This window comes from Lepisosteus oculatus, chromosome 4, assembly GCF_040954835.1.
Source record: "Lepisosteus oculatus isolate fLepOcu1 chromosome 4, fLepOcu1.hap2, whole genome shotgun sequence".
Taxonomy (NCBI): Eukaryota; Metazoa; Chordata; class Actinopteri; order Semionotiformes; family Lepisosteidae; genus Lepisosteus; species Lepisosteus oculatus.
In genome coordinates, this window is record NC_090699.1 from 41,378,409 (window position 1) to 41,450,497 (window position 72,089).

Below are 72,089 nucleotides of genomic sequence, written 5' to 3' on the forward strand. Positions count from 1 at the left end.
TGGGGCAAAGCACTGTATACAGCCATATAGGTCAGAAAAAAAATGTTTAGAAAACATCGAAATAACTATATTCCTAAGTATACTTTCAGCCCTAAAACACAGCCATGCCATCAAAAACTGTCCACATTGTATGGGAATAAAACCCTAACCCTAGCTTCGGGTTTTGCTAGTTAGGGTTAGGGTTCAAATATTTCTCATAGACACTTTTCTCAATATTCCACTCATTTGACTGGAAAATTTGCTTCTCTGAATCAAAATATGAGTCTAAAAGACAATACAACACTGCCAAAACCAAAAGAGTGGGTGAGGAGTGGTCACAAGAATTTTTGAAAGGTATTCTTTCATTGGAAATTTCGTGTTGAACGGAGTGCTGAATGAATGTACTTTTAGGCTTTAGTGGCCTAAAAGTCCGAAACAACTAATACATTTTGGCATTATCTGTTAATATGCCTGTGATTTCAAAGCCCATGGCAAGAGTTTAAAAGTTCAATCAGGTTCTTACATACTCTTGCTTGTTGGGCACTTCAGACACCATCCCTTTTTGGAGCAAAGCACTGTATACAGCCATATAGGTCAGAAAAAAAAGTTTAGAAAACTTCAAAAGAACTATATTCCTAAGTATCCTTTCAGCCCTAAAACACAGCCATGCCATCAAAAACTGTCCACATTGTATGGGAATAAAACCCTAACCCTAGCTTCGGGTTTTGCTAGTTAGGGTTAGGGTTCAAATATTTCTCAAAGACACTTTTCTCAATATTCCACTCATTTGACTGGAAAATTTGCTTCTCTGAATCAAAATATGAGTCTGAAAAGACAATACAACACTGCCAAAACCAAAAGAGTGGGTGAGGAGTGGTCACATGAATTTTTGAAAGGTATTCTTTCATTGGAAATTTCCTGTTGAACAGAGTGCTGAATGAATGTACGTTTAGGCTTAAATGGCCTAAAAGTCCGAAACAAGTAATACATTCTGGCATTATCTGTTAATATGCCTGTGATTTCAAAGCCCATGGCAAGAGTTTAAAAGTTCAATCAGGTTCTTTCGAACTCTTGTTTGTTGGGCACTTCAGACACCATTCCTTATTGGGGCAAAGCACTGTATACAGCCATATAGGTCAGAAAAAAAATGTTTAGAAAACATCGAAAGAACTATATTCCTAAGTATACTTTCAGCCCTAAAACACAACCATGCCATCAAAAACTGTCCACATTGTATGGGGAATAAAACCCTAACCCTAGCTTCGGGTTTTGCTAGTTAGGGTTAGGGTTCAAATATTTCTCAAAGACACTTTTCTCAATATTCCACTCATTTGACTGGAAAATTTGCTTCTTTGAATCAAAATATGAGTTTGAAAAGACAATACAACACTGCCAAAACCAAAAGAGTGGGTGAGGAGTGGTCACAAGAATTTTTGAAAGGTATTCTTTCATTGGAAATTTCGTGTTGAACGGAGTGCTGAATGAATGTACGTTTAGGCTTTAGTGGCCTAAAAGTCCGAAACAACTAATACATTTTGGCATTATCTGTTAATATGCCTGTGATTTCAAAGCCCATGGCAAGAGTTTAAAAGTTCAATCAGGTTCTTACATACTCTTGCTTGTTGGGCACTTCAGACACCATCCCTTTTTGGAGCAAAGCACTGTATACAGCCATTTAGGTCAGAAAAAAAAGTTTAGAAAACTTCAAAAGAACTATATTCCTAAGTATCCTTTCAGCCCTAAAACACAGCCATGCCATCAAAAACTGTCCACATTGTATGGGAATAAAACCCTAACCCTAGCTTCGGGTTTTGCTAGTTAGGGTTAGGGTTCAAATATTTCTCAAAGACACTTTTCTCAATATTCCACTCATTTGACTGGAAAATTTGCTTCTCTGAATCAAAATATGAGTTTGAAAAGACAATACAACACTGCCAAAACCAAAAGAGTGGGTGAGGAGTGGTCACATGAATTTTTGAAAGGTATTCTTTCATTGGAAATTTCGTGTTGAACAGAGCGCTGAATGAATGTACGTTTAGGCTTAAATGGCCTAAAAGTCCGAAACAAGTAATACATTCTGGCATTATCTGTTAATATGCCTGTGATTTCAAAGCCCATGGCAAGAGTTTAAAAGTTCAATCAGGTTCTTTCGAACTCTTGTTTGTTGGGCACTTCAGACACCATTCCTTATTGGGGCAAAGCACTGTATACAGCCATATAGGTCAGAAAAAAAATGTTTAGAAAACATCGAAAGAACTATATTCCTAAGTATACTTTCAGCCCTAAAACACAGCCATGCCATCAAAAACTGTCCACATTGTATGGGGAATAAAACCCTAACCCTAGCTTCGGGTTTTGCTAGTTAGGGTTAGGGTTCAAATATTTCTCAAAGACACTTTTCTCAATATTCCACTCATTTGACTGGAAAATTTGCTTCTTTGAATCAAAATATGAGTTTGAAAAGACAATACAACACTGCCAAAACCAAAAGAGTGGGTGAGGAGTGGTCACAAGAATTTTTGAAAGGTAATCTTTCATTGGAAATTTCGTGTTGAACGGAGTGCTGAATGAATGTACGTTTAGGCTTTAGTGGCCTAAAAGTCCGAAACAACTAATACATTTTGGCATTATCTGTTAATATGCCTGTGATTTCAAAGCCCATGGCAAGAGTTTAAAAGTTCAATCAGGTTCTTACATACTCTTGCTTGTTGGGCACTTCAGACACCATCCCTTTTTGGAGCAAAGCACTGTATACAGCCATTTAGGTCAGAAAAAAAAGTTTAGAAAACTTCAAAAGAACTATATTCCTAAGTATCCTTTCAGCCCTAAAACACAGCCATGCCATCAAACACTGTCCACATTGTATGGGGAATAAAACCCTAACCCTAGCTTCTGATTTTGCTAGTTAGGGTTAGGGTTCAAATATTTCTCAAAGACACTTTTCTCAATATTCCACTCATTTGACTGGAAAATGTGCTTCTCTGAATTAAAATATGAGTCTGAAAAGACAATACAACACTGCCAAAACCAAAAGAGTGGGTGAGGAGTGGTCACATGAATTTTTGAAAGGTATTCTTTCATTGGAAATTTCGTGTTGAACAGAGTGCTGAATGAATGTACGTTTAGGCTTAAATGGCCTAAAAGTCCGAAACAAGTAATACATTTTGGCATTATCTGTTAATATGCCTGTGATTTCAAAGCCCATAGCAAGAGTTTAAAAGTTCAATCAGGTTCTTTCGAACTCTTGTTTGTTGGGCACTTCAGACACCATGCCTTATTGGGGCAAAGCACTGTATACAGCCATATAGGTCAGAAAAAAAATGTTTAGAAAACATCGAAAGAACTATATTCCTAAGTATACTTTCAGCCCTAAAACACAGCCATGCCATCAAAAACTGTCCACATTGTATGGGAATAAAACCCTAACCCTAGCTTCAGGTTTTGCTAGTTAGGGTTAGGGTTCAAATATTTCTCAAAGACACTTTTCTCAATATTCCACTCATTTGACTGGAAAATTTGCTTCTCTGAATCAAAATATGAGTCTGAAAAGACAATACAACACTGCCAAAACCAAAAGAGTGGGTGAGGAGTGGTCACATGAATTTTTGAAAGGTATTCTTTCATTGGAAATTTCGTGTTGAACAGAGTGCTGAATGAATGTACGTTTAGGCTTAAATGGCCTAAAAGTCCGAAACAAGTAATACATTTTGGCATTATCTGTTAATATGCCTGTGATTTCAAAGCCCATGGCAAGAGTTTAAAAGTTCAATCAGGTTCTTTCGAACTCTTGTTTGTTGGGCACTTCAGACACCATTCCTTATTGGGGCAAAGCACTGTATACAGCCATATAGGTCAGAAAAAAAATGTTTAGAAAACATCGAAAGAACTATATTCCTAAGTATACTTTCAGCCCTAAAACACAGCCATGCCATCAAAAACTGTCCACATTGTATGGGAATAAAACCCTAACCCTAGCTTCGGGTTTTGCTAGTTAGGGTTAGGGTTCAAATATTTCTCAAAGACACTTTTCTCAATATTCCACTCATTTGACTGGAAAATTTGCTTCTCTGAATCAAAATATGAGTCTGAAAAGACAATACAACACTGCCAAAACCAAAAGAGTGGGTGAGGAGTGGTCACAAGAATTTTTGAAAGGTATTCTTTCATTGGAAATTTCGTGTTGAACGGAGTGCTGAATGAATGTACGTTTAGGCTTTAGTGGCCTAAAAGTCCGAAACAACTAATACATTTTGGCATTATCTGTTAATATGCCTGTGATTTCAAAGCCCATGGCAAGAGTTTAAAAGTTCAATCAGGTTCTTACATACTCTTGCTTGTTGGGCACTTCAGACACCATCCCTTTTTGGAGCAAAGCACTGTATACAGCCATTTAGGTCAGAAAAAAAAGTTTAGAAAACTTCAAAAGAACTATATTCCTAAGTATCCTTTCAGCCCTAAAACACAGCCATGCCATCAAACACTGTCCACATTGTATGGGGAATAAAACCCTAACCCTAGCTTCTGATTTTGCTAGTTAGGGTTAGGGTTCAAATATTTCTCAAAGACACTTTTCTCAATATTCCACTCATTTGACTGGAAAATTTGCTTCTCTGAATTAAAATATGAGTCTGAAAAGACAATACAACACTGCCAAAACCAAAAGAGTGGGTGAGGAGTGGTCACATGAATTTTTGAAAGGTATTCTTTCATTGGAAATTTCGTGTTGAACAGAGTGCTGAATGAATGTACGTTTAGGCTTAAATGGCCTAAAAGTCCGAAACAAGTAATACATTTTGGCATTATCTGTTAATATGCCTGTGATTTCAAAGCCCATAGCAAGAGTTTAAAAGTTCAATCAGGTTCTTTCGAACTCTTGTTTGTTGGGCACTTCAGACACCATGCCTTATTGGGGCAAAGCACTGTATACAGCCATATAGGTCAGAAAAAAAATGTTTAGAAAACATCGAAAGAACTATATTCCTAAGTATACTTTCAGCCCTAAAACACAACCATGCCATCAAAAACTGTCCACATTGTATGGGGAATAAAACCCTAACCCTAGCTTCGGGTTTTGCTAGTTAGGGTTAGGGTTCAAATATTTCTCAAAGACACTTTTCTCAATATTCCACTCATTTGACTGGAAAATTTGCTTCTTTGAATCAAAATATGAGTTTGAAAAGACAATACAACACTGCCAAAACCAAAAGAGTGGGTGAGGAGTGGTCACAAGAATTTTTGAAAGGTATTCTTTCATTGGAAATTTCGTGTTGAACGGAGTGCTGAATGAATGTACGTTTAGGCTTTAGTGGCCTAAAAGTCCGAAACAACTAATACATTTTGGCATTATCTGTTAATATGCCTGTGATTTCAAAGCCCATGGCAAGAGTTTAAAAGTTCAATCAGGTTCTTACATACTCTTGCTTGTTGGGCACTTCAGACACCATCCCTTTTTGGAGCAAAGCACTGTATACAGCCATTTAGGTCAGAAAAAAAAGTTTAGAAAACTTCAAAAGAACTATATTCCTAAGTATCCTTTCAGCCCTAAAACACAGCCATGCCATCAAAAACTGTCCACATTGTATGGGAATAAAACCCTAACCCTAGCTTCGGGTTTTGCTAGTTAGGGTTAGGGTTCAAATATTTCTCAAAGACACTTTTCTCAATATTCCACTCATTTGACTGGAAAATTTGCTTCTCTGAATCAAAATATGAGTTTGAAAAGACAATACAACACTGCCAAAACCAAAAGAGTGGGTGAGGAGTGGTCACATGAATTTTTGAAAGGTATTCTTTCATTGGAAATTTCGTGTTGAACAGAGTGCTGAATGAATGTACGTTTAGGCTTAAATGGCCTAAAAGTCCGAAACAAGTAATACATTCTGGCATTATCTGTTAATATGCCTGTGATTTCAAAGCCCATGGCAAGAGTTTAAAAGTTCAATCAGGTTCATTCGAACTCTTGTTTGTTGGGCACTTCAGACACCATCCCTTTTTGGAGCAAAGCACTGTATACAGCCATTTAGGTCAGAAAAAAAAGTTTAGAAAACTTCAAAAGAACTATATTCCTAAGTATCCTTTCAGCCCTAAAACACAGCCATGCCATCAAACACTGTCCACATTGTATGGGGAATAAAACCCTAACCCTAGCTTCTGATTTTGCTAGTTAGGGTTAGGGTTCAAATATTTCTCAAAGACACTTTTCTCAATATTCCACTCATTTGACTGGAAAATTTGCTTCTCTGAATTAAAATATGAGTCTGAAAAGACAATACAACACTGCCAAAACCAAAAGAGTGGGTGAGGAGTGGTCACATGAATTTTTGAAAGGTATTCTTTCATTGGAAATTTCGTGTTGAACAGAGTGCTGAATGAATGTACGTTTAGGCTTAAATGGCCTAAAAGTCCGAAACAAGTAATACATTTTGGCATTATCTGTTAATATGCCTGTGATTTCAAAGCCCATAGCAAGAGTTTAAAAGTTCAATCAGGTTCTTTCGAACTCTTGTTTGTTGGGCACTTCAGACACCATGCCTTATTGGGGCAAAGCACTGTATACAGCCATATAGGTCAGAAAAAAAATGTTTAGAAAACATCGAAAGAACTATATTCCTAAGTATACTTTCAGCCCTAAAACACAGCCATGCCATCAAAAACTGTCCACATTGTATGGGAATAAAACCCTAACCCTAGCTTCAGGTTTTGCTAGTTAGGGTTAGGGTTCAAATATTTCTCAAAGACACTTTTCTCAATATTCCACTCATTTGACTGGAAAATTTGCTTCTCTGAATCAAAATATGAGTCTGAAAAGACAATACAACACTGCCAAAACCAAAAGAGTGGGTGAGGAGTGGTCACATGAATTTTTGAAAGGTATTCTTTCATTGGAAATTTCGTGTTGAACAGAGTGCTGAATGAATGTACGTTTAGGCTTAAATGGCCTAAAAGTCCGAAACAAGTAATACATTTTGGCATTATCTGTTAATATGCCTGTGATTTCAAAGCCCATGGCAAGAGTTTAAAAGTTCAATCAGGTTCTTTCGAACTCTTGTTTGTTGGGCACTTCAGACACCATTCCTTATTGGGGCAAAGCACTGTATACAGCCATATAGGTCAGAAAAAAAATGTTTAGAAAACATCGAAAGAACTATATTCCTAAGTATACTTTCAGCCCTAAAACACAGCCATGCCATCAAAAACTGTCCACATTGTATGGGAATAAAACCCTAACCCTAGCTTCGGGTTTTGCTAGTTAGGGTTAGGGTTCAAATATTTCTCAAAGACACTTTTCTCAATATTCCACTCATTTAACTGGAAAATTTGCTTCTCTGAATCAAAATATGAGTCTGAAAAGACAATACAACACTGCCAAAACCAAAAGAGTGGGTGAGGAGTGGTCACAAGAATTTTTGAAAGGTATTCTTTCATTGGAAATTTCGTGTTGAACGGAGTGCTGAATGAATGTACGTTTAGGCTTTAGTGGCCTAAAAGTCCGAAACAACTAATACATTTTGGCATTATCTGTTAATATGCCTGTGATTTCAAAGCCCATGGCAAGAGTTTAAAAGTTCAATCAGGTTCTTACATACTCTTGCTTGTTGGGCACTTCAGACACCATCCCTTTTTGGAGCAAAGCACTGTATACAGCCATTTAGGTCAGAAAAAAAAGTTTAGAAAACTTCAAAAGAACTATATTCCTAAGTATCCTTTCAGCCCTAAAACACAGCCATGCCATCAAACACTGTCCACATTGTATGGGGAATAAAACCCTAACCCTAGCTTCTGATTTTGCTAGTTAGGGTTAGGGTTCAAATATTTCTCAAAGACACTTTTCTCAATATTCCACTCATTTGACTGGAAAATTTGCTTCTCTGAATTAAAATATGAGTCTGAAAAGACAATACAACACTGCCAAAACCAAAAGAGTGGGTGAGGAGTGGTCACATGAATTTTTGAAAGGTATTCTTTCATTGGAAATTTCGTGTTGAACAGAGTGCTGAATGAATGTACGTTTAGGCTTAAATGGCCTAAAAGTCCGAAACAAGTAATACATTTTGGCATTATCTGTTAATATGCCTGTGATTTCAAAGCCCATAGCAAGAGTTTAAAAGTTCAATCAGGCTCTTTCGAACTCTTGTTTGTTGGGCACTTCAGACACCATGCCTTATTGGGGCAAAGCACTGTATACAGCCATATAGGTCAGAAAAAAAATGTTTAGAAAACATCGAAAGAACTATATTCCTAAGTATACTTTCAGCCCTAAAACACAGCCATGCCATCAAAAACTGTCCACATTGTATGGGAATAAAACCCTAACCCTAGCTTCAGGTTTTGCTAGTTAGGGTTAGGGTTCAAATATTTCTCAAAGACACTTTTCTCAATATTCCACTCATTTGACTGGAAAATTTGCTTCTCTGAATCAAAATATGAGTCTGAAAAGACAATACAACACTGCCAAAACCAAAAGAGTGGGTGAGGAGTGGTCACATGAATTTTTGAAAGGTATTCTTTCATTGGAAATTTCGTGTTGAACAGAGTGCTGAATGAATGTACGTTTAGGCTTAAATGGCCTAAAAGTCCGAAACAAGTAATACATTTTGGCATTATCTGTTAATATGCCTGTGATTTCAAAGCCCATGGCAAGAGTTTAAAAGTTCAATCAGGTTCTTTCGAACTCTTGTTTGTTGGGCACTTCAGACACCATTCCTTATTGGGGCAAAGCACTGTATACAGCCATATAGGTCAGAAAAAAAATGTTTAGAAAACATCGAAAGAACTATATTCCTAAGTATACTTTCAGCCCTAAAACACAGCCATGCCATCAAAAACTGTCCACACTGTATGGGAATAAAACCCTAACCCTAGCTTCGGGTTTTGCTAGTTAGGGTTAGGGTTCAAATATTTCTCAAAGACACTTTTCTCAATATTCCACTCATTTAACTGGAAAATTTGCTTCTCTGAATCAAAATATGAGTCTGAAAAGACAATACAACACTGCCAAAACCAAAAGAGTGGGTGAGGAGTGGTCACAAGAATTTTTGAAAGGTATTCTTTCATTGGAAATTTCGTGTTGAACGGAGTGCTGAATGAATGTACGTTTAGGCTTTAGTGGCCTAAAAGTCCGAAACAACTAATACATTTTGGCATTATCTGTTAATATGCCTGTGATTTCAAAGCCCATGGCAAGAGTTTAAAAGTTCAATCAGGTTCTTACATACTCTTGCTTGTTGGGCACTTCAGACACCATCCCTTTTTGGAGCAAAGCACTGTATACAGCCATTTAGGTCAGAAAAAAAAGTTTAGAAAACTTCAAAAGAACTATATTCCTAAGTATCCTTTCAGCCCTAAAACACAGCCATGCCATCAAACACTGTCCACATTGTATGGGGAATAAAACCCTAACCCTAGCTTCTGATTTTGCTAGTTAGGGTTAGGGTTCAAATATTTCTCAAAGACACTTTTCTCAATATTCCACTCATTTGACTGGAAAATTTGCTTCTCTGAATTAAAATATGAGTCTGAAAAGACAATACAACACTGCCAAAACCAAAAGAGTGGGTGAGGAGTGGTCACATGAATTTTTGAAAGGTATTCTTTCATTGGAAATTTCGTGTTGAACAGAGTGCTGAATGAATGTACGTTTAGGCTTAAATGGCCTAAAAGTCCGAAACAAGTAATACATTTTGGCATTATCTGTTAATATGCCTGTGATTTCAAAGCCCATAGCAAGAGTTTAAAAGTTCAATCAGGTTCTTTCGAACTCTTGTTTGTTGGGCACTTCAGACACCATGCCTTATTGGGGCAAAGCACTGTATACAGCCATATAGGTTAGAAAAAAAATGTTTAGAAAACATCGAAAGAACTATATTCCTAAGTATACTTTCAGCCCTAAAACACAGCCATGCCATCAAAAACTGTCCACATTGTATGGGAATAAAACCCTAACCCTAGCTTCAGGTTTTGCTAGTTAGGGTTAGGGTTCAAATATTTCTCAAAGACACTTTTCTCAATATTCCACTCATTTGACTGGAAAATTTGCTTCTCTGAATCAAAATATGAGTCTGAAAAGACAATACAACACTGCCAAAACCAAAAGAGTGGGTGAGGAGTGGTCAAATGAATTTTTGAAAGGTATTCTTTCATTGGAAATTTCGTGTTGAACAGAGTGCTGAATGAATGTACGTTTAGGCTTAAATGGCCTAAAAGTCCGAAACAAGTAATACATTTTGGCATTATCTGTTAATATGCCTGTGATTTCAAAGCCCATGGCAAGAGTTTAAAAGTTCAATCAGGTTCTTTCGAACTCTTGTTTGTTGGGCACTTCAGACACCATTCCTTATTGGGGCAAAGCACTGTATACAGCCATATAGGTCAGAAAAAAAATGTTTAGAAAACATCGAAAGAACTATATTCCTAAGTATACTTTCAGCCCTAAAACACAGCCATGCCATCAAAAACTGTCCACACTGTATGGGAATAAAACCCTAACCCTAGCTTCGGGTTTTGCTAGTTAGGGTTAGGGTTCAAATATTTCTCAAAGACACTTTTCTCAATATTCCACTCATTTAACTGGAAAATTTGCTTCTCTGAATCAAAATATGAGTCTGAAAAGACAATACAACACTGCCAAAACCAAAAGAGTGGGTGAGGAGTGGTCACAAGAATTTTTGAAAGGTATTCTTTCATTGGAAATTTCGTGTTGAACGGAGTGCTGAATGAATGTACGTTTAGGCTTTAGTGGCCTAAAAGTCCGAAACAACTAATACATTTTGGCATTATCTGTTAATATGCCTGTGATTTCAAAGCCCATGGCAAGAGTTTAAAAGTTCAATCAGGTTCTTACATACTCTTGCTTGTTGGGCACTTCAGACACCATCCCTTTTTGGAGCAAAGCACTGTATACAGCCATATAGGTCAGAAAAAAAAGTTTAGAAAACTTCAAAAGAACTATATTCCTAAGTATCCTTTCAGCCCTAAAACACAGCCATGCCATCAAACACTGTCCACATTGTATGGGGAATAAAACCCTAACCCTAGCTTCTGATTTTGCTAGTTAGGGTTAGGGTTCAAATATTTCTCAAAGACACTTTTCTCAATATTCCACTCATTTGACTGGAAAATTTGCTTCTCTGAATTAAAATATGAGTCTGAAAAGACAATACAACACTGCCAAAACCAAAAGAGTGGGTGAGGAGTGGTCACATGAATTTTTGAAAGGTATTCTTTCATTGGAAATTTCGTGTTGAACAGAGTGCTGAATGAATGTACGTTTAGGCTTAAATGGCCTAAAAGTCCGAAACAAGTAATACATTTTGGCATTATCTGTTAATATGCCTGTGATTTCAAAGCCCATAGCAAGAGTTTAAAAGTTCAATCAGGTTCTTTCGAACTCTTGTTTGTTGGGCACTTCAGACACCATGCCTTATTGGGGCAAAGCACTGTATACAGCCATATAGGTCAGAAAAAAAATGTTTAGAAAACATCGAAAGAACTATATTCCTAAGTATACTTTCAACCCTAAAACACAGCCATGCCATCAAAAACTGTCCACATTGTATGGGAATAAAACCCTAACCCTAGCTTCAGGTTTTGCTAGTTAGGGTTAGGGTTCAAATATTTCTCAAAGACACTTTTCTCAATATTCCACTCATTTGACTGGAAAATTTGCTTCTCTGAATCAAAATATGAGTCTGAAAAGACAATACAACACTGCCAAAACCAAAAGAGTGGGTGAGGAGTGGTCACATGAATTTTTGAAAGGTATTCTTTCATTGGAAATTTCCTGTTGAACAGAGTGCTGAATGAATGTACGTTTAGGCTTAAATGGCCTAAAAGTCCGAAACAAGTAATACATTTTGGCATTATCTGTTAATATGCCTGTGATTTCAAAGCCCATGGCGAGAGTTTAAAAGTTCAATCAGGTTCTTTCAAACTCTTGTTTGTTGGGCACTTCAGACACCATTCCTTATTGGGGCAAAGCACTGTATACAGCCATATAGGTCAGAAAAAAAATGTTTAGAAAACATCGAAAGAACTATATTCCTAAGTATACTTTCAGCCCTAAAACACAGCCATGCCATCAAAAACTGTCCACATTGTATGGGAATAAAACCCTAACCCTAGCTTCGGGTTTTGCTAGTTAGGGTTAGGGTTCAAATATTTCTCAAAGACACTTTTCTCAATATTCCACTCATTTGACTGGAAAATTTGCTTCTCTGAATCAAAATATGAGTCTGAAAAGACAATACAACACTGCCAAAACCAAAAGAGTGGGTGAGGAGTGGTCACAAGAATTTTTGAAAGGTATTCTTTCATTGGAAATTTCCTGTTGAACAGAGTGCTGAATGAATGTACGTTTAGGCTTAAATGGCCTAAAAGTCCGAAACAAGTAATACATTTTGGCATTATCTGTTAATATGCCTGTGATTTCAAAGCCCATGGCGAGAGTTTAAAAGTTCAATCAGGTTCTTTCAAACTCTTGTTTGTTGGGCACTTCAGACACCATTCCTTATTGGGGCAAAGCACTGTATACAGCCATATAGGTCAGAAAAAAAATGTTTAGAAAACATCGAAAGAACTATATTCCTAAGTATACTTTCAGCCCTAAAACACAGCCATGCCATCAAAAACTGTCCACATTGTATGGGAATAAAACCCTAACCCTAGCTTCGGGTTTTGCTAGTTAGGGTTAGGGTTCAAATATTTCTCAAAGACACTTTTCTCAATATTCCACTCATTTGACTGGAAAATTTGCTTCTCTGAATCAAAATATGAGTCTGAAAAGACAATACAACACTGCCAAAACCAAAAGAGTGGGTGAGGAGTGGTCACAAGAATTTTTGAAAGGTATTCTTTCATTGGAAATTTCGTGTTAAACGGAGTGCTGAATGAATGTACGTTTAGGCTTTAGTGGCCTAAAAGTCCGAAACAACTAATACATTTTGGCATTATCTGTTAATATGCCTGTGATTTCAAAGCCCATGGCAAGAGTTTAAAAGTTCAATCAGGTTCTTACATACTCTTGCTTGTTGGGCACTTCAGACACCATCCCTCTTTGGAGCAAAGCACTGTATACAGCCATTTAGGTCAGAAAAAAAAGTTTAGAAAACTTCAAAAGAACTATATTCCTAAGTATCCTTTCAGCCCTAAAATACAGCCATGCCATCAAACACTGTCCACATTGTATGGGGAATAAAACCCTAACCCTAGCTTCTGATTTTGCTAGTTAGGGTTAGGGTTCAAATATTTCTCAAAGACACTTTTCTCAATATTCCACTCATTTGACTGGAAAATTTGCTTCTCTGAATCAAAATATGAGTCTGAAAAGACAATACAACACTGCCAAAACCAAAAGAGTGGGTGAGGAGTGGTCACATGAATTTTTGAAAGGTATTCTTTCATTGGAAATTTCGTGTTGAACAGAGTGCTGAATGAATGTACGTTTAGGCTTAAATGGCCTAAAAGTCCTAAACAACTAATACATTTTGGCATTATCTGTTAATATGCCTGTGATTTCAAAGCCCATGGCAAGAGTTTAAAAGTTCAATCAGGTTCTTACATACTCTTGCTTGTTGGGCACTTCAGACACCATCCCTTTTTGGAGCAAAGCACTGTATACAGCCATTTAGGTCAGAAAAAAAAGTTTAGAAAACTTCAAAAGAACTATATTCCTAAGTATCCTTTCAGCCCTAAAACACAGCCATGCCATCAAACACTGTCCACATTGTATGGGGAATAAAACCCTAACCCTAGCTTCTGATTTTGCTAGTTAGGGTTAGGGTTCAAATATTTCTCAAAGACACTTTTCTCAATATTCCACTCATTTGACTGGAAAATTTGCTTCTCTGAATTAAAATATGAGTCTGAAAAGACAATACAACACTGCCAAAACCAAAAGAGTGGGTGAGGAGTGGTCACATGAATTTTTGAAAGGTATTCTTTCATTGGAAATTTCGTGTTGAACAGAGTGCTGAATGAATGTACGTTTAGGCTTAAATGGCCTAAAAGTCCGAAACAAGTAATACATTTTGGCATTATCTGTTAATATGCCTGTGATTTCAAAGCCCATGGCGAGAGTTTAAAAGTTCAATCAGGTTCTTTCGAACTCTTGTTTGTTGGGCACTTCAGACACCATTCCTTATTGGGGCAAAGCACTGTATACAGCCATATAGGTCAGAAAAAAAATGTTTAGAAAACATCGAAAGAACTATATTCCTAAGTATACTTTCAGCCCTAAAACACAGCCATGCCATCAAAAACTGTCCACATTGTATGGGAATAAAACCCTAACCCTAGCTTCGGGTTTTGCTAGTTAGGGTTAGGGTTCAAATATTTCTCAAAGACACTTTTCTCAATATTCCACTCATTTGACTGGAAAATTTGCTTCTCTGAATCAAAATATGAGTCTGAAAAGACAATACAACACTGCCAAAACCAAAAGAGTGGGTGAGGAGTGGTCACAAGAATTTTTGAAAGGTATTCTTTCATTGGAAATTTCGTGTTGAACGGAGTGCTGAATGAATGTACGTTTAGGCTTTAGTGGCCTAAAAGTCCGAAACAACTAATACATTTTGGCATTATCTGTTAATATGCCTGTGATTTCAAAGCCCATGGCAAGAGTTTAAAAGTTCAATCAGGTTCTTACATACTCTTGCTTGTTGGGCACTTCAGACACCATCCCTTTTTGGAGCAAAGCACTGTATACAGCCATTTAGGTCAGAAAAAAAAGTTTAGAAAACTTCAAAAGAACTATATTCCTAAGTATCCTTTCAGCCCTAAAATACAGCCATGCCATCAAACACTGTCCACATTGTATGGGGAATAAAACCCTAACCCTAGCTTCTGATTTTGCTAGTTAGGGTTAGGGTTCAAATATTTCTCAAAGACACTTTTCTCAATATTCCACTCATTTGACTGGAAAATTTGCTTCTCTGAATCAAAATATGAGTCTGAAAAGACAATACAACACTGCCAAAACCAAAAGAGTGGGTGAGGAGTGGTCACATGAATTTTTGAAAGGTATTCTTTCATTGGAAATTTCGTGTTGAACAGAGTGCTGAATGAATGTACGTTTAGGCTTAAATGGCCTAAAAGTCCGAAACAAGTAATACATTTTGGCATTATCTGTTAATATGCCTGTGATTTCAAAGCCCATGGCAAGAGTTTAAAAGTTCAATCAGGTTCTTTCGAACTCTTGTTTGTTGGGCACTTCAGACACCATTCCTTATTGGGGCAAAGCACTGTATACAGCCATATAGGTCAGAAAAAAAATGTTTAGAAAACATCGAAAGAACTATATTCCTAAGTATACTTTCAGCCCTAAAACACAGCCATGCCATCAAAAACTGTCCACATTGTATGGGAATAAAACCCTAACCCTAGCTTCGGGTTTTGCTAGTTAGGGTTAGGGTTCAAATATTTCTCAAAGACACTTTTCTCAATATTCCACTCATTTAACTGGAAAATTTGCTTCTCTGAATCAAAATATGAGTCTGAAAAGACAATACAACACTGCCAAAACCAAAAGAGTGGGTGAGGAGTGGTCACAAGAATTTTTGAAAGGTATTCTTTCATTGGAAATTTCGTGTTGAACGGAGTGCTGAATGAATGTACGTTTAGGCTTTAGTGGCCTAAAAGTCCGAAACAACTAATACATTTTGGCATTATCTGTTAATATGCCTGTGATTTCAAAGCCCATGGCAAGAGTTTAAAAGTTCAATCAGGTTCTTACATACTCTTGCTTGTTGGGCACTTCAGACACCATCCCTTTTTGGAGCAAAGCACTGTATACAGCCATTTAGGTCAGAAAAAAAAGTTTAGAAAACTTCAAAAGAACTATATTCCTAAGTATCCTTTCAGCCCTAAAACACAGCCATGCCATCAAACACTGTCCACATTGTATGGGGAATAAAACCCTAACCCTAGCTTCTGATTTTGCTAGTTAGGGTTAGGGTTCAAATATTTCTCAAAGACACTTTTCTCAATATTCCACTCATTTGACTGGAAAATTTGCTTCTCTGAATTAAAATATGAGTCTGAAAAGACAATACAACACTGCCAAAACCAAAAGAGTGGGTGAGGAGTGGTCACATGAATTTTTGAAAGGTATTCTTTCATTGGAAATTTCGTGTTGAACAGAGTGCTGAATGAATGTACGTTTAGGCTTAAATGGCCTAAAAGTCCGAAACAAGTAATACATTTTGGCATTATCTGTTAATATGCCTGTGATTTCAAAGCCCATAGCAAGAGTTTAAAAGTTCAATCAGGTTCTTTCGAACTCTTGTTTGTTGGGCACTTCAGACACCATTCCTTATTGGGGCAAAGCACTGTATACAGCCATATAGGTCAGAAAAAAAATGTTTAGAAAACATCGAAAGAACTATATTCCTAAGTATACTTTCAGCCCTAAAACACAGCCATGCCATCAAAAACTGTCCACATTGTATGGGAATAAAACCCTAACCCTAGCTTCAGGTTTTGCTAGTTAGGGTTAGGGTTCAAATATTTCTCAAAGACACTTTTCTCAATATTCCACTCATTTGACTGGAAAATTTGCTTCTCTGAATCAAAATATGAGTCTGAAAAGACAATACAACACTGCCAAAACCAAAAGAGTGGGTGAGGAGTGGTCACATGAATTTTTGAAAGGTATTCTTTCATTGGAAATTTCCTGTTGAACAGAGTGCTGAATGAATGTACGTTTAGGCTTAAATGGCCTAAAAGTCCGAAACAAGTAATACATTTTGGCATTATCTGTTAATATGCCTGTGATTTCAAAGCCCATGGCAAGAGTTTAAAAGTTCAATCAGGTTCTTTCGAACTCTTGTTTGTTGGGCACTTCAGACACCATTCCTTATTGGGGCAAAGCACTGTATACAGCCATATAGGTCAGAAAAAAAATGTTTAGAAAACATCGAAAGAACTATATTCCTAAGTATACTTTCAGCCCTAAAACACAGCCATGCCATCAAAAACTGTCCACATTGTATGGGAATAAAACCCTAACCCTAGCTTCGGGTTTTGCTAGTTAGGGTTAGGGTTCAAATATTTCTCAAAGACACTTTTCTCAATATTCCACTCATTTGACTGGAAAATTTGCTTCTCTGAATCAAAATATGAGTCTGAAAAGACAATACAACACTGCCAAAACCAAAAGAGTGGGTGAGGAGTGGTCACAAGAATTTTTGAAAGGTATTCTTTCATTGGAAATTTCGTGTTGAACAGAGTGCTGAATGAATGTACGTTTAGGCTTAAATGGCCTAAAAGTCCGAAACAAGTAATACATTTTGGCATTATCTGTTAATATGCCTGTGATTTCAAAGCCCATAGCAAGAGTTTAAAAGTTCAATCAGGTTCTTTCGAACTCTTGTTTGTTGGGCACTTCAGACACCATGCCTTATTGGGGCAAAGCACTGTATACAGCCATATAGGTCAGAAAAAAAATGTTTAGAAAACATCGAAAGAACTATATTCCTAAGTATACTTTCAACCCTAAAACACAGCCATGCCATCAAAAACTGTCCACATTGTATGGGAATAAAACCCTAACCCTAGCTTCAGGTTTTGCTAGTTAGGGTTAGGGTTCAAATATTTCTCAAAGACACTTTTCTCAATATTCCACTCATTTGACTGGAAAATTTGCTTCTCTGAATCAAAATATGAGTCTGAAAAGACAATACAACACTGCCAAAACCAAAAGAGTGGGTGAGGAGTGGTCACATGAATTTTTGAAAGGTATTCTTTCATTGGAAATTTCCTGTTGAACAGAGTGCTGAATGAATGTACGTTTAGGCTTAAATGGCCTAAAAGTCCGAAACAAGTAATACATTTTGGCATTATCTGTTAATATGCCTGTGATTTCAAAGCCCATGGCGAGAGTTTAAAAGTTCAATCAGGTTCTTTCGAACTCTTGTTTGTTGGGCACTTCAGACACCATTCCTTATTGGGGCAAAGCACTGTATACAGCCATATAGGTCAGAAAAAAAATGTTTAGAAAACATCGAAAGAACTATATTCCTAAGTATACTTTCAGCCCTAAAACACAGCCATGCCATCAAAAACTGTCCACATTGTATGGGAATAAAACCCTAACCCTAGCTTCGGGTTTTGCTAGTTAGGGTTAGGGTTCAAATATTTCTCAAAGACACTTTTCTCAATATTCCACTCATTTGACTGGAAAATTTGCTTCTCTGAATCAAAATATGAGTCTGAAAAGACAATACAACACTGCCAAAACCAAAAGAGTGGGTGAGGAGTGGTCACAAGAATTTTTGAAAGGTATTCTTTCATTGGAAATTTCGTGTTGAACGGAGTGCTGAATGAATGTACGTTTAGGCTTTAGTGGCCTAAAAGTCCGAAACAACTAATACATTTTGGCATTATCTGTTAATATGCCTGTGATTTCAAAGCCCATGGCAAGAGTTTAAAAGTTCAATCAGGTTCTTACATACTCTTGCTTGTTGGGCACTTCAGACACCATCCCTTTTTGGAGCAAAGCACTGTATACAGCCATTTAGGTCAGAAAAAAAAGTTTAGAAAACTTCAAAAGAACTATATTCCTAAGTATCCTTTCAGCCCTAAAATACAGCCATGCCATCAAACACTGTCCACATTGTATGGGGAATAAAACCCTAACCCTAGCTTCTGATTTTGCTAGTTAGGGTTAGGGTTCAAATATTTCTCAAAGACACTTTTCTCAATATTCCACTCATTTGACTGGAAAATTTGCTTCTCTGAATCAAAATATGAGTCTGAAAAGACAATACAACACTGCCAAAACCAAAAGAGTGGGTGAGGAGTGGTCACATGAATTTTTGAAAGGTATTCTTTCATTGGAAATTTCGTGTTGAACAGAGTGCTGAATGAATGTACGTTTAGGCTTAAATGGCCTAAAAGTCCGAAACAAGTAATACATTTTGGCATTATCTGTTAATATGCCTGTGATTTCAAAGCCCATGGCAAGAGTTTAAAAGTTCAATCAGGTTCTTTCGAACTCTTGTTTGTTGGGCACTTCAGACACCATTCCTTATTGGGGCAAAGCACTGTATACAGCCATATAGGTCAGAAAAAAAATGTTTAGAAAACATCGAAAGAACTATATTCCTAAGTATACTTTCAGCCCTAAAACACAGCCATGCCATCAAAAACTGTCCACATTGTATGGGAATAAAACCCTAACCCTAGCTTCGGGTTTTGCTAGTTAGGGTTAGGGTTCAAATATTTCTCAAAGACACTTTTCTCAATATTCCACTCATTTAACTGGAAAATTTGCTTCTCTGAATCAAAATATGAGTCTGAAAAGACAATACAACACTGCCAAAACCAAAAGAGTGGGTGAGGAGTGGTCACAAGAATTTTTGAAAGGTATTCTTTCATTGGAAATTTCGTGTTGAACGGAGTGCTGAATGAATGTACGTTTAGGCTTTAGTGGCCTAAAAGTCCGAAACAACTAATACATTTTGGCATTATCTGTTAATATGCCTGTGATTTCAAAGCCCATGGCAAGAGTTTAAAAGTTCAATCAGGTTCTTACATACTCTTGCTTGTTGGGCACTTCAGACACCATCCCTTTTTGGAGCAAAGCACTGTATACAGCCATTTAGGTCAGAAAAAAAAGTTTAGAAAACTTCAAAAGAACTATATTCCTAAGTATCCTTTCAGCCCTAAAACACAGCCATGCCATCAAACACTGTCCACATTGTATGGGGAATAAAACCCTAACCCTAGCTTCTGATTTTGCTAGTTAGGGTTAGGGTTCAAATATTTCTCAAAGACACTTTTCTCAATATTCCACTCATTTGACTGGAAAATTTGCTTCTCTGAATTAAAATATGAGTCTGAAAAGACAATACAACACTGCCAAAACCAAAAGAGTGGGTGAGGAGTGGTCACATGAATTTTTGAAAGGTATTCCTTCATTGGAAATTTCCTGTTGAACAGAGTGCTGAATGAATGTACGTTTAGGCTTAAATGGCCTAAAAGTCCGAAACAAGTAATACATTTTGGCATTATCTGTTAATATGCCTGTGATTTCAAAGCCCATGGCGAGAGTTTAAAAGTTCAATCAGGTTCTTTCGAACTCTTGTTTGTTGGGCACTTCAGACACCATTCCTTATTGGGGCAAAGCACTGTATACAGCCATATAGGTCAGAAAAAAAATGTTTAGAAAACATCGAAAGAACTATATTCCTAAGTATACTTTCAGCCCTAAAACACAGCCATGCCATCAAAAACTGTCCACATTGTATGGGAATAAAACCCTAACCCTAGCTTCGGGTTTTGCTAGTTAGGGTTAGGGTTCAAATATTTCTCAAAGACACTTTTCTCAATATTCCACTCATTTGACTGGAAAATTTGCTTCTCTGAATCAAAATATGAGTCTGAAAAGACAATACAACACTGCCAAAACCAAAAGAGTGGGTGAGGAGTGGTCACAAGAATTTTTGAAAGGTATTCTTTCATTGGAAATTTCGTGTTGAACGGAGTGCTGAATGAATGTACGTTTAGGCTTTAGTGGCCTAAAAGTCCGAAACAACTAATACATTTTGGCATTATCTGTTAATATGCCTGTGATTTCAAAGCCCATGGCAAGAGTTTAAAAGTTCAATCAGGTTCTTACATACTCTTGCTTGTTGGGCACTTCAGACACCATCCCTTTTTGGAGCAAAGCACTGTATACAGCCATTTAGGTCAGAAAAAAAAGTTTAGAAAACTTCAAAAGAACTATATTCCTAAGTATCCTTTCAGCCCTAAAATACAGCCATGCCATCAAACACTGTCCACATTGTATGGGGAATAAAACCCTAACCCTAGCTTCTGATTTTGCTAGTTAGGGTTAGGGTTCAAATATTTCTCAAAGACACTTTTCTCAATATTCCACTCATTTGACTGGAAAATTTGCTTCTCTGAATCAAAATATGAGTCTGAAAAGACAATACAACACTGCCAAAACCAAAAGAGTGGGTGAGGAGTGGTCACATGAATTTTTGAAAGGTATTCTTTCATTGGAAATTTCGTGTTGAACAGAGTGCTGAATGAATGTACGTTTAGGCTTAAATGGCCTAAAAGTCCGAAACAAGTAATACATTTTGGCATTATCTGTTAATATGCCTGTGATTTCAAAGCCCATGGCAAGAGTTTAAAAGTTCAATCAGGTTCTTTCGAACTCTTGTTTGTTGGGCACTTCAGACACCATTCCTTATTGGGGCAAAGCACTGTATACAGCCATATAGGTCAGAAAAAAAATGTTTAGAAAACATCGAAAGAACTATATTCCTAAGTATACTTTCAGCCCTAAAACACAGCCATGCCATCAAAAACTGTCCACATTGTATGGGAATAAAACCCTAACCCTAGCTTCGGGTTTTGCTAGTTAGGGTTAGGGTTCAAATATTTCTCAAAGACACTTTTCTCAATATTCCACTCATTTAACTGGAAAATTTGCTTCTCTGAATCAAAATATGAGTCTGAAAAGACAATACAACACTGCCAAAACCAAAAGAGTGGGTGAGGAGTGGTCACAAGAATTTTTGAAAGGTATTCTTTCATTGGAAATTTCGTGTTGAACGGAGTGCTGAATGAATGTACGTTTAGGCTTTAGTGGCCTAAAAGTCCGAAACAACTAATACATTTTGGCATTATCTGTTAATATGCCTGTGATTTCAAAGCCCATGGCAAGAGTTTAAAAGTTCAATCAGGTTCTTACATACTCTTGCTTGTTGGGCACTTCAGACACCATCCCTTTTTGGAGCAAAGCACTGTATACAGCCATTTAGGTCAGAAAAAAAAGTTTAGAAAACTTCAAAAGAACTATATTCCTAAGTATCCTTTCAGCCCTAAAACACAGCCATGCCATCAAACACTGTCCACATTGTATGGGGAATAAAACCCTAACCCTAGCTTCTGATTTTGCTAGTTAGGGTTAGGGTTCAAATATTTCTCAAAGACACTTTTCTCAATATTCCACTCATTTGACTGGAAAATTTGCTTCTCTGAATTAAAATATGAGTCTGAAAAGACAATACAACACTGCCAAAACCAAAAGAGTGGGTGAGGAGTGGTCACATGAATTTTTGAAAGGTATTCTTTCATTGGAAATTTCGTGTTGAACAGAGTGCTGAATGAATGTACGTTTAGGCTTAAATGGCCTAAAAGTCCGAAACAAGTAATACATTTTGGCATTATCTGTTAATATGCCTGTGATTTCAAAGCCCATAGCAAGAGTTTAAAAGTTCAATCAGGTTCTTTCGAACTCTTGTTTGTTGGGCACTTCAGACACCATGCCTTATTGGGGCAAAGCACTGTATACAGCCATATAGGTCAGAAAAAAAATGTTTAGAAAACATCGAAAGAACTATATTCCTAAGTATACTTTCAGCCCTAAAACACAGCCATGCCATCAAAAACTGTCCACATTGTATGGGAATAAAACCCTAACCCTAGCTTCAGGTTTTGCTAGTTAGGGTTAGGGTTCAAATATTTCTCAAAGACACTTTTCTCAATATTCCACTCATTTGACTGGAAAATTTGCTTCTCTGAATCAAAATATGAGTCTGAAAAGACAATACAACACTGCCAAAACCAAAAGAGTGGGTGAGGAGTGGTCACATGAATTTTTGAAAGGTATTCTTTCATTGGAAATTTCCTGTTGAACAGAGTGCTGAATGAATGTACGTTTAGGCTTAAATGGCCTAAAAGTCCGAAACAAGTAATACATTTTGGCATTATCTGTTAATATGCCTGTGATTTCAAAGCCCATGGCAAGAGTTTAAAAGTTCAATCAGGTTCTTTCGAACTCTTGTTTGTTGGGCACTTCAGACACCATTCCTTATTGGGGCAAAGCACTGTATACAGCCATATAGGTCAGAAAAAAAATGTTTAGAAAACATCGAAAGAACTTTATTCCTAAGTATACTTTCAGCCCTAAAACACAGCCATGCCATCAAAAACTGTCCACATTGTATGGGAATAAAACCCTAACCCTAGCTTCAGGTTTTGCTAGTTAGGGTTAGGGTTCAAATATTTCTCAAAGACACTTTTCTCAATATTCCACTCATTTGACTGGAAAATTTGCTTCTCTGAATCAAAATATGAGTCTGAAAAGACAATACAACACTGCCAAAACCAAAAGAGTGGGTGAGGAGTGGTCACATGAATTTTACAAAGGTATTCTTTCATTGGAAATTTCCTGTTGAACAGAGTGCTGAATGAATGTACGTTTAGGCTTAAATGGCCTAAATGTCCGAAACAAGTAATACATTTTGGCATTATCTGTTAATATGCCTGTGATTTCAAAGCCCATGGCAAGAGTTTAAAAGTTCAATCAGGTTCTTTCGAACTCTTGTTTGTTGGGCACTTCAGACACCATTCCTTATTGGGGCAAAGCACTGTATACAGCCATATAGGTCAGAAAAAAAATGTTTAGAAAACATCGAAAGAACTATATTCCTAAGTATACTTTCAGCCCTAAAACACAGCCATGCCATCAAAAACTGTCCACATTGTATGGGAATAAAACCCTAACCCTAGCTTCGGGTTTTGCTAGTTAGGGTTAGGGTTCAAATATTTCTCAAAGACACTTTTCTCAATATTCCACTCATTTGACTGGAAAATTTGCTTCTCTAAATCAAAATATGAGTCTGAAAAGACAATACAACACTGCCAAAACCAAAAGAGTGGGTGAGGAGTGGTCACAAGAATTTTTGAAAGGTATTCTTTCATTGGAAATTTCGTGTTGAACGGAGTGCTGAATGAATGTACGTTTAGGCTTTAGTAGCCTAAAAGTCCGAAACAACTAATACATTTTGGCATTATCTGTTAATATGCCTGTGATTTCAAAGCCCATGGCAAGAGTTTAAAAGTTCAATCAGGTTCTTACATACTCTTGCTTGTTGGGCACTTCAGACACCATCCCTTTTTGGAGCAAAGCACTGTATACAGCCATATAGGTCAGAAAAAAAAGTTTAGAAAACTTCAAAAGAACTATATTCCTAAGTATACTTTCAGCCCTAAAACACAGCCATGCCATCAAAAACTGTCCACATTGTATGGGAATAAAACCCTAACCCTAGCTTCGGGTTTTGCTAGTTAGGGTTAGGGTTCAAATATTTCTCAAAGACACTTTTCTCAATATTCCACTCATTTGACTGGAAAATTTGCTTCTCTGAATCAAAATATGAGTCTGAAAAGACAATACAACACTGCCAAAACCAAAAGAGTGGGTGAGGAGTGGTCACATGAATTTTTGAAAGGTATTCTTTCATTGGAAATTTCCTGTTGAACAGAGTGCTGAATGAATGTACGTTTAGGCTTAAATGGCCTAAAAGTCCGAAACAAGTAATACATTTTGGCATTATCTGTTAATATGCCTGTGATTTCAAAGCCCATGGCAAGAGTTTAAAAGTTCAATCAGGTTCTTTCGAACTCTTGTTTGTTGGGCACTTCAGACACCATTCCTTATTGGGGCAAAGCACTGTATACAGCCATATAGGTCAGAAAAAAAATGTTTAGAAAACATCGAAAGAACTATATTCCTAAGTATACTTTCAGCCCTAAAACACAGCCATGCCATCAAAAACTGTCCACATTGTATGGGAATAAAACCCTAACCCTAGCTTCGGGTTTTGCTAGTTAGGGTTAGGGTTCAAATATTTCTCAAAGACACTTTTCTCAATATTCCACTCATTTAACTGGAAAATTTGCTTCTCTGAATCAAAATATGAGTCTGAAAAGACAATACAACACTGCCAAAACCAAAAGAGTGGGTGAGGAGTGGTCACAAGAATTTTTGAAAGGTATTCTTTCATTGGAAATTTCGTGTTGAACGGAGTGCTGAATGAATGTACGTTTAGGCTTTAGTGGCCTAAAAGTCCGAAACAACTAATACATTTTGGCATTATCTGTTAATATGCCTGTGATTTCAAAGCCCATGGCAAGAGTTTAAAAGTTCAATCAGGTTCTTACATACTCTTGCTTGTTGGGCACTTCAGACACCATCCCTTTTTGGAGCAAAGCACTGTATACAGCCATTTAGGTCAGAAAAAAAAGTTTAGAAAACTTCAAAAGAACTATATTCCTAAGTATCCTTTCAGCCCTAAAACACAGCCATGCCATCAAACACTGTCCACATTGTATGGGGAATAAAACCCTAACCCTAGCTTCTGATTTTGCTAGTTAGGGTTAGGGTTCAAATATTTCTCAAAGACACTTTTCTCAATATTCCACTCATTTGACTGGAAAATTTGCTTCTCTGAATCAAAATATGAGTCTGAAAAGACAATACAACACTGCCAAAACCAAAAGAGTGGGTGAGGAGTGGTCACATGAATTTTTGAAAGGTATTCTTTCATTGGAAATTTCCTGTTGAACAGAGTGCTGAATGAATGTACGTTTAGGCTTAAATGGCCTAAATGTCCGAAACAAGTAATACATTTTGGCATTATCTGTTAATATGCCTGTGATTTCAAAGCCCATGGCAAGAGTTTAAAAGTTCAATCAGGTTCTTTCGAACTCTTGTTTGTTGGGCACTTCAGACACCATTCCTTATTGGGGCAAAGCACTGTATACAGCCATATAGGTCAGAAAAAAAATGTTTAGAAAACATCGAAAGAACTATATTCCTAAGTATACTTTCAGCCCTAAAACACAGCCATGCCATCAAAAACTGTCCACATTGTATGGGAATAAAACCCTAACCCTAGCTTCGGGTTTTGCTAGTTAGGGTTAGGGTTCAAATATTTCTCAAAGACACTTTTCTCAATATTCCACTCATTTGACTGGAAAATTTGCTTCTCTAAATCAAAATATGAGTCTGAAAAGACAATACAACACTGCCAAAACCAAAAGAGTGGGTGAGGAGTGGTCACAAGAATTTTTGAAAGGTATTCTTTCATTGGAAATTTCGTGTTGAACGGAGTGCTGAATGAATGTACGTTTAGGCTTTAGTAGCCTAAAAGTCCGAAACAACTAATACATTTTGGCATTATCTGTTAATATGCCTGTGATTTCAAAGCCCATGGCAAGAGTTTAAAAGTTCAATCAGGTTCTTACATACTCTTGCTTGTTGGGCACTTCAGACACCATCCCTTTTTGGAGCAAAGCACTGTATACAGCCATATAGGTCAGAAAAAAAAGTTTAGAAAACTTCAAAAGAACTATATTCCTAAGTATACTTTCAGCCCTAAAACACAGCCATGCCATCAAAAACTGTCCACATTGTATGGGAATAAAACCCTAACCCTAGCTTCGGGTTTTGCTAGTTAGGGTTAGGGTTCAAATATTTCTCAAAGACACTTTTCTCAATATTCCACTCATTTGACTGGAAAATTTGCTTCTCTGAATCAAAATATGAGTCTGAAAAGACAATACAACACTGCCAAAACCAAAAGAGTGGGTGAGGAGTGGTCACATGAATTTTTGAAAGGTATTCTTTCATTGGAAATTTCCTGTTGAACAGAGTGCTGAATGAATGTACGTTTAGGCTTAAATGGCCTAAAAGTCCGAAACAAGTAATACATTTTGGCATTATCTGTTAATATGCCTGTGATTTCAAAGCCCATGGCAAGAGTTTAAAAGTTCAATCAGGTTCTTTCGAACTCTTGTTTGTTGGGCACTTCAGACACCATTCCTTATTGGGGCAAAGCACTGTATACAGCCATATAGGTCAGAAAAAAAATGTTTAGAAAACATCGAAAGAACTATATTCCTAAGTATACTTTCAGCCCTAAAACACAGCCATGCCATCAAAAACTGTCCACATTGTATGGGAATAAAACCCTAACCCTAGCTTCGGGTTTTGCTAGTTAGGGTTAGGGTTCAAATATTTCTCAAAGACACTTTTCTCAATATTCCACTCATTTAACTGGAAAATTTGCTTCTCTGAATCAAAATATGAGTCTGAAAAGACAATACAACACTGCCAAAACCAAAAGAGTGGGTGAGGAGTGGTCACAAGAATTTTTGAAAGGTATTCTTTCATTGGAAATTTCGTGTTGAACGGAGTGCTGAATGAATGTACGTTTAGGCTTTAGTGGCCTAAAAGTCCGAAACAACTAATACATTTTGGCATTATCTGTTAATATGCCTGTGATTTCAAAGCCCATGGCAAGAGTTTAAAAGTTCAATCAGGTTCTTACATACTCTTGCTTGTTGGGCACTTCAGACACCATCCCTTTTTGGAGCAAAGCACTGTATACAGCCATTTAGGTCAGAAAAAAAAGTTTAGAAAACTTCAAAAGAACTATATTCCTAAGTATCCTTTCAGCCCTAAAACACAGCCATGCCATCAAACACTGTCCACATTGTATGGGGAATAAAACCCTAACCCTAGCTTCTGATTTTGCTAGTTAGGGTTAGGGTTCAAATATTTCTCAAAGACACTTTTCTCAATATTCCACTCATTTGACTGGAAAATTTGCTTCTCTGAATCAAAATATGAGTCTGAAAAGACAATACAACACTGCCAAAACCAAAAGAGTGGGTGAGGAGTGGTCACAAGAATTTTTGAAAGGTATTCTTTCATTGGAAATTTCGTGTTGAACGGAGTGCTGAATGAATGTACGTTTAGGCTTTAGTGGCCTAAAAGTCCGAAACAACTAATACATTTTGGCATTATCTGTTAATATGCCTGTGATTTCAAAGCCCATGGCAAGAGTTTAAAAGTTCAATCAGGTTCTTACATACTCTTGCTTGTTGGGCACTTCAGACACCATCTCTTTTTGGAGCAAAGCACTGTATACAGCCATTTAGGTCAGAAAAAAAAGTTTAGAAAACTTCAAAAGAACTATATTCCTAAGTATCCTTTCAGCCCTAAAATACAGCCATGCCATCAAACACTGTCCACATTGTATGGGGAATAAAACCCTAACCCTAGCTTCTGATTTTGCTAGTTAGGGTTAGGGTTCAAATATTTCTCAAAGACACTTTTCTCAATATTCCACTCATTTGACTGGAAAATTTGCTTCTCTGAATCAAAATATGAGTCTGAAAAGACAATACAACACTGCCAAAACCAAAAGAGTGGGTGAGGAGTGGTCACATGAATTTTTGAAAGGTATTCTTTCATTGGAAATTTCGTGTTGAACAGAGTGCTGAATGAATGTACGTTTAGGCTTAAATGGCCTAAAAGTCCGAAACAAGTAATACATTTTGGCATTATCTGTTAATATGCCTGTGATTTCAAAGCCCATGGCAAGAGTTTAAAAGTTCAATCAGGTTCTTTCGAACTCTTGTTTGTTGGGCACTTCAGACACCATTCCTTATTGGGGCAAAGCACTGTATACAGCCATATAGGTCAGAAAAAAAATGTTTAGAAAACATCGAAAGAACTATATTCCTAAGTATACTTTCAGCCCTAAAACACAGCCATGCCATCAAAAACTGTCCACATTGTATGGGAATAAAACCCTAACCCTAGCTTCGGGTTTTGCTAGTTAGGGTTAGGGTTCAAATATTTCTCAAAGACACTTTTCTCAATATTCCACTCATTTAACTGGAAAATTTGCTTCTCTGAATCAAAATATGAGTCTGAAAAGACAATACAACACTGCCAAAACCAAAAGAGTGGGTGAGGAGTGGTCACAAGAATTTTTGAAAGGTATTCTTTCATTGGAAATTTCGTGTTGAACGGAGTGCTGAATGAATGTACGTTTAGGCTTTAGTGGCCTAAAAGTCCGAAACAACTAATACATTTTGGCATTATCTGTTAATATGCCTGTGATTTCAAAGCCCATAGCAAGAGTTTAAAAGTTCAATCAGGTTCTTTCGAACTCTTGTTTGTTGGGCACTTCAGACACCATGCCTTATTGGGGCAAAGCACTGTATACAGCCATATAGGTCAGAAAAAAATGTTTAGAAAACATCGAAAGAACTATATTCCTAAGTATACTTTCAGCCCTAAAACACAGCCATGCCATCAAAAACTGTCCACATTGTATGGGAATAAAACCCTAACCCTAGCTTCGGGTTTTGCTAGTTAGGGTTAGGGTTCAAATATTTCTCAAAGACACTTTTCTCAATATTCCACTCATTTGACTGGAAAATTTGCTTCTCTGAATCAAAATATGAGTCTGAAAAGACAATACAACACTGCCAAAACCAAAAGAGTGGGTGAGGAGTGGTCACAAGAATTTTTGAAAGGTATTCTTTCATTGGAAATTTCGTGTTGAACGGAGTGCTGAATGAATGTACGTTTAGGCTTTAGTGGCCTAAAAGTCCGAAACAACTAATACATTTTGGCATTATCTGTTAATATGCCTGTGATTTCAAAGCCCATGGCAAGAGTTTAAAAGTTCAATCAGGTTCTTACATACTCTTGCTTGTTGGGCACTTCAGACACCATCCCTTTTTGGAGCAAAGCACTGTATACAGCCATTTAGGTCAGAAAAAAAAGTTTAGAAAACTTCAAAAGAACTATATTCCTAAGTATCCTTTCAGCCCTAAAATACAGCCATGCCATCAAACACTGTCCACATTGTATGGGGAATAAAACCCTAACCCTAGCTTCTGATTTTGCTAGTTAGGGTTAGGGTTCAAATATTTCTCAAAGACACTTTTCTCAATATTCCACTCATTTGACTGGAAAATTTGCTTCTCTGAATCAAAATATGAGTCTGAAAAGACAATACAACACTGCCAAAACCAAAAGAGTGGGTGAGGAGTGGTCACATGAATTTTTGAAAGGTATTCTTTCATTGGAAATTTCCTGTTGAACAGAGTGCTGAATGAATGTACGTTTAGGCTTAAATGGCCTAAAAGTCCGAAACAAGTAATACATTTTGGCATTATCTGTTAATATGCCTGTGATTTCAAAGCCCATGGCAAGAGTTTAAAAGTTCAATCAGGTTCTTTCGAACTCTTGTTTGTTGGGCACTTCAGACACCATTCCTTATTGGGGCAAAGCACTGTATACAGCCATATAGGTCAGAAAAAAAATGTTTAGAAAACATCGAAAGAACTATATTCCTAAGTATACTTTCAGCCCTAAAACACAGCCATGCCATCAAAAACTGTCCACATTGTATGGGAATAAAACCCTAACCCTAGCTTCGGGTTTTGCTAGTTAGGGTTAGGGTTCAAATATTTCTCAAAGACACTTTTCTCAATATTCCACTCATTTAACTGGAAAATTTGCTTCTCTGAATCAAAATATGAGTCTGAAAAGACAATACAACACTGCCAAAACCAAAAGAGTGGGTGAGGAGTGGTCACAAGAATTTTTGAAAGGTATTCTTTCATTGGAAATTTCGTGTTGAACGGAGTGCTGAATGAATGTACGTTTAGGCTTTAGTGGCCTAAAAGTCCGAAACAACTAATACATTTTGGCATTATCTGTTAATATGCCTGTGATTTCAAAGCCCATGGCAAGAGTTTAAAAGTTCAATCAGGTTCTTACATACTCTTGCTTGTTGGGCACTTCAGACACCATCCCTTTTTGGAGCAAAGCACTGTATACAGCCATTTAGGTCAGAAAAAAAAGTTTAGAAAACTTCAAAAGAACTATATTCCTAAGTATCCTTTCAGCCCTAAAACACAGCCATGCCATCAAACACTGTCCACATTGTATGGGGAATAAAACCCTAACCCTAGCTTCTAATTTTGCTAGTTAGGGTTAGGGTTCAAATATTTCTCAAAGACACTTTTCTCAATATTCCACTCATTTGACTGGAAAATTTGCTTCTCTGAATTAAAATATGAGTCTGAAAAGACAATACAACACTGCCAAAACCAAAAGAGTGGGTGAGGAGTGGTCACATGAATTTTTGAAAGGTATTCTTTCATTGGAAATTTCGTGTTGAACAGAGTGCTGAATGAATGTACGTTTAGGCTTAAATGGCCTAAAAGTCCGAAACAAGTAATACATTTTGGCATTATCTGTTAATATGCCTGTGATTTCAAAGCCCATAGCAAGAGTTTAAAAGTTCAATCAGGTTCTTTCGAACTCTTGTTTGTTGGGCACTTCAGACACCATGCCTTATTGGGGCAAAGCACTGTATACAGCCATATAGGTCAGAAAAAAAATGTTTAGAAAACATCGAAAGAACTATATTCCTAAGTATACTTTCAGCCCTAAAACACAGCCATGCCATCAAAAACTGTCCACATTGTATGGGAATAAAACCCTAACCCTAGCTTCAGGTTTTGCTAGTTAGGGTTAGGGTTCAAATATTTCTCAAAGACACTTTTCTCAATATTCCACTCATTTGACTGGAAAATTTGCTTCTCTGAATCAAAATATGAGTCTGAAAAGACAATACAACACTGCCAAAACCAAAAGAGTGGGTGAGGAGTGGTCACATGAATTTTTGAAAGGTATTCTTTCATTGGAAATTTCCTGTTGAACAGAGTGCTGAATGAATGTACGTTTAGGCTTAAATGGCCTAAATGTCCGAAACAAGTAATACATTTTGGCATTATCTGTTAATATGCCTGTGATTTCAAAGCCCATGGCAAGAGTTTAAAAGTTCAATCAGGTTCTTTCGAACTCTTGTTTGTTGGGCACTTCAGACACCATTCCTTATTGGGGCAAAGCACTGTATACAGCCATATAGGTCAGAAAAAAAATGTTTAGAAAACATCGAAAGAACTATATTCCTAAGTATACTTTCAGCCCTAAAACACAGCCATGCCATCAAAAACTGTCCACATTGTATGGGAATAAAACCCTAACCCTAGCTTCGGGTTTTGCTAGTTAGGGTTAGGGTTCAAATATTTCTCAAAGACACTTTTCTCAATATTCCACTCATTTAACTGGAAAATTTGCTTCTCTGAATCAAAATATGAGTCTGAAAAGACAATACAACACTGCCAAAACCAAAAGAGTGGGTGAGGAGTGGTCACAAGAATTTTTGAAAGGTATTCTTTCATTGGAAATTTCGTGTTGAACGGAGTGCTGAATGAATGTACGTTTAGGCTTTAGTGGCCTAAAAGTCCGAAACAACTAATACATTTTGGCATTATCTGTTAATATGCCTGTGATTTCAAAGCCCATGGCAAGAGTTTAAAAGTTCAATCAGGTTCTTACATACTCTTGCTTGTTGGGCACTTCAGACACCATCCCTTTTTGGAGCAAAGCACTGTATACAGCCATATAGGTCAGAAAAAAAAGTTTAGAAAACTTCAAAAGAACTATATTCCTAAGTATACTTTCAGCCCTAAAACACAGCCATGCCATCAAAAACTGTCCACATTGTATGGGAATAAAACCCTAACCCTAGCTTCGGGTTTTGCTAGTTAGGGTTAGGGTTCAAATATTTCTCAAAGACACTTTTCTCAATATTCCACTCATTTGACTGGAAAATTTGCTTCTCTGAATCAAAATATGAGTCTGAAAAGACAATACAACACTGCCAAAACCAAAAGAGTGGGTGAGGAGTGGTCACATGAATTTTTGAAAGGTATTCTTTCATTGGAAATTTCCTGTTGAACAGAGTGCTGAATGAATGTACGTTTAGGCTTAAATGGCCTAAAAGTCCGAAACAAGTAATACATTTTGGCATTATCTGTTAATATGCCTGTGATTTCAAAGCCCATGGCAAGAGTTTAAAAGTTCAATCAGGTTCTTTCGAACTCTTGTTTGTTGGGCACTTCAGACACCATTCCTTTTTGGAACAAAGCACTGTATACAGTCATGTAGGTCAGAAAAAAAATGTTTAGAAAACATCGAAATAACTATATTCCTAAGTATCCTTTCAGCCCTAAAACACAGCCATGCCATCAAAAACTGTCCACATTGTATGGGGAATAAAACCCTAACCCTAGCTTCGGGTTTTGCTAGTTAGGGTTAGGGTTCAAATATTTCTCAAAGACACTTTTCTCAATATTCCACTCATTTGACTGGAAAATTTGCTTCTCTGAATCAAAATATGAGTCTGAAAAGACAATACAACACTGCCAAAACCAAAAGAGTGGGTGAGGAGTGGTCACATGAATTTTTGAAAGGTATTCTTTCATTGAAAATTTCGTGTTGAACAGAGTGCTGAATGAATGTACGTTTAGGCTTAAATGGCCTAAAAGTCCGAAACAAGTAATACATTCTGGCATTATCTGTTAATATGCCTGTGATTTCAAAGCCCATGGCAAGAGTTTAAAAGTTCAATCAGGTTCTTTCGAACTCTTGTTTGTTGGGCACTTCAGACACCATTCCTTATTGGGGCAAAGCACTGTATACAGCCATATAGGTCAGAAAAAAAATGTTTAGAAAACATCGAAAGAACTATATTCCTAAGTATACTTTCAGCCCTAAAACACAGCCATGCCATCAAAAACTGTCCACATTGTATGGGGAATAAAACCCTAACCCTAGCTTCGGGTTTTGCTAGTTAGGGTTAGGGTTCAAATATTTCTCAAAGACACTTTTCTCAATATTCCACTCATTTGACTGGAAAATTTGCTTCTTTGAATCAAAATATGAGTTTGAAAAGACAATACAACACTGCCAAAACCAAAAGAGTGGGTGAGGAGTGGTCACAAGAATTTTTGAAAGGTATTCTTTCATTGGAAATTTCGTGTTGAACGGAGTGCTGAATGAATGTACGTTTAGGCTTTAGTGGCCTAAAAGTCCGAAACAACTAATACATTTTGGCATTATCTGTTAATATGCCTGTGATTTCAAAGCCCATGGCAAGAGTTTAAAAGTTCAATCAGGTTCTTACATACTCTTGCTTGTTGGGCACTTCAGACACCATCCCTTTTTGGAGCAAAGCACTGTATACAGCCATTTAGGTCAGAAAAAAAAGTTTAGAAAACTTCAAAAGAACTATATTCCTAAGTATCCTTTCAGCCCTAAAACACAGCCATGCCATCAAAAACTGTCCACATTGTATGGGAATAAAACCCTAACCCTAGCTTCGGGTTTTGCTAGTTAGGGTTAGGGTTCAAATATTTCTCAAAGACACTTTTCTCAATATTCCACTCATTTGACTGGAAAATTTGCTTCTCTGAATCAAAATATGAGTCTGAAAAGACAATACAACACTGCCAAAACCAAAAGAGTGGGTGAGGAGTGGTCACATGAATTTTTGAAAGGTATTCTTTCATTGGAAATTTCGTGTTGAACAGAGTGCTGAATGAATGTACGTTTAGGCTTAAATGGCCTAAAAGTCCGAAACAAGTAATACATTCTGGCATTATCTGTTAATATGCCTGTGATTTCAAAGCCCATGGCAAGAGTTTAAAAGTTCAATCAGGTTCTTTCGAACTCTTGTTTGTTGGGCACTTCAGACACCATTCCTTATTGGGGCAAAGCACTGTATACAGCCATATAGGTCAGAAAAAAAATGTTTAGAAAACATCGAAAGAACTATATTCCTAAGTATACTTTCAGCCCTAAAACACAGCCATGCCATCAAAAACTGTCCACATTGTATGGGGAATAAAACCCTAACCCTAGCTTCGGGTTTTGCTAGTTAGGGTTAGGGTTCAAATATTTCTCAAAGACACTTTTCTCAATATTCCACTCATTTGACTGGAAAATTTGCTTCTTTGAATCAAAATATGAGTTTGAAAAGACAATACAACACTGCCAAAACCAAAAGAGTGGGTGAGGAGTGGTCACAAGAATTTTTGAAAGGTAATCTTTCATTGGAAATTTCGTGTTGAACGGAGTGCTGAATGAATGTACGTTTAGGCTTTAGTGGCCTAAAAGTCCGAAACAACTAATACATTTTGGCATTATCTGTTAATATGCCTGTGATTTCAAAGCCCATGGCAAGAGTTTAAAAGTTCAATCAGGTTCTTACATACTCTTGCTTGTTGGGCACTTCAGACACCATCCCTTTTTGGAGCAAAGCACTGTATACAGCCATTTAGGTCAGAAAAAAAAGTTTAGAAAACTTCAAAAGAACTATATTCCTAAGTATCCTTTCAGCCCTAAAACACAGCCATGCCATCAAACACTGTCCACATTGTATGGGGAATAAAACCCTAACCCTAGCTTCTGATTTTGCTAGTTAGGGTTAGGGTTCAAATATTTCTCAAAGACACTTTTCTCAATATTCCACTCATTTGACTGGAAAATTTGCTTCTCTGAATTAAAATATGAGTCTGAAAAGACAATACAACACTGCCAAAACCAAAACAGTGGGTGAGGAGTGGTCACATGAATTTTTGAAAGGTATTCTTTCATTGGAAATTTCGTGTTGAACAGAGTGCTGAATGAATGTACGTTTAGGCTTAAATGGCCTAAAAGTCCGAAACAACTAATACATTTTGGCATTATCTGTTAATATGCCTGTGATTTCAAAGCCCATAGCAAGAGTTTAAAAGTTCAATCAGGTTCTTTCGAACTCTTGTTTGTTGGGCACTTCAGACACCATGCCTTATTGGGGCAAAGCACTGTATACAGCCATATAGGTCAGAAAATAAATGTTTAGAAAACATCGAAAGAACTATATTCCTAAGTATACTTTCAGCCCTAAAACACAGCCATGCCATCAAAAACTGTCCACATTGTATGGGAATAAAACCCTAACCCTAGCTTCAGGTTTTGCTAGTTAGGGTTAGGGTTCAAATATTTCTCAAAGACACTTTTCTCAATATTCCACTCATTTGACTGGAAAATTTGCTTCTCTGAATCAAAATATGAGTCTGAAAAGACAATACAACACTGCCAAAACCAAAAGAGTGGGTGAGGAGTGGTCACATGAATTTTTGAAAGGTATTCTTTCATTGGAAATTTCGTGTTGAACGGAGTGCTGAATGAATGTACGTTTAGGCTTTAGTGGCCTAAAAGTCCGAAACAACTAATACATTTTGGCATTATCTGTTAATATGCCTGTGATTTCAAAGCCCATGGCAAGAGTTTAAAAGTTCAATCAGGTTCTTACATACTCTTGCTTGTTGGGCACTTCAGACACCATCCCTTTTTGGAGCAAAGCACTGTATACAGCCATTTAGGTCAGAAAAAAAAGTTTAGAAAACTTCAAAAGAACTATATTCCTAAGTATCCTTTCAGCCCTAAAACACAGCCATGCCATCAAACACTGTCCACATTGTATGGGGAATAAAACCCTAACCCTAGCTTCGGGTTTTGCTAGTTAGGGTTAGGGTTCAAATATTTCTCAAAGACACTTTTCTCAATATTCCACTCATTTGACTGGAAAATTTGCTTCTCTGAATTAAAATATGAGTCTGAAAAGACAATACAACACTGCCAAAACCAAAAGAGTGGGTGAGGAGTGGTCACATGAATTTTTGAAAGGTATTCTTTCATTGGAAATTTCCTGTTGAACAGAGTGCTGAATGAATGTACGTTTAGGCTTAAATGGCCTAAAAGTCCGAAACAAGTAATACATTTTGGCATTATCTGTTAATATGCCTGTGATTTCAAAGCCCATGGCAAGAGTTTAAAAGTTCAATCAGGTTCTTTCGAACTCTTGTTTGTTGGGCACTTCAGACACCATGCCTTATTGGGGCAAAGCACTGTATACAGCCATATAGGTCAGAAAAAAAATGTTTAGAAAACATCGAAAGAACTATATTCCTAAGTATACTTTCAGCCCTAAAACACAGCCATGCCATCAAAAACTGTCCACATTGTATGGGAATAAAACCCTAACCCTAGCTTCGGGTTTTGCTAGTTAGGGTTAGGGTTCAAATATTTCTCAAAGACACTTTTCTCAATATTCCACTCATTTGACTGGAAAATTTGCTTCTCTGAATCAAAATATGAGTCTGAAAAGACAATACAACACTGCCAAAACCAAAAGAGTGGGTGAGGAGTGGTCACATGAATTTTTGAAAGGTATTCTTTCATTGGAAATTTCCTGTTGAACAGAGTGCTGAATGAATGTACGTTTAGGCTTAAATGGCCTAAAAGTCCGAAACAAGTAATACATTTTGGCATTATCTGTTAATATGCCTGTGATTTCAAAGCCCATGGCAAGAGTTTAAAAGTTCAATCAGGTTCTTTCGAACTCTTGTTTGTTGGGCACTTCAGACACCATGCCTTATTGGGGCAAAGCACTGTATACAGCCATATACAGTGCCTTGCGAAAGTATTCGGCCCCCTTGAACTTTTCAACCTTTTGCCACATTTCAGGCTTCAAACATAAAGATATAAATTTTTTATTTTATGTGAAGAATCACCAACAAGTGGGACACAATTGTGAAGTGGAACGAAATCTATTGGATTTTTGAAACTTTTTTAACTAATAAAAAAATGAAAAGTGGGGCGTGCAAAATTATTCGGCCCCTTTACTTTCAGTGCAGCAAACTCACTCCAGAAGTTCAGCGAGGATCTCTGAATGATCCAATGTTGTCCTAAATGACTGATGGTGATAAATAGAATCCACCTGTGTGTAATCAAGTCTATGTATAAATGCACCTGCTCTGTGATAGTCTCAAGGTTCTGTTGAAAGCGCAGAGAGCATCATGAAGACCAAGGAACACACCAGGCAGGTCCGTAATACTGTTGTGGAGAAGTTTAAAGCCGGATTTGGATACAAAAAGATTTCCCAAGCTTCAAACATCCCAAGGAGCACTGTGCAAGCGATCATCTTGAAATGGAAGGAGTATCAGACCACTGCAAATCTACCAAGACCTGGCCGTCCCTCTAAACTTTCAGCTCAGACAAGGAGAAGACTGATCAGAGATGCAGCCAAGAGGCCCATGATCACTCTGGATGAACTGCAGAGAACTACAGCTGAGGTGGGAGAGTCTGTCCATAGGACAACAATCAGTCTTACACTGCACAAATCTGGCCTTTATGGAAGAGTGGCAAGAAGAAAGCCATTTCTCAAAGATATCCATAAAAAGTCTCGTCTAAAGTTTGCCACAAGCCACCTGGGAGACACCCCAAACATGTGGAAGAAGGTGCTCTGGTCAGATGAAACCAAAATCGAACTTTTTGGCCACAATGCAAAACGATATGTTTGGCGTAAAAGCAACACAGCTCATCACCCTCAACACACCATCCCCACTGTCAAACATGGTGGTGGCAGCATCATGGTTTGGGCCTGCTTTTCTTCAGCAGGGACAGGGAAGATGGTTAAAATTGAGGGGAAGATGGATGCAGCTAAATACAGGACCATTCTGGATGAAAACCTGTTGGAGTCTGCAAAAGACCTGAAACTGGGACGGAGATTTATCTTCCAACAAGACAATGATCCCAAACATACAGCAAAATCTACAAAGGAATGGTTCACAAATAAACGTATCCAGGTGTTTGAATGGCCAAGTCAAAGTCCAGACCTGAATCCAATCGAGAATCTGTGGAAAGAGCTGAAAACTGCTGTTCACAAACGCTCTCCATCCAACCTCACTGAGCTCGAGCTGTTTTGCAAGGAAGAATGGGCAAGAATTTCAGTCTCTCGATGTGCAAAACTGATAGAGACATACCCCAAGCGACTTGCAGCTGTAATCGCAGCAAAAGGTGGCTCTACAAAGTATTAACGCAAGGGGGCCGAATAATTTTGCACGCCCCACTTTTCATTTTTTTATTAGTTAAAAAAGTTTCAAAAATCCAATAGATTTCGTTCCACTTCACAATTGTGTCCCACTTGTTGGTGATTCTTCACATAAAATAAAAAAATTATATCTTTATGTTTGAAGCCTGAAATGTGGCAAAAGGTTGAAAAGTTCAAGGGGGCCGAATACTTTCGCAAGGCACTGTAGGTCAGAAAAAAAATGTTTAGAAAACATCGAAAGAACTATATTCCTAAGTATACTTTCAGCCCTAAAACACAGCCATGCCATCAAAAACTGTCCACATTGTATGGGAATAAAACCCTAACCCTAGCTTCGGGTTTTGCTAGTTAGGGTTAGGGTTCAAATATTTCTCAAAGACACTTTTCTCAATATTCCACTCATTTGACTGGAAAATTTGCTTCTCTGAATCAAAATATGAGTCTGAAAAGACAATACAACACTGCCAAAACCAAAAGAGTGGGTGAGGAGTGGTCACAAGAATTTTTGAAAGGTATTCTTTCATTGGAAATTTCGTGTTGAACGGAGTGCTGAATGAATGTACGTTTAGGCTTTAGTGGCCTAAAAGTCCGAAACAACTAATACATTTTGGCATTATCTGTTAATATGCCTGTGATTTCAAAGCCCATGGCAAGAGTTTAAAAGTTCAATCAGGTTCTTACATACTCTTGCTTGTTGGGCACTTCAGACACCATCCTTTTTTGGAGCAAAGCACTGTATACAGCCATTTAGGTCAGAAAAAAAAAGTTTAGAAAACTTCAAAAGAACTATATTCCTAAGTATCCTTTCAGCCCTAAAATACAGCCATGCCATCAAACACTGTCCACATTGTATGGGAAATAAAACCCTAACCCTAGCTTCTGATTTTGCTAGTTAGGGTTAGGGTTCAAATATTTCTCAAAGACACTTTTCTCAATATTCCACTCATTTGACTGGAAAATTTGCTTCTCTGAATTAAAATATGAGTCTGAAAAGACAATACAACACTGCCAAAACCAAAAGAGTAGGTGAGGAGTGGTCACATGAATTTTTGAAAGGTATTCTTTCATTGGAAATTTCGTGTTGAACAGAGTGCTGAATGAATGTACGTTTAGGCTTAAATGGCCTAAAAGTCAGAAACAAGTAATACATTTTGGCATTATCTGTTAATATGCCTGTGATTTCAAAGCCCATAGCAAGAGTTTAAAAGTTCAATCAGGTTCTTTCGAACTCTTGTTTGTTGGGCACTTCAGACACCATGCCTTATTGGGGCAAAGCACTGTATACAGCCATATAGGTCAGAAAAAAAATGTTTAGAAAACATCGAAAGAACTATATTCCTAAGTATACTTTCAGCCCTAAAACACAGCCATGCCATCAAAAACTGTCCACATTGTATGGGAATAAAACCCTAACCCTAGCTTCAGGTTTTGCTAGTTAGGGTTAGGGTTCAAATATTTCTCAAAGACACTTTTCTCAATATTCCACTCATTTGACTGGAAAATTTGCTTCTCTGAATCAAAATATGAGTCTGAAAAGACAATACAACACTGCCAAAACCAAAAGAGTGGGTGAGGAGTGGTCACAAGAATTTTTGAAAGGTATTCTTTCATTGGAAATTTCGTGTTGAACGGAGTGCTGAATGAATGTACGTTTAGGCTTTAGTGGCCTAAAAGTCTGAAACAACTAATACATTTTGGCATTGTCTCTTAATATGCCTGTGATTTAAAAGCCCATGGCAAGAGTTTAAAAGTTCAATCAGGTTCTTACATACTCTTGCTTGTTGGGCACTTCAGACACCATCCCTTTTTGGAGCAAAGCACTGTATACAGCCATATAGGTCAGAAAAAAAAGTTTAGAAAACTTCAAAAGAACTATATTCCTAAGTATCCTTTCAGCCCTAAAACACAGCCATGCCATCAAAAACTGTCCACATTGTATGGGAATAAAACCCTAACCCTAGCTTCGGGTTTTGCTAGTTAGGGTTAGGGTTCAAATATTTCTCAAAGACACTTTTCTCAATATTCCACTCATTTGACTGGAAAATTTGCTTCTCTGAATCAAAATATGAGTCTGAAAAGACAATACAACACTGCCAAAACCAAAAGAGTGGGTAAGGAGTGGTCACATGAATTTTTGAAAGGTATTCTTTCATTGGAAATTTCCTGTTGAACAGAGTGCTGAATGAATGTACGTTTAGGCTTAAATGGCCTAAAAGTCCGAAACAAGTAATACATTTTGGCATTATCTGTTAATATGCCTGTGATTTCAAAGCCCATGGCAAGAGTTTAAAAGTTCAATTAGGTTCTTTCGAACTCTTGTTTGTTGGGCACTTCAGACACCATTCCTTATTGGGCAAAGCACTGTATACAGCCATATAGGTCAGAAAAAAAATGTTTAGAAAACATCGAAAGAACTATATTCCTAAGTATACTTTCAGCCCTAAAACACAGCCATGCCATCAAAAACTGTCCACATTGTATGGGAATAAAACCCTAACCCTAGCTTCGGGTTTTGCTAGTTAGGGTTAGGGTTCAAATATTTCTCAAAGACACTTTTCTCAATATTCCACTCATTTGACAGGAAAATTTGCTTCTCTGAATCAAAATATGAGTCTGAAAAGACAATACAACACTGCCAAAACCAAAAGAGTGGGTGAGGAGTGGTCACATGAATTTTTGAAAGGTATTCTTTCATTGGAAATTTCGTGTTGAACGGAGTGCTGAATGAATGTACGTTTAGGCTTAAGTGGCCTAAAAGTCCGAAACAACATAATACATTTTGGCATTATCTGTTAATATGCCTGTGATTTCAAAGCCCATGGCAAGAGTTTAAAAGTTCAATCAGGTTCTTACATACTCTTGCTTGTTGGGCACTTCAGACACCATTCCTTATTGGGCAAAGCACTGTATACAGCCATATAGGTCAGAAAAAAAATGTTTAGAAAACATCGAAAGAACTATATTCCTAAGTATACTTTCAGCCCTAAAACACAGCCATGCCATCAAAAACTGTCCACATTGTATGGGAATAAAACCCTAACCCTAGCTTCGGGTTTTGCTAGTTAGGGTTAGGGTTCAAATATTTCTCAAAGACACTTTTCTCAATATTCCACTCATTTGACAGGAAAATTTGCTTCTCTGAATCAAAATATGAGTCTGAAAAGACAATACAACACTGCCAAAACCAAAAGAGTGGGTGAGGAGTGGTCACATGAATTTTTGAAAGGTATTCTTTCATTGGAAATTTCGTGTTGAACGGAGTGCTGAATGAATGTACGTTTAGGCTTAAGTGGCCTAAAAGTCCGAAACAACATAATACATTTTGGCATTATCTGTTAATATGCCTGTGATTTCAAAGCCCATGGCAAGAGTTTAAAAGTTCAATCAGGTTCTTACATACTCTTGCTTGTTGGGCACTTCAGACACCATTCCTTATTGGGCAAAGCACTGTATACAGCCATATAGGTCAGAAAAAAAATGTTTAGAAAACATCGAAAGAACTATATTCCTAAGTATACTTTCAGCCCTAAAACACAGCCATGCCATCAAAAACTGTCCACATTGTATGGGAATAAAACCCTAACCCTAGCTTCAGGATTGGCTAGTTAGGGTTAGGGTTCAAATATTTCTCAAAGACACTTTTCTCAATATTCCACTCATTTGACTGGAAAATTTGCTTCTCTGAATCAAAATATGAGTCTGAAAAGACAATACAACACTGCCAAAACCAAAAGAGTGGGTGAGGAGTGGTCACATGAATTTTTGAAAGGTATTCTTTCATTGGAAATTTCCTGTTGAACAGAGTGCTGAATGAATGTACGTTTAGGCTTAAATGGCCTAAAAGTCCGAAACAAGTAATACATTTTGGCATTATCTGTTAATATGCCTGTGATTTCAAAGCCCATGGCAAGAGTTTAAAAGTTCAATTAGGTTCTTTCGAACTCTTGTTTGTTGGGCACTTCAGACACCATTCCTTATTGGGCAAAGCACTGTATACAGCCATATAGGTCAGAAAAAAAATGTTTAGAAAACATCGAAAGAACTATATTCCTAAGTATACTTTCAGCCCTAAAACACAGCCATGCCATCAAAAACTGTCCACATTGTATGGGAATAAAACCCTAACCCTAGCTTCGGGTTTTGCTAGTTAGGGTTAGGGTTCAAATATTTCTCAAAGACACTTTTCTCAATATTCCACTCATTTGACTGGAAAATTTGCTTCTCTGAATCAAAATATGAGTCTGAAAAGACAATACAACACTGCCAAAACCAAAAGAGTGGGTGAGGAGTGGTCACATGAATTTTTGAAAAGTATTCTTTCATTGGAAATTTCGTGTTGAACAGAGTGCTGAATGAATGTACGTTTAGGCTTAAATGGCCTAAAAGTCCGAAACAAGTAATACATTCTGGCATTATCTGTTAATATGCCTGTGATTTCAAAGCCCATGGCAAGAGTTTAAAAGTTCAATCAGGTTCTTTCGAACTCTTGTTTGTTGGGCACTTCAGACACCATTCCTTATTGGGGCAAAGCACTGTATACAGCCATATAGGTCAGAAAAAAAATGTTTAGAAAACATCGAAAGAACTATATTCCTAAGTATACTTTCAGCCCTAAAACACAGCCATGCCATCAAAATCTGTCCACATTGTATGGGGAATAAAACCCTAACCCTAGCTTCGGGTTTTGCTAGTTAGGGTTAGGGTTCAAATATTTCTCAAAGACACTTTTCTCAATATTCCACTCATTTGACTGGAAAATTTGCTTCTCTGAATCAAAATATGAGTCTGAAAAGACAATACAACACTGCCAAAACCAAAAGAGTGGGTGAGGAGTGGTCACAAGAATTTTTGAAAGGTATTCTTTCATTGGAAATTTCGTGTTGAACGGAGTGCTGAATGAATGTACGTTTAGGCTTTAGTGGCCTAAAAGTCCGAAACAACTAATACATTTTGGCATTATCTGTTAATATGCCTGTGATTTCAAAGCCCATGGCAAGAGTTTAAAAGTTCAATCAGGTTCTTACATACTCTTGCTTGTTGGGCACTTCAGACACCATCCCTTTTTGGAGCAAAGCACTGTATACAGCCATTTAAGTCAAAAAAAAAAGTTTAGAAAACTTCAAAAGAACTATATTCCTAAGTATCCTTTCAGCCCTAAAACACAGCCATGCCATCAAACACTGTCCACATTGTATGGGGAATAAAACCCTAACCCTAGCTTCTGGTTTTGCTATTTAGGGTTAGGGTTCAAATGTTTATCAAAGACACTTTTCTCAATATTCCACTCATTTGACTGGAAAATTTGCTTCTCTGAATCAAAATATGAGTCTGAAAAGACAATACAACACTGCCAAAACCAAAAGAGTGGGTGAGGAGTGGTCACAAGAATTTTTGAAAGGTATTCTTTCATTGGAAATTTCCTGTTGAACAGAGTGCTGAATGAATGTACGTTTAGGCTTAAATGGCCTAAAAGTCCGAAACAACTAATACATTTTGGCATTATCTGTTAATATGCCTGTGATTTCAAAGCCCATGGCAAGAGTTTAAAAGTTTAATCAGGTTCTTACATACTCTTGCTTGTTGGGCACTTCAGACACCATCCCTTTTTGGAGCAAAGCACTGTATACAGCCATTTAGGTCAGAAAAAAAAGTTTAGAAAACTTCAAAAGAACTATATTCCTAAGTATCCTTTCAGCCCTAAAACACAGCCATGCCATCAAACACTGTCCACATTGTATGGGGAATAAAACCCTAACCCTAGCTTCGGGTTTTGCTAGTTAGGGTTAGGGTTCAAATATTTCTCAAAGACACTTTTCTCAATATTCCACTCATTTGACTGGAAAATTTGCTTCTCTGAATCAAAATATGAGTCTGAAAAGACAATACAACACTGCCAAAACCAAAAGAGTGGGTGAGGAGTGGTCACATGAATTTTTGAAAGGTATTCTTTCATTGGAAATTTCGTGTTGAACAGAGTGCTGAATGAATGTACGTTTAGGCTTAAATGGCCTAAAAGTCCGAAACAAGTAATACATTCTGGCATTATCTGTTAATATGCCTGTGATTTCAAAGCCCTTGGGCAAGAGTTTAAAAGTTCAATCAGGTTCTTTCGAACTCTTGTTTGTTGGGCACTTCAGACACCATTCCTTATTGGGGCAAAGCACTGTATACAGCCATATAGGTCAGAAAAAAAATGTTTAGAAAATATCGAAAGAACTATATTCCTAAGTATCCTTTCAGCCCTAAAACACAGCCATGCCATCAAACACTGTCCACATTCTATGGGGAATAAAACCCCAACCCTAGCTTCGGGTTTTGCTAGTTAGGGTTAGGGTTCAAATATTTCTCAAAGACACTTTTCTCAATATTCCACTCATTTGACTGGAAAATTTGCTTCTCTGAATCAAAATATGAGTCTGAAAAGACAATACAACACTGCCAAAACCAAAAGAGTGGGTGAGGAGTGGTCACATGAATTTTTGAAAGGTATTCTTTCATTGGAAATTTCCTGTTGAACAGAGTGCTGAATGAATGTACGTTTAGGCTTAAATGGCCTAAAAGTCCGAAACAAGTAATACATTTTGGCATTATCTGTTAATATGCCTGTGATTTCAAAGCCCATGGCAAGAGTTTAAAAGTTCAATCAGGTTCTTTCGAACTCTTGTTTGTTGGGCACTTCAGACACCATTCCTTTTTGGAGCAAAGCACTGTATACAGCCATATAGGTCAGAAGAAAAATGTTTAGAAAACATCAAAAGAACTATATTCCTAAGTATCCTTTCAGCCCTAAAACACAGCCATGCCATCAAAAACTGTCCACATTGTATGGGAATAAAACCCTAACCCTAGCTTCGGGTTTTGCTAGTTAGGGTTAGGGTTCAAATATTTCTCAAAGACACTTTCCTCAATATTCCACTCATTTGACTGGAAAATTTGCTTCTCTGAATCAAAATATGAGTCTGAAAAGACAATACAACACTGCCAAAACCAAAAGAGTGGGTGAGGAGTGGTCACAAGAATTTTTGAAAGGTATTCTTTCATTGGAAATTTCCTGTTGAACAGAGTGCTGAATGAATGTACGTTTAGGCTTAAATGGCCTAAAAGTCCGAAACAAGTAATACATTTTGGCATTATCTGTTAATATGCCTGTGATTTCAAAGCCCATGGCAAGAGTTTAAAAGTTCAATCAGGTTCTTTCGAACTCTTGTTTGTTGGGCACTTCAGACACCATTACTTATTGGGGCAAAGCACTGTATACAGCCATATAGGTCAGAAAAAAAATGTTTAGAAAACATCGAAATAACTATATTCCTAAGTATACTTTCAGCCCTAAAACACAGCCATGCCATCAAAAACTGTCCACATTGTATGGGAATAAAACCCTAACCCTAGCTTCGGGTTTTGCTAGTTAGGGTTAGGGTTCAAATATTTCTCAAAGACACTTTTCTCAATATTCCACTCATTTGACTGGAAAATTTGCTTCTTTGAATCAAAATATGAGTTTGAAAAGACAATACAACACTGCCAAAACCAAAAGAGTGGGTGAGGAGTGGTCACAAGAATTTTTGAAAGGTATTCTTTCATTGGAAATTTCGTGTTGAACGGAGTGCTGAATGAATGTACGTTTAGGCTTTAGTGGCCTAAAAGTCCGAAACAACTAATACATTTTGGCATTATCTGTTAATATGCCTGTGATTTCAAAGCCCATGGCAAGAGTTTAAAAGTTCAATCAGGTTCTTACATACTCTTGCTTGTTGGGCACTTCAGACACCATCCCTTTTTGGAGCAAAGCACTGTATACAGCCATTTAGGTCAGAAAAAAAAGTTTAGAAAACTTCAAAAGAACTATATTCCTAAGTATCCTTTCAGCCCTAAAACACAGCCATGCCATCAAAAACTGTCCACATTGTATGGGGAATAAAACCCTAACCCTAGCTTCGGGTTTTGCTAGTTAGGGTTAGGGTTCAAATATTTCTCAAAGACACTTTTCTCAATATTCCACTCATTTGACTGGAAAATTTGCTACTCTGAATCAAAATATGAGTCTGAAAAGACAATACAACACTGCCAAAACCAAAAGAGTGGCTGAGGAGTGGTCACAAGAATTTTTGAAAGGTATTCGTTCATTGGAAATTTCGTGTTGAACGGAGTGCTGAATGAATGTACGTTTAGGCTTTAGTGGCCTAAAAGTCCGAAACAACTAATACATTTTGGCATTATCTGTTAATATGCCTGTAATTTCAAAGCCCATGGCAAGAGTTTAAAAGTTCAATCAGGTTCTTACATACTCTTGCTTGTTGGGCACTTCAGACACCATCCCTTTTTGGAGCAAAGCACTGTATACAGCCATTTAGGTCAGAAAAAAAAGTTTAGAAAACTTCAAAAGAACTATATTCCTAAGTATCCTTTCAGCCCTAAAACACAGCCATGCCATCAAAAACTGTCCACATTGTATGGGGAATAAAACCCTAACCCTAGCTTCTGGTTTTGCTAGTTAGGGTTAGGGTTCAAATATTTCTCAAAGACACTTTTCTCAATATTCCACTCATTTGACAGGAAAATTTGCTTCTCTGAATCAAAATATGAGTCTGAAAAGACAATACAACACTGCCAAAACCAAAAGAGTGGGTGAGGAGTGGTCACATGAATTTTTGAAAGGTATTCTTTCATTGGAAATTTCGTGTTGAACAGAGTGCTGAATGAATGTACGTTTAGGCTTAAATGGCCTAAAAGTCCGAAACAAGTAATACATTCTGGCATTATCTGTTAATATGCCTGTGATTTCAAAGCCCATGGCAAGAGTTTAAAAGTTCAATCAGGTTCTTTCGAACTCTTGTTTGTTGGGCACTTCAGACACCATTCCTTATTGGGGCAAAGCACTGTATATAGACATATAGGTCAGAAAAAAAATGTTTAGAAAACATCGAAAGAACTATATTCCTAAGTATACTTTCAGCCCTAAAACACAGCCATGCCATCAAAAACTGTCCACATTGTATGGGGAATAAAACCCTAACCCTAGCTTCGGGTTTTGCTAGTTAGGGTTAGGGTTCAAATATTTCTCAAAGACACTTTTCTCAATATTCCACTCATTTGACTGGAAAATTTGCTTCTCTGAATCAAAATATGAGTCTGAAAAGACAATACAACACTGCCAAAACCAAAACAGTGAGTGAGGAGTGGTCACATGAATTTTTGAAAGGTATTCTTTCATTGGAAATTTCGTGTTGAACGGAGTGCTGAATGAATGTACGTTTAGGCTTTAGTGGCCTAAAAGTCCGAAACAACTAATACATTTTGGCATTATCTGTTAATATGCCTGTGATTTCAAAGCCCATGGCAAGAGTGTAAAAGTTCAATCAGGTTCTTACATACTCTTGCTTGTTGGGCACTTCAGACACCATCCCTTTTTGGAGCAAAGCACTGTATACAGCCATATAGGTCAGAAAAAAAAAGTTTAAAAAACTTCAAAAGAACTATATTCCTAAGTATCCTTTCAGCCCTAAAACACAGCCATGCCATCAAAAACTGTCCACATTGTATGGGGAATAAAACCCTAACCCTAGCTTCGGGTTTTGCTAGTTAGGGTTAGGGTTCAAATATTTCTCAAAGACACTTTTCTCAATATTCCACTCATTTGACTGGAAAATTTGCTTCTCTGAATCAAAATATGAGTCTGAAAAGACAATACAACACTGCCAAAACCAAAAGAGTGGGTGAGGAGTGGTCACAAGAATTTTTGAAAGGTATTCTTTCATTGGAAATTTTGTGTTGAACGGAGTGCTGAATGAATGTACGTTTAGGCTTTAGTGGCCTAAAAGTCCGAAACAACTAATACATTTTGGCATTATCTGTTAATATGCCTGTGATTTCAAAGCCCATGGCAAGAGTTTAAAAGTTCAATCAGGTTCTTACATACTCTTGCTTGTTGGGCACTTCAGACACCATCCCTTTTTGGAGCAAAGCACTGTATACAGCCATTTAGGTCAGAAAAAAAAGTTTAGAAAACTTCAAAAGAACTATATTCCTAAGTATCCTTTCAGCCCTAAAACACAGCCATGCCATCAAACACTGTCCACATTGTATGGGGAATAAAACCCTAACCCTAGCTTCTGGTTTTGCTAGTTAGGGTTAGGGTTCAAATATTTCTCAGAGACACTTTTCTCAATATTCCACTCATTTGACTGGAAAATTTGCTTCTCTGAATTAAAATATGAGTCTGAAAAGACAATACAACACTGCCAAAACCAAAAGAGTGGGTGAGGAGTGGTCACATGAATTTTTGAAAGGTATTCTTTCATTGGAAATTTCGTGTTGAACAGAGTGCTGAATGAATGTTCGTTTAGGCTTAAATGGCCTAAAAGTCCAAAACAAGTAATACATTTTGGCATTATCTGTTAATATGCCTGTGATTTCAAAGCCCATGGCAAGAGTTTAAAAGTTCAATCAGGTTCTTTCGAACTCTTGTTTGTTGGGCACTTCAGACACCATTCCTTATTGGGGCAAAGCACTGTATACAGCCATATAGGTCAGAAAAAAAATGTTTAGAAAACATCGAAAGAACTATATTCCTAAGTATACTTTCAGCCCTAAAACACAGCCATGCCATCAAAAACTGTCCACATTGTATGGGAATAAAACCCTAACCCTAGCTTCGGGTTTTGCTAGTTAGGGTTAGGGTTCAAATATTTCTCAAAGACACTTTTCTCAATATTCCACTCATTTGACTGGAAAATTTGCTTCTCTGAATCAAAATATGAGTCTGAAAAGACAATACAACACTGCCAAAACCAAAACAGTGGGTGAGGAGTGGTCACATGAATTTTTGAAAGGTATTCTTTCATTGGAAATTTCGTGTTGAACGGAGTGCTGAATGAATGTACGTTTAGGCTTTAGTGGCCTAAAAGTCCGAAACAACTAATACATTTTGGCATTATCTGTTAATATGCCTGTGATTTCAAAGCCCATGGCAAGAGTTTAAAAGTTCAATCAGGTTCTTACATACTCTTGCTTGTTGGGCACTTCAGACACCATCCCTTTTTGGAGCAAAGCACTGTATACAGCCATTTAAGTCAAAAAAAAAAGTTTAGAAAACTTCAAAAGAACTATATTCCTAAGTATCCTTTCAGCCCTAAAACACAGCCATGCCATCAAAAACTGTCCACATTGTATGGGGAATAAAACCCTAACCCTAGCTTCGGGTTTTGCTAGTTAGGGTTAGGGTTCAAATATTTCTCAAAGACACTTTTCTCAATATTCCACTCATTTGACTGGAAAATTTGCTACTCTGAATCAAAATATGAGTCTGAAAAGACAATACAACACTGCCAAAACCAAAAGAGTGGCTGAGGAGTGGTCACAAGAATTTTTGAAAGGTATTCGTTCATTGGAAATTTCGTGTTGAACGGAGTGCTGAATGAATGTACGTTTAGGCTTTAGTGGCCTAAAAGTCCGAAACAACTAATACATTTTGGCATTATCTGTTAATATGCCTGTAATTTCAAAGCCCATGGCAAGAGTTTAAAAGTTCAATCAGGTTCTTACATACTCTTGCTTGTTGGGCACTTCAGACACCATCCCTTTTTGGAGCAAAGCACTGTATACAGCCATTTAGGTCAGAAAAAAAAGTTTAGAAAACTTCAAAAGAACTATATTCCTAAGTATCCTTTCAGCCCTAAAACACAGCCATGCCATCAAAAACTGTCCACATTGTATGGGGAATAAAACCCTAACCCTAGCTTCTGGTTTTGCTAGTTAGGGTTAGGGTTCAAATATTTCTCAAAGACACTTTTCTCAATATTCCACTCATTTGACAGGAAAATTTGCTTCTCTGAATCAAAATATGAGTCTGAAAAGACAATACAACACTGCCAAAACCAAAAGAGTGGGTGAGGAGTGGTCACATGAATTTTTGAAAGGTATTCTTTCATTGGAAATTTCCTGTTGAACAGAGTGCTGAATGAATGTACGTTTAGGCTTAAATGGCCTAAAAGTCCGAAACAAGTAATACATTTTGGCATTATCTGTTAATATGCCTGTGATTTCAAAGCCCATGGCAAGAGTTTAAAAGTTCAATCAGGTTCTTTCGAACTCTTGTTTGTTGGGCACTTCAGACACCATTCCTTTTTGGAGCAAAGCACTGTATACAGCCATATAGGTCAGAAGAAAAATGTTTAGAAAACATCAAAAGAACTATATTCCTAAGTATCCTTTCAGCCCTAAAACACAGCCATGCCATCAAAAACTGTCCACATTGTATGGGAATAAAACCCTAACCCTAGCTTCGGGTTTTGCTAGTTAGGGTTAGGGTTCAAATATTTCTCAAAGACACTTTCCTCAATATTCCACTCATTTGACTGGAAAATTTGCTTCTCTGAATCAAAATATGAGTCTGAAAAGACAATACAACACTGCCAAAACCAAAAGAGTGGGTGAGGAGTGGTCACAAGAATTTTTGAAAGGTATTCTTTCATTGGAAATTTCCTGTTGAACAGAGTGCTGAATGAATGTACGTTTAGGCTTAAATGGCCTAAAAGTCCGAAACAAGTAATACATTTTGGCATTATCTGTTAATATGCCTGTGATTTCAAAGCCCATGGCAAGAGTTTAAAAGTTCAATCAGGTTCTTTCGAACTCTTGTTTGTTGGGCACTTCAGACACCATTACTTATTGGGGCAAAGCACTGTATACAGCCATATAGGTCAGAAAAAAAATGTTTAGAAAACATCGAAATAACTATATTCCTAAGTATACTTTCAGCCCTAAAACACAGCCATGCCATCAAAAACTGTCCACATTGTATGGGAATAAAACCCTAACCCTAGCTTCGGGTTTTGCTAGTTAGGGTTAGGGTTCAAATATTTCTCAAAGACACTTTTCTCAATATTCCACTCATTTGACTGGAAAATTTGCTTCTTTGAATCAAAATATGAGTTTGAAAAGACAATACAACACTGCCAAAACCAAAAGAGTGGGTGAGGAGTGGTCACAAGAATTTTTGAAAGGTATTCTTTCATTGGAAATTTCGTGTTGAACGGAGTGCTGAATGAATGTACGTTTAGGCTTTAGTGGCCTAAAAGTCCGAAACAACTAATACATTTTGGCATTATCTGTTAATATGCCTGTGATTTCAAAGCCCATGGCAAGAGTTTAAAAGTTCAATCAGGTTCTTACATACTCTTGCTTGTTGGGCACTTCAGACACCATCCCTTTTTGGAGCAAAGCACTGTATACAGCCATTTAGGTCAGAAAAAAAAGTTTAGAAAACTTCAAAAGAACTATATTCCTAAGTATCCTTTCAGCCCTAAAACACAGCCATGCCATCAAAAACTGTCCACATTGTATGGGGAATAAAACCCTAACCCTAGCTTCGGGTTTTGCTAGTTAGGGTTAGGGTTCAAATATTTCTCAAAGACACTTTTCTCAATATTCCACTCATTTGACTGGAAAATTTGCTACTCTGAATCAAAATATGAGTCTGAAAAGACAATACAACACTGCCAAAACCAAAAGAGTGGCTGAGGAGTGGTCACAAGAATTTTTGAAAGGTATTCGTTCATTGGAAATTTCGTGTTGAACGGAGTGCTGAATGAATGTACGTTTAGGCTTTAGTGGCCTAAAAGTCCGAAACAACTAATACATTTTGGCATTATCTGTTAATATGCCTGTGATTTCAAAGCCCATGGCAAGAGTGTAAAAGTTCAATCAGGTTCTTACATACTCTTGCTTGTTGGGCACTTCAGACACCATCCCTTTTTGGAGCAAAGCACTGTATACAGCCATATAGGTCAGAAAAAAAAAGTTTAAAAAACTTCAAAAGAACTATATTCCTAAGTATCCTTTCAGCCCTAAAACACAGCCATGCCATCAAAAACTGTCCACATTGTATGGGGAATAAAACCCTAACCCTAGCTTCGGGTTTTGCTAGTTAGGGTTAGGGTTCAAATATTTCTCAAAGACACTTTTCTCAATATTCCACTCATTTGACTGGAAAATTTGCTTCTCTGAATCAAAATATGAGTCTGAAAAGACAATACAACACTGCCAAAACCAAAAGAGTGGGTGAGGAGTGGTCACAAGAATTTTTGAAAGGTATTCTTTCATTGGAAATTTTGTGTTGAACGGAGTGCTGAATGAATGTACGTTTAGGCTTTAGTGGCCTAAAAGTCCGAAACAACTAATACATTTTGGCATTATCTGTTAATATGCCTGTGATTTCAAAGCCCATGGCAAGAGTTTAAAAGTTCAATCAGGTTCTTACATACTCTTGCTTGTTGGGCACTTCAGACACCATCCCTTTTTGGAGCAAAGCACTGTATACAGCCATTTAGGTCAGAAAAAAAAGTTTAGAAAACTTCAAAAGAACTATATTCCTAAGTATCCTTTCAGCCCTAAAACACAGCCATGCCATCAAACACTGTCCACATTGTATGGGGAATAAAACCCTAACCCTAGCTTCTGGTTTTGCTAGTTAGGGTTAGGGTTCAAATATTTCTCAGAGACACTTTTCTCAATATTCCACTCATTTGACTGGAAAATTTGCTTCTCTGAATTAAAATATGAGTCTGAAAAGACAATACAACACTGCCAAAACCAAAAGAGTGGGTGAGGAGTGGTCACATGAATTTTTGAAAGGTATTCTTTCATTGGAAATTTCGTGTTGAACAGAGTGCTGAATGAATGTTCGTTTAGGCTTAAATGGCCTAAAAGTCCAAAACAAGTAATACATTTTGGCATTATCTGTTAATATGCCTGTGATTTCAAAGCCCATGGCAAGAGTTTAAAAGTTCAATCAGGTTCTTTCGAACTCTTGTTTGTTGGGCACTTCAGACACCATTCCTTATTGGGGCAAAGCACTGTATACAGCCATATAGGTCAGAAAAAAAATGTTTAGAAAACATCGAAAGAACTATATTCCTAAGTATACTTTCAGCCCTAAAACACAGCCATGCCATCAAAAACTGTCCACATTGTATGGGAATAAAACCCTAACCCTAGCTTCGGGTTTTGCTAGTTAGGGTTAGGGTTCAAATATTTCTCAAAGACACTTTTCTCAATATTCCACTCATTTGACTGGAAAATTTGCTTCTCTGAATCAAAATATGAGTCTGAAAAGACAATACAACACTGCCAAAACCAAAACAGTGGGTGAGGAGTGGTCACATGAATTTTTGAAAGGTATTCTTTCATTGGAAATTTCGTGTTGAACGGAGTGCTGAATGAATGTACGTTTAGGCTTTAGTGGCCTAAAAGTCCGAAACAACTAATACATTTTGGCATTATCTGTTAATATGCCTGTGATTTCAAAGCCCATGGCAAGAGTTTAAAAGTTCAATCAGGTTCTTACATACTCTTGCTTGTTGGGCACTTCAGACACCATCCCTTTTTGGAGCAAAGCACTGTATACAGCCATTTAAGTCAAAAAAAAAGTTTAGAAAACTTCAAAAGAACTATATTCCTAAGTATCCTTTCAGCCCTAAAACACAGCCATGCCATCAAAAACTGTCCACATTGTATGGGGAATAAAACCCTAACCCTAGCTTCGGGTTTTGCTAGTTAGGGTTAGGGTTCAAATATTTCTCAAAGACACTTTTCTCAATATTCCACTCATTTGACTGGAAAATTTGCTACTCTGAATCAAAATATGAGTCTGAAAAGACAATACAACACTGCCAAAACCAAAAGAGTGGCTGAGGAGTGGTCACAAGAATTTTTGAAAGGTATTCGTTCATTGGAAATTTCGTGTTGAACGGAGTGCTGAATGAATGTACGTTTAGGCTTTAGTGGCCTAAAAGTCCGAAACAACTAATACATTTTGGCATTATCTGTTAATATGCCTGTAATTTCAAAGCCCATGGCAAGAGTTTAAAAGTTCAATCAGGTTCTTACATACTCTTGCTTGTTGGGCACTTCAGACACCATCCCTTTTTGGAGCAAAGCACTGTATACAGCCATTTAGGTCAGAAAAAAAAGTTTAGAAAACTTCAAAAGAACTATATTCCTAAGTATCCTTTCAGCCCTAAAACACAGCCATGCCATCAAAAACTGTCCACATTGTATGGGAATAAAACCCTAACCCTAGCTTCGGGTTTTGCTAGTTAGGGTTAGGGTTCAAATATTTCTCAAAGACACTTTTCTCAATATTCCACTCATTTGACTGGAAAATTTGCTTCTCTGAATCAAAATATGAGTCTGAAAAGACAATACAACACTGCCAAAACCAAAAGAGTGGGTGAGGAGTGGTCACATGAATTTTTGAAAGGTATTCTTTCATTGGAAATTTCGTGTTGAACAGAGTGCTGAATGAATGTACGTTTAGGCTTAAATGGCCTAAAAGTCCGAAACAAGTAATACATTCTGGCATTATCTGTTAATATGCCAGTGATTTCAAAGCCCATGGCAAGAGTTTAAAAGTTCAATCAGGTTCTTTCGAACTCTTGTTTGTTGGGCACTTCAGACACCATTCCTTATTGGGGCAAAGCACTGTATACAGCCATATAGGTCAGAAAAAAAATGTTTAGAAAACATCGAAAGAACTATATTCCTAAGTATACTTTCAGCCCTAAAACACAGCTATGCCATCAAAAACTGTCCACATTGTATGGGGAATAAAACCCTAACCCTAGCTTCGGGTTTTGCTAGTTAGGGTTAGGGTTCAAATATTTCTCAAAGACACTTTTCTCAATATTCCACTCATTTGACTGGAAAATTTGCTTCTCTGAATCAAAATATGAGTCTGAAAAGACAATACAACACTGCCAAAACCAAAAGAGTGGGTGAGGAGTGGTCACATGAATTTTTGAAAGGTATTCTTTCATTGGAAATTTCGTGTTGAACAGAGTGCTGAATGAATGTACGTTTAGGCTTAAATGGCCTAAAAGTCCGAAACAAGTAATACATTCTGGCATTATCTGTTAATATGCCTGTGATTTCAAAGCCCATGGCAAGAGTTTAAAAGTTCAATCAGGCTCTTTCGAACTCTTCTTTGTTGGGCACTTCAGACACCATTCCTTATTGGAGCAAAGCACTGTATACAGCCATATAGGTCAGAAAAAAAATGTTTAGAAAACATCGAAAGAACTATATTCCTAAGTATACTTTCAGCCCTAAAACACAGCCATGCCATCAAAAACTGTCCACATTGTATGGGAATAAAACCCTAACCCTAGCTTCGGGTTTTGCTAGTTAGGGTTAGGGTTCAAATATTTCTCAAAGACACTTTTCTCAATATTCCACTCATTTGACTGGAAAATTTGCTTCTCTGAATCAAAATATGAGTCTGAAAAAACAATACAACACTGCCAAAACCAAAACAGTGGGTGAGGAGTGGTCACATGAATTTTTGAAAGATATTCTTTCATTGGAAATTTCGTGTTGAACGGAGTGCTGAATGAATGTACGTTTAGGCTTTAGTGGCCTAAAAGTCCGAAACAACTAATACATTTTGGCATTATCTGTTAATATGCCTGTGATTTCAAAGCCCATGGCAAGAGTGTAAAAGTTCAATCAGGTTCTTACATACTCTTGCTTGTTGGGCACTTCAGACACCATCCCTTTTTGGAGCAAAGCACTGTATACAGCCATATAGGTCAGAAAAAAAAGTTTAGAAAACTTCAAAAGAACTATATTCCTAAGTATCCTTTCAGCCCTAAAACACAGCCATGCCATCAAAAACTGTCCACATTGTATGGGAATAAAACCCTAACCCTAGCTTCGGGTTTTGCTAGTTAGGGTTAGGGTTCAAATATTTCTCAAAGACACATTTCTCAATATTCCACTCATTTGACTGGAAAAATTGCTTCTCTGAATCAAAATATGAGTCTGAAAAGACAATACAACACTGCCAAAACCAAAAGAGTGGGTGAGGAGTGGTCACAAGAAATTTTGAAAGGTATTCTTTCATTGGAAATTTTGTGTTGAACGGAGTGCTGAATGAATGTACGTTTAGGCTTTAGTGGCCTAAAAGTCCGAAACAACTAATACATTTTGGCATTATCTGTTAATATGCCTGTGATTTCAAAGCCCATGGCAAGAGTTTAAAAGTTCAATCAGGTTCTTACATACTCTTGCTTGTTGGGCACTTCAGACACCATCCCTTTTTGGAGCAAAGCACTGTATACAGCCATATAGGTCAGAAAAAAAAGTTTAGAAAACTTCAAAAGAACTATATTCCTAAGTATCCTTTCAGCCCTAAAACACAGCCATGCCATCAAAAACTGTCCACATTGTATGGGAATAAAACCCTAACCCTAGCTTCGGGTTTTGCTAGTTAGGGTTAGGGTTCAAATATTTCTCAAAGACACATTTCTCAATATTCCACTCATTTGACTGGAAAAATTGCTTCTCTGAATCAAAATATGAGTCTGAAAAGACAATACAACACTGCCAAAACCAAAAGAGTGGGTGAGGAGTGGTCACAAGAAATTTTGAAAGGTATTCTTTCATTGGAAATTTTGTGTTGAACGGAGTGCTGAATGAATGTACGTTTAGGCTTTAGTGGCCTAAAAGTCCGAAACAACTAATACATTTTGGCATTATCTGTTAATATGCCTGTGATTTCAAAGCCCATGGCAAGAGTTTAAAAGTTCAATCAGGTTCTTACATACTCTTGCTTGTTGGGCACTTCAGACACCATCCCTTTTTGGAGCAAAGCACTGTATACAGCCATATAGGTTAGAAAAAAAAGTTTAGAAAACTTCAAAAGAACTATATTCCTAAGTATCCTTTCAGCCCTAAAACACAGCCATGCCATCAAAAACTGTCCACATTGTATGGGGAATAAAACCCTAACCCTAGCTTCTGGTTTTGCTAGTTAGGGTTAGGGTTCAAATATTTCTCAAAGACACTTTTCTCAATATTCCACTCATTTGACAGGAAAATTTGCTTCTCTGAATCAAAATATGAGTCTGAAAAGACAATACAACACTGCCAAAACCAAAAGAGTGGGTGAGGAGTGGTCACATGAATTTTTGAAAGGTATTCTTTCATTGGAAATTTCGTGTTGAACAGAGTGCTGAATGAATGTACGTTTAGGCTTAAATGGCCTAAAAGTCCGAAACAAGTAATACATTCTGGCATTATCTGTTAATATGCCTGTGATTTCAAAGCCCATGGCAAGAGTTTAAAAGTTCAATCAGGTTCTTTCGAACTCTTGTTTGTTGGGCACTTCAGACACCATTCCTTATTGGGGCAAAGCACTGTATATAGACATATAGGTCAGAAAAAAAATGTTTAGAAAACATCGAAAGAACTATATTCCTAAGTATACTTTCAGCCCTAAAACACAGCCATGCCATCAAAAACTGTCCACATTGTATGGGGAATAAAACCCTAACCCTAGCTTCGGGTTTTGCTAGTTAGGGTTAGGGTTCAAATATTTCTCAAAGACACTTTTCTCAATATTCCACTCATTTGACTGGAAAATTTGCTTCTCTGAATCAAAATATGAGTCTGAAAAGACAATACAACACTGCCAAAACCAAAACAGTGAGTGAGGAGTGGTCACATGAATTTTTGAAAGGTATTCTTTCATTGGAAATTTCGTGTTGAACGGAGTGCTGAATGAATGTACGTTTAGGCTTTAGTGGCCTAAAAGTCCGAAACAACTAATACATTTTGGCATTATCTGTTAATATGCCTGTGATTTCAAAGCCCATGGCAAGAGTGTAAAAGTTCAATCAGGTTCTTACATACTCTTGCTTGTTGGGCACTTCAGACACCATCCCTTTTTGGAGCAAAGCACTGTATACAGCCATATAGGTCAGAAAAAAAAAGTTTAAAAAACTTCAAAAGAACTATATTCCTAAGTATCCTTTCAGCCCTAAAACACAGCCATGCCATCAAAAACTGTCCACATTGTATGGGGAATAAAACCCTAACCCTAGCTTCGGGTTTTGCTAGTTAGGGTTAGGGTTCAAATATTTCTCAAAGACACTTTTCTCAATATTCCACTCATTTGACTGGAAAATTTGCTTCTCTGAATCAAAATATGAGTCTGAAAAGACAATACAACACTGCCAAAACCAAAAGAGTGGGTGAGGAGTGGTCACAAGAATTTTTGAAAGGTATTCTTTCATTGGAAATTTTGTGTTGAACGGAGTGCTGAATGAATGTACGTTTAGGCTTTAGTGGCCTAAAAGTCCGAAACAACTAATACATTTTGGCATTATCTGTTAATATGCCTGTGATTTCAAAGCCCATGGCAAGAGTTTAAAAGTTCAATCAGGTTCTTACATACTCTTGCTTGTTGGGCACTTCAGACACCATCCCTTTTTGGAGCAAAGCACTGTATACAGCCATTTAGGTCAGAAAAAAAAGTTTAGAAAACTTCAAAAGAACTATATTCCTAAGTATCCTTTCAGCCCTAAAACACAGCCATGCCATCAAACACTGTCCACATTGTATGGGGAATAAAACCCTAACCCTAGCTTCTGGTTTTGCTAGTTAGGGTTAGGGTTCAAATATTTCTCAGAGACACTTTTCTCAATATTCCACTCATTTGACTGGAAAATTTGCTTCTCTGAATTAAAATATGAGTCTGAAAAGACAATACAACACTGCCAAAACCAAAAGAGTGGGTGAGGAGTGGTCACATGAATTTTTGAAAGGTATTCTTTCATTGGAAATTTCGTGTTGAACAGAGTGCTGAATGAATGTTCGTTTAGGCTTAAATGGCCTAAAAGTCCAAAACAAGTAATACATTTTGGCATTATCTGTTAATATGCCTGTGATTTCAAAGCCCATGGCAAGAGTTTAAAAGTTCAATCAGGTTCTTTCGAACTCTTGTTTGTTGGGCACTTCAGACACCATTCCTTATTGGGGCAAAGCACTGTATACAGCCATATAGGTCAGAAAAAAAATGTTTAGAAAACATCGAAAGAACTATATTCCTAAGTATACTTTCAGCCCTAAAACACAGCCATGCCATCAAAAACTGTCCACATTGTATGGGAATAAAACCCTAACCCTAGCTTCGGGTTTTGCTAGTTAGGGTTAGGGTTCAAATATTTCTCAAAGACACTTTTCTCAATATTCCACTCATTTGACTGGAAAATTTGCTTCTCTGAATCAAAATATGAGTCTGAAAAGACAATACAACACTGCCAAAACCAAAACAGTGGGTGAGGAGTGGTCACATGAATTTTTGAAAGGTATTCTTTCATTGGAAATTTCGTGTTGAACGGAGTGCTGAATGAATGTACGTTTAGGCTTTAGTGGCCTAAAAGTCCGAAACAACTAATACATTTTGGCATTATCTGTTAATATGCCTGTGATTTCAAAGCCCATGGCAAGAGTTTAAAAGTTCAATCAGGTTCTTACATACTCTTGCTTGTTGGGCACTTCAGACACCATCCCTTTTTGGAGCAAAGCACTGTATACAGCCATTTAAGTCAAAAAAAAAAGTTTAGAAAACTTCAAAAGAACTATATTCCTAAGTATCCTTTCAGCCCTAAAACACAGCCATGCCATCAAAAACTGTCCACATTGTATGGGGAATAAAACCCTAACCCTAGCTTCGGGTTTTGCTAGTTAGGGTTAGGGTTCAAATATTTCTCAAAGACACTTTTCTCAATATTCCACTCATTTGACTGGAAAATTTGCTACTCTGAATCAAAATATGAGTCTGAAAAGACAATACAACACTGCCAAAACCAAAAGAGTGGCTGAGGAGTGGTCACAAGAATTTTTGAAAGGTATTCGTTCATTGGAAATTTCGTGTTGAACGGAGTGCTGAATGAATGTACGTTTAGGCTTTAGTGGCCTAAAAGTCCGAAACAACTAATACATTTTGGCATTATCTGTTAATATGCCTGTAATTTCAAAGCCCATGGCAAGAGTTTAAAAGTTCAATCAGGTTCTTACATACTCTTGCTTGTTGGGCACTTCAGACACCATCCCTTTTTGGAGCAAAGCACTGTATACAGCCATTTAGGTCAGAAAAAAAAGTTTAGAAAACTTCAAAAGAACTATATTCCTAAGTATCCTTTCAGCCCTAAAACACAGCAATGCCATCAAAAACTGTCCACATTGTATGGGAATAAAACCCTAACCCTAGCTTCGGGTTTTGCTAGTTAGGGTTAGGGTTCAAATATTTCTCAAAGACACTTTTCTCAATATTCCACTCATTTGACTGGAAAATTTGCTTCTCTGAATCAAAATATGAGTCTGAAAAGACAATACAACACTGCCAAAACCAAAAGAGTGGGTGAGGAGTGGTCACATGAATTTTTGAAAGGTATTCTTTCATTGGAAATTTCGTGTTGAACAGAGTGCTGAATGAATGTACGTTTAGGCTTAAATGGCCTAAAAGTCCGAAACAAGTAATACATTCTGGCATTATCTGTTAATATGCCAGTGATTTCAAAGCCCATGGCAAGAGTTTAAAAGTTCAATCAGGTTCTTTCGAACTCTTGTTTGTTGGGCACTTCAGACACCATTCCTTATTGGGGCAAAGCACTGTATACAGCCATATAGGTCAGAAAAAAAATGTTTAGAAAACATCGAAAGAACTATATTCCTAAGTATACTTTCAGCCCTAAAACACAGCTATGCCATCAAAAACTGTCCACATTGTATGGGGAATAAAACCCTAACCCTAGCTTCGGGTTTTGCTAGTTAGGGTTAGGGTTCAAATATTTCTCAAAGACACTTTTCTCAATATTCCACTCATTTGACTGGAAAATTTGCTTCTCTGAATCAAAATATGAGTCTGAAAAGACAATACAACACTGCCAAAACCAAAAGAGTGGGTGAGGAGTGGTCACATGAATTTTTGAAAGGTATTCTTTCATTGGAAATTTCGTGTTGAACAGAGTGCTGAATGAATGTACGTTTAGGCTTAAATGGCCTAAAAGTCCGAAACAAGTAATACATTCTGGCATTATCTGTTAATATGCCTGTGATTTCAAAGCCCATGGCAAGAGTTTAAAAGTTCAATCAGGCTCTTTCGAACTCTTCTTTGTTGGGCACTTCAGACACCATTCCTTATTGGAGCAAAGCACTGTATACAGCCATATAGGTCAGAAAAAAAATGTTTAGAAAACATCGAAAGAACTATATTCCTAAGTATACTTTCAGCCCTAAAACACAGCCATGCCATCAAAAACTGTCCACATTGTATGGGAATAAAACCCTAACCCTAGCTTCGGGTTTTGCTAGTTAGGGTTAGGGTTCAAATATTTCTCAAAGACACTTTTCTCAATATTCCACTCATTTGACTGGAAAATTTGCTTCTCTGAATCAAAATATGAGTCTGAAAAAACAATACAACACTGCCAAAACCAAAACAGTGGGTGAGGAGTGGTCACATGAATTTTTGAAAGATATTCTTTCATTGGAAATTTCGTGTTGAACGGAGTGCTGAATGAATGTACGTTTAGGCTTTAGTGGCCTAAAAGTCCGAAACAACTAATACATTTTGGCATTATCTGTTAATATGCCTGTGATTTCAAAGCCCATGGCAAGAGTGTAAAAGTTCAATCAGGTTCTTACATACTCTTGCTTGTTGGGCACTTCAGACACCATCCCTTTTTGGAGCAAAGCACTGTATACAGCCATATAGGTCAGAAAAAAAAGTTTAGAAAACTTCAAAAGAACTATATTCCTAAGTATCCTTTCAGCCCTAAAACACAGCCATGCCATCAAAAACTGTCCACATTGTATGGGAATAAAACCCTAACCCTAGCTTCGGGTTTTGCTAGTTAGGGTTAGGGTTCAAATATTTCTCAAAGACACATTTCTCAATATTCCACTCATTTGACTGGAAAAATTGCTTCTCTGAATCAAAATATGAGTCTGAAAAGACAATACAACACTGCCAAAACCAAAAGAGTGGGTGAGGAGTGGTCACAAGAAATTTTGAAAGGTATTCTTTCATTGGAAATTTTGTGTTGAACGGAGTGCTGAATGAATGTACGTTTAGGCTTTAGTGGCCTAAAAGTCCGAAACAACTAATACATTTTGGCATTATCTGTTAATATGCCTGTGATTTCAAAGCCCATGGCAAGAGTTTAAAAGTTCAATCAGGTTCTTACATACTCTTGCTTGTTGGGCACTTCAGACACCATCCCTTTTTGGAGCAAAGCACTGTATACAGCCATATAGGTTAGAAAAAAAAGTTTAGAAAACTTCAAAAGAACTATATTCCTAAGTATCCTTTCAGCCCTAAAACACAGCCATGCCATCAAAAACTGTCCACATTTTATGGGAATAAAACCCTAACCCTAGCTTCGGGTTTTGCTAGTTAGGGTTAGGGTTCAAATATTTCTCAAAGACACTTTTCTCAATATTCCAATCATTTGACTGGAAAATTTGCTTCTCTGAATCAAAATATGAGTCTGAAAAGAAAATACAACACTGCCAAAACCAAAAGAGTGGGTGAGGAGTGGTCACATGAATTTTTGAAAGGTATTCTTTCATTGGAAATTTCCTGTTGAACAGAGTGCTGAATGAATGTACGTTTAGGCTTAAATGGCCTAAAAGTCCGAAACAACTAATACATTTTGGCATTATCTGTTAATATGCCTGTGATTTCAAAGCCCATGGCAAGAGTTTAAAAGTTCAATCAGGTTCTTACATACTCTTGCTTGTTGGGCACTTCAGACACCATCCCTTTTTGGAGCAAAGCACTGTATACAGCCATATAGGTCAGAAAAAAAAGTTTAGAAAACTTCAAAAGAACTATATTCCTAAGTATCCTTTCAGCCCTAAAACACAGCCATGCCATCAAAAACTGTCCACATTGTATGGGAATAAAACCCTAACCCTAGCTTCGGGTTTTGCTAGTTAGGGTTAGGGTTCAAATATTTCTCAAAGACACTTTTCTCAATATTCCACTCATTTGACAGGAAAATTTGCTTCTCTGAATCAAAATATGAGTCTGAAAAGACAATACAACACTGCCAAAACCAAAAGAGTGGGTGAGGAGTGGTCACATGAATTTTTGAAAGGTATTCTTTCATTGGAAATTTCGTGTTGAACAGAGTGCTGAATGAATGTACGTTTAGGCTTAAATGGCCTAAAAGTCCGAAACAAGTAATACATTCTGGAATTATCTGTTAATATGCCTGTGATTTCAAAGCCCATGGCAAGAGTTTAAAAGTTCAATCAGGTTGTTTCGAACTCTTGTTTGTTGGGCACTTCAGACACCATTCCTTATTGGGGCAAAGCACTGTATACAGCCATATAGGTCAGAAAAAAAATGTTTAGAAAACATCGAAAGAACTATATTCCTAAGTATACTTTCAGCCCTAAAACACAGCTATGCCATCAAAAACTGTCCACATTGTATGGGGAATAAAACCCTAACCCTAGCTTCGGGTTTTGCTAGTTAGGGTTAGGGTTCAAATATTTCTCAAAGACACTTTTCTCAATATTCCACTCATTTGACTGGAAAATTTGCTTCTCTGAATCAAAATATGAGTCTGAAAAGACAATACAACACTGCCAAAACCAAAAGAGTGGGTGAGGAGTGGTCACATGAATTTTTGAAAGGTATTCTTTCATTGGAAATTTCGTGTTGAACAGAGTGCTGAATGAATGTACGTTTAGGCTTAAATGGCCTAAAAGTCCGAAACAAGTAATACATTCTGGCATTATCTGTTAATATGCCTGTGATTTCAAAGCCCATGGCAAGAGTTTAAAAGTTCAATCAGGTTCTTACATACTCTTGCTTGTTGGGCACTTCAGACACCATCCCTTTTTGGAGCAAAGCACTGTATACAGCCATTTAGGTCAGAAAAAAAAGTTTAGAAAACTTCAAAAGAACTATATTCCTAAGTATCCTTTCAGCCCTAAAACACAGCCATGCCATCAAAAACTGTCCACATTGTATGGGGAATAAAACCCTAACCCTAGCTTCTGGTTTTGCTAGTTAGGGTTAGGGTTCAAATATTTCTCAAAGACACTTTTATCAATATTCCACTCATTTGACAGGAAAATTTGCTTCTCTGAATCAAAATATGAGTCTGAAAAGACAATACAACACTGCCAAAACCAAAAGAGTGGGTGAGGAGTGGTCACATGAATTTTTGAAAGGTATTCTTTCATTGGAAATTTCGTGTTGAACAGAGTGCTGAATGAATGTACGTTTAGGCTTAAATGGCCTAAAAGTCCGAAACAAGTAATACATTCTGGCATTATCTGTTAATATGCCTGTGATTTCAAAGCCCATGGCAAGAGTTTAAAAGTTCAATCAGGTTCTTTCGAACTCTTGTTTGTTGGGCACTTCAGACACCATTCCTTATTGGGGCAAAGCACTGTATATAGACATATAGGTCAGAAAAAAAATGTTTAGAAAACATCGAAAGAACTATATTCCTAAGTATACTTTCAGCCCTAAAACACAGCCATGCCATCAAAAACTGTCCACATTGTATGGGGAATAAAACCCTAACCCTAGCTTCGGGTTTTGCTAGTTAGGGTTAGGGTTCAAATATTTCTCAAAGACACTTTTCTCAATATTCCACTCATTTGACTGGAAAATTTGCTTCTCTGAATCAAAATATGAGTCTGAAAAGACAATACAACACTGCCAAAACCAAAACAGTGAGTGAGGAGTGGTCACATGAATTTTTGAAAGGTATTCTTTCATTGGAAATTTCGTGTTGAACGGAGTGCTGAATGAATGTACGTTTAGGCTTTAGTGGCCTAAAAGTCCGAAACAACTAATACATTTTGGCATTATCTGTTAATATGCCTGTGATTTCAAAGCCCATGGCAAGAGTGTAAAAGTTCAATCAGGTTCTTACATACTCTTGCTTGTTGGGCACTTCAGACACCATCCCTTTTTGGAGCAAAGCACTGTATACAGCCATATAGGTCAGAAAAAAAAAGTTTAAAAAACTTCAAAAGAACTATATTCCTAAGTATCCTTTCAGCCCTAAAACACAGCCATGCCATCAAAAACTGTCCACATTGTATGGGGAATAAAACCCTAACCCTAGCTTCGGGTTTTGCTAGTTAGGGTTAGGGTTCAAATATTTCTCAAAGACACTTTTCTCAATATTCCACTCATTTGACTGGAAAATTTGCTTCTCTGAATCAAAATATGAGTCTGAAAAGACAATACAACACTGCCAAAACCAAAAGAGTGGGTGAGGAGTGGTCACATGAATTTTTGAAAGGTATTCTTTCATTGGAAATTTCGTGTTGAACAGAGTGCTGAATGAATGTACGTTTAGGCTTAAATGGCCTAAAAGTCCGAAACAAGTAATACATTCTGGCATTATCTGTTAATATGCCTGTGATTTCAAAGCCCTTGGGCAAGAGTTTAAAAGTTCAATCAGGTTCTTTCGAACTCTTGTTTGTTGGGCACTTCAGACACCATTCCTTATTGGGGCAAAGCACTGTATACAGCCATAAAGTTCAGAAAAAAAATGTTTAGAAAACATCGAAAGAACTATATTCCTAAGTATCCTTTCAGCCCTAAAACACAGCCATGCCATCAAACACTGTCCACATTGTATGGGGAATAAAACCCTAACCCTAGCTTCGGGTTTTGCTAGTTAGGGTTAGGGTTCAAATATTTCTCAAAGACACTTTTCTCAATATTCCACTCATTTGACTGGAAAATTTGCTTCTCTGAATCAAAATATGAGTCTGAAAAAACAATACAACACTGCCAAAACCAAAAGAGTGGGTGAGGAGTGGTCACATGAATTTTTGAAAGGTATTCTTTCATTGGAAATTTCCTGTTGAACAGAGTGCTGAATGAATGTACGTTTAGGCTTAAATGGCCTAAAAGTCCGAAACAAGTAATACATTTTGGCATTATCTGTTAATATGCCTGTGATTTCAAAGCCCATGGCAAGAGTTTAAAAGTTCAATCAGGTTCTTTCGAACTCTTGTTTGTTGGGCACTTCAGACACCATTCCTTATTGGGGCAAAGCACTGTATACAGCCATATAGGTCAGAAAAAAAATGTTTAGAAAACATCGAAAGAACTATATTCCTAAGTATACTTTCAGCCCTAAAACACAGCCATGCCATCAAAAACTGTCCACATTGTATGGGAATAAAACCCTAACCCTAGCTTCGGGTTTTGCTAGTTAGGGTTAGGGTTCAAATATTTCTCAAAGACACTTTTCTCAATATTCCACTCATTTGACTGGAAAAATTGCTTCTCTGAATCAAAATATGAGTCTGAAAAGACAATACAACACTGCCAAAACCAAAAGAGTGGGTGAGGAGTGGTCACAAGAATTTTTGAAAGGTATTCTTTCATTGGAAATTTCGTGTTGAACGGAGTGCTGAATGAATGTACGTTTAGGCTTTAGTGGCCTAAAAGTCCGAAACAACTAATACATTTTGGCATTATCTGTTAATATGCCTGTGATTTCAAAGCCCATGGCAAGAGTTTAAAAGTTCAATCAGGTTCTTACATACTCTTGCTTGTTGGGCACTTCAGACACCATCCCTTTTTGGAGCAAAGCACTGTATACAGCCATATAGGTCAGAAAAAAAAGTTTAGAAAACTTCAAAAGAACTATATTCCTAAGTATCCTTTCAGCCCTAAAACACAGCCATGCCATCAAAAACTGTCCACATTGTATGGGAATAAAACCCTAACCCTAGCTTCGGGTTTTGCTAGTTAGGGTTAGGGTTCAAATATTTCTCAAAGACACTTTTCTCAATATTCCACTCATTTGACTGGAAAATTTGCTTCTCTGAATCAAAATATGAGTCTGAAAAGACAATACAACACTGCCAAAACCAAAACAGTGAGTGAGGAGTGGTCACATGAATTTTTGAAAGGTATTCTTTCATTGGAAATTTCGTGTTGAACGGAGTGCTGAATGAATGTACGTTTAGGCTTTAGTGGCCTAAAAGTCCGAAACAACTAATACATTTTGGCATTATCTGTTAATATGCCTGTGATTTCAAAGCCCATGGCAAGAGTGTAAAAGTTCAATCAGGTTCTTACATACTCTTGCTTGTTGGGCACTTCAGACACCATCCCTTTTTGGAGCAAAGCACTGTATACAGCCATATAGGTCAGAAAAAAAAAGTTTAAAAAACTTCAAAAGAACTATATTCCTAAGTATCCTTTCAGCCCTAAAACACAGCCATGCCATCAAAAACTGTCCACATTGTATGGGGAATAAAACCCTAACCCTAGCTTCGGGTTTTGCTAGTTAGGGTTAGGGTTCAAATATTTCTCAAAGACACTTTTCTCAATATTCCACTCATTTGACTGGAAAATTTGCTTCTCTGAATCAAAATATGAGTCTGAAAAGACAATACAACACTGCCAAAACCAAAAGAGTGGGTGAGGAGTGGTCACATGAATTTTTGAAAGGTATTCTTTCATTGGAAATTTCGTGTTGAACAGAGTGCTGAATGAATGTACGTTTAGGCTTAAATGGCCTAAAAGTCCGAAACAAGTAATACATTCTGGCATTATCTGTTAATATGCCTGTGATTTCAAAGCCCTTGGGCAAGAGTTTAAAAGTTCAATCAGGTTCTTTCGAACTCTTGTTTGTTGGGCACTTCAGACACCATTCCTTATTGGGGCAAAGCACTGTATACAGCCATAAAGTTCAGAAAAAAAATGTTTAGAAAACATCGAAAGAACTATATTCCTAAGTATCCTTTCAGCCCTAAAACACAGCCATGCCATCAAACACTGTCCACATTGTATGGGGAATAAAACCCTAACCCTAGCTTCGGGTTTTGCTAGTTAGGGTTAGGGTTCAAATATTTCTCAAAGACACTTTTCTCAATATTCCACTCATTTGACTGGAAAATTTGCTTCTCTGAATCAAAATATGAGTCTGAAAAAACAATACAACACTGCCAAAACCAAAAGAGTGGGTGAGGAGTGGTCACATGAATTTTTGAAAGGTATTCTTTCATTGGAAATTTCCTGTTGAACAGAGTGCTGAATGAATGTACGTTTAGGCTTAAATGGCCTAAAAGTCCGAAACAAGTAATACATTTTGGCATTATCTGTTAATATGCCTGTGATTTCAAAGCCCATGGCAAGAGTTTAAAAGTTCAATCAGGTTCTTTCGAACTCTTGTTTGTTGGGCACTTCAGACACCATTCCTTATTGGGGCAAAGCACTGTATACAGCCATATAGGTCAGAAAAAAAATGTTTAGAAAACATCGAAAGAACTATATTCCTAAGTATACTTTCAGCCCTAAAACACAGCCATGCCATCAAAAACTGTCCACATTGTATGGGAATAAAACCCTAACCCTAGCTTCGGGTTTTGCTAGTTAGGGTTAGGGTTCAAATATTTCTCAAAGACACTTTTCTCAATATTCCACTCATTTGACTGGAAAAATTGCTTCTCTGAATCAAAATATGAGTCTGAAAAGACAATACAACACTGCCAAAACCAAAAGAGTGGGTGAGGAGTGGTCACAAGAATTTTTGAAAGGTATTCTTTCATTGGAAATTTCGTGTTGAACGGAGTGCTGAATGAATGTACGTTTAGGCTTTAGTGGCCTAAAAGTCCGAAACAACTAATACATTTTGGCATTATCTGTTAATATGCCTGTGATTTCAAAGCCCATGGCAAGAGTTTAAAAGTTCAATCAGGTTCTTACATACTCTTGCTTGTTGGGCACTTCAGACACCATCCCTTTTTGGAGCAAAGCACTGTATACAGCCATATAGGTCAGAAAAAAAAGTTTAGAAAACTTCAAAAGAACTATATTCCTAAGTATCCTTTCAGCCCTAAAACACAGCCATGCCATCAAAAACTGTCCACATTGTATGGGAATAAAACCCTAACCCTAGCTTCGGGTTTTGCTAGTTAGGGTTAGGGTTCAAATATTTCTCAAAGACACTTTTCTCAATATTCCACTCATTTGACAGGAAAATTTGCTTCTCTGAATCAAAATATGAGTCTGAAAAGACAATACAACACTGCCAAAACCAAAAGAGTGGGTGAGGAGTGGTCACATGAATTTTTGAAAGGTATTCTTTCATTGGAAATTTCGTGTTGAACAGAGTGCTGAATGAATGTACGTTTAGGCTTAAATGGCCTAAAAGTCCGAAACAAGTAATACATTCTGGAATTATCTGTTAATATGCCTGTGATTTCAAAGCCCATGGCAAGAGTTTAAAAGTTCAATCAGGTTGTTTCGAACTCTTGTTTGTTGGGCACTTCAGACACCATTCCTTATTGGGGCAAAGCACTGTATACAGCCATATAGGTCAGAAAAAAAATGTTTAGAAAACATCGAAAGAACTATATTCCTAAGTATACTTTCAGCCCTAAAACACAGCTATGCCATCAAAAACTGTCCACATTGTATGGGGAATAAAACCCTAACCCTAGCTTCGGGTTTTGCTAGTTAGGGTTAGGGTTCAAATATTTCTCAAAGACACTTTTCTCAATATTCCACTCATTTGACTGGAAAATTTGCTTCTCTGAATCAAAATATGAGTCTGAAAAGACAATACAACACTGCCAAAACCAAAAGAGTGGGTGAGGAGTGGTCACATGAATTTTTGAAAGGTATTCTTTCATTGGAAATTTCGTGTTGAACAGAGTGCTGAATGAATGTACGTTTAGGCTTAAATGGCCTAAAAGTCCGAAACAAGTAATACATTCTGGCATTATCTGTTAATATGCCTGTGATTTCAAAGCCCATGGCAAGAGTTTAAAAGTTCAATCAGGTTCTTACATACTCTTGCTTGTTGGGCACTTCAGACACCATCCCTTTTTGGAGCAAAGCACTGTATACAGCCATTTAGGTCAGAAAAAAAAGTTTAGAAAACTTCAAAAGAACTATATTCCTAAGTATCCTTTCAGCCCTAAAACACAGCCATGCCATCAAAAACTGTCCACATTGTATGGGGAATAAAACCCTAACCCTAGCTTCTGGTTTTGCTAGTTAGGGTTAGGGTTCAAATATTTCTCAAAGACACTTTTATCAATATTCCACTCATTTGACAGGAAAATTTGCTTCTCTGAATCAAAATATGAGTCTGAAAAGACAATACAACACTGCCAAAACCAAAAGAGTGGGTGAGGAGTGGTCACATGAATTTTTGAAAGGTATTCTTTCATTGGAAATTTCGTGTTGAACAGAGTGCTGAATGAATGTACGTTTAGGCTTAAATGGCCTAAAAGTCCGAAACAAGTAATACATTCTGGCATTATCTGTTAATATGCCTGTGATTTCAAAGCCCATGGCAAGAGTTTAAAAGTTCAATCAGGTTCTTTCGAACTCTTGTTTGTTGGGCACTTCAGACACCATTCCTTATTGGGGCAAAGCACTGTATATAGACATATAGGTCAGAAAAAAAATGTTTAGAAAACATCGAAAGAACTATATTCCTAAGTATACTTTCAGCCCTAAAACACAGCCATGCCATCAAAAACTGTCCACATTGTATGGGGAATAAAACCCTAACCCTAGCTTCGGGTTTTGCTAGTTAGGGTTAGGGTTCAAATATTTCTCAAAGACACTTTTCTCAATATTCCACTCATTTGACTGGAAAATTTGCTTCTCTGAATCAAAATATGAGTCTGAAAAGACAATACAACACTGCCAAAACCAAAACAGTGAGTGAGGAGTGGTCACATGAATTTTTGAAAGGTATTCTTTCATTGGAAATTTCGTGTTGAACGGAGTGCTGAATGAATGTACGTTTAGGCTTTAGTGGCCTAAAAGTCCGAAACAACTAATACATTTTGGCATTATCTGTTAATATGCCTGTGATTTCAAAGCCCATGGCAAGAGTGTAAAAGTTCAATCAGGTTCTTACATACTCTTGCTTGTTGGGCACTTCAGACACCATCCCTTTTTGGAGCAAAGCACTGTATACAGCCATATAGGTCAGAAAAAAAAAGTTTAAAAAACTTCAAAAGAACTATATTCCTAAGTATCCTTTCAGCCCTAAAACACAGCCATGCCATCAAAAACTGTCCACATTGTATGGGGAATAAAACCCTAACCCTAGCTTCGGGTTTTGCTAGTTAGGGTTAGGGTTCAAATATTTCTCAAAGACACTTTTCTCAATATTCCACTCATTTGACTGGAAAATTTGCTTCTCTGAATCAAAATATGAGTCTGAAAAGACAATACAACACTGCCAAAACCAAAAGAGTGGGTGAGGAGTGGTCACATGAATTTTTGAAAGGTATTCTTTCATTGGAAATTTCGTGTTGAACAGAGTGCTGAATGAATGTACGTTTAGGCTTAAATGGCCTAAAAGTCCGAAACAAGTAATACATTCTGGCATTATCTGTTAATATGCCTGTGATTTCAAAGCCCTTGGGCAAGAGTTTAAAAGTTCAATCAGGTTCTTTCGAACTCTTGTTTGTTGGGCACTTCAGACACCATTCCTTATTGGGGCAAAGCACTGTATACAGCCATAAAGTTCAGAAAAAAAATGTTTAGAAAACATCGAAAGAACTATATTCCTAAGTATCCTTTCAGCCCTAAAACACAGCCATGCCATCAAACACTGTCCACATTGTATGGGGAATAAAACCCTAACCCTAGCTTCGGGTTTTGCTAGTTAGGGTTAGGGTTCAAATATTTCTCAAAGACACTTTTCTCAATATTCCACTCATTTGACTGGAAAATTTGCTTCTCTGAATCAAAATATGAGTCTGAAAAAACAATACAACACTGCCAAAACCAAAAGAGTGGGTGAGGAGTGGTCACATGAATTTTTGAAAGGTATTCTTTCATTGGAAATTTCCTGTTGAACAGAGTGCTGAATGAATGTACGTTTAGGCTTAAATGGC